The following is a 72,089-nucleotide window of genomic DNA, read 5'->3' on the forward strand; positions in this document are numbered from 1 at the left end:
AAGATGCACTCCTCTCGAACTGCATTACTAAAAAGCAAAGGTGTCCAAATATTTTATTATATATAGGTATGCCTAGGCTTTGAATCATGGCTCTATAAAAAATAAACTAATAACAAAAATATCTCTCGTCTGGGAAAAAATGAAATTAACAGCTGTTCATCTTTGACCATTGGTTCTTGGACCTCTAGGTCACATTTGGCTTTCTGCTTTTTTCTTGAAAGCGCTCCCAGTCTGAGAAATAATATGGACACTATAGCACCTGAGCCTGTTAAAAAAAATCAAACACAACAGACTAGGAGTTTCTTAGAACTTCCTTTTTTATTGCCAGCTATCCTCAACATCATTGACAACTTGCTATTGTCCTTCTATACCTGCTTATTCCTATGTCCAACAATACCTTCTTCAGCTGTAGTGAAGGTACTACAGAGTCCGACTTGTGAACACTGATGTTCTATCTTGCAAATTGCGTCACTGGCTGTATCTTGTCTAGAGATACCAAAGTGCTCTACAGCCCTTGTCATGTAATCTTAAACTTAATTCCAGAGGCAGCAATTTTTTTTAACTGCATGGAGTGCTTACATCCTATGGACTCCTGGCCTGGCTGACATTCTAGCTTCTTGCTGGAAGGCTCTGTATTAGCAATTACTATTCCCATAATATATTACCCATTCAAGTGTGATTGCAAGAAGAAATGGATAGAGCAAGAGGTTGCAAAGATTAATGTTCCATTTGTGATAAAGGAGGTGACGTGAAAGGGAATCCAATGCAAGGGTTTCAGGCAACGAACACAACAGATCAAAATGAATCAGTGATTGACTAACAAGAAAACTATTTGTTTTAGTCACAGAAGCACGGGCCTCTGTGACCAATCCAGTATGTACTGAGAAAGCTGAGATATCAAGTGAACAGATTGCATTTCAAGATAAATATCCTAAAGCATCCTTGAATTGCCTACAGTTGATTTAGGTCCTTGAATCACTCCATGGTAACCTGGCTTTGTGTATATGTTTGAATGTCTGGAGCTCATGGCTTTAAGGAGGGTGAACATGACCATGGTATAGCCATCAGAATGGGCATATTATATAAAGTCTTCCAGCTTGTTCCTAGATACAGGAACCATCAGATTCCATTAGCTATCCAAAGAGGCTCTCTCTCTGAAGAGAGGTTTTCGTATGTGCATTTTCCCTATGCAAGTCCACTTTGATGCATAAGGAGTCACCAAGAAACCCCATCAGAAAGAAATGGACCTTTAGTCCTCAACATGTCAAAAAGGTACCAACGATTTCCTCAGACTTTGTAGTAAATATTTGCTGGACTCTGAGGTGGCATCTCTTGAACAATGTACACAGGATGTCCATAATCTCCACTGACTTTCTCATAATGTGGGCAGAAAACGCTGTCAGCAGTCCTTAGAGGGATGATAATGTCACTCGGCTCTGAACCATTATTGTTGCCACCGCGCTTTGGTGTGGCTAATGTACTAAGTGACAAAGTGGTTGTGTGTTGTGGAGAATGCTTCCTATGCCGTCTTCTATACTTCAACAGCAGCACCACCAGAGTAATTATGATGACGATGAAGATGATACATCCTGAAGCAATCCCTGAAAATAAGGCCACCTCTGATCCCAAAATACTTGAATGTCCAGCATTTTTGCCATCTGTGCTAGAACCTATATGGGAACAAGAGAAGACAAGACAAAGCATCAGAAACTGTTCAAACCTTTACTTAATGCCATCTTAAATTTGCTTTAGAATTATTCTCAGCATGGTATATAGAATTAACTGGCTGGCAGCTGAACTTTGACAAACCAATTACCCTTGCAGGTAGCTGTGTGCAAACAGTGGGAGTCAGCAATCGATATTAAACAAGACTGTGTCTCACAATCCTACTTTCATGCTAAAACTAAACCACGCTGTTTTCCTTACGAACATTGACAGCCATCAATATAGACTGCAGAAGCTGACAATCAAGATGCATCGTATATTGTATTGCAGTTGTTAGTTGTGCGGGATAAGAATTTGTCTACATTTACTAAAGCCAGAGTTAATTTGGGCAACATAGTAGAAATATTAATGATTCAGCGTATTTTAGTCAATTAACAAAACAAATGGTTGCACATCTGGCAAGCAGTAAAAAGTGTCACACTGAACATTCTAATATTCAATGCTCTCAGCACGTTATGAATTCATTAGAATAATTAGCACATATAGCATAAAGCAATAACGCACAGACGGCAACCTTAAAGAAATCCAATATTGTCTAAGACTCCCCCCTTTTCAGGTTGAATGATGTGTGATATTCATTTTTATCACAAACCACTTGCCAATAATCAAGCTAGTTTCTAAGTTAAAACAAAAGGAGATGTTGAGTGGGTAAAAAAAATATATAAGAACCTGGAAGTAACGTGAAAAGTATACACAATATCTTCTTTTTTGTTTAAGTTGCTCTGACTATACATACCTGAGGGACCATTGACAAATGGACTGGTGGTTGAGCTCTTTCCATTCGCACCAGAGTCTTGATCTGGACGTTTTGTCGGCAAAGCATCCTTATCGGAGTCAGAGTCAGGATCTAAAGCAGAACAGACAGAGCGCATTAATATTCTGTATATTTTGGAAATCATACATTGAAACCTTATGCAATCTAACATTCTGTTTAACAAAAATCCTAGCAGATACCGATTCTCTTTCAACCTTTTAGCGTGGTACTCGAGACCCCTCCATGCTAGAACAATTATTCCCTACAGTTCTGAATTATGATAAAGATGAATGTAAATCATGTGCAAAGGTGCCTACACATATATTAGGTAATAATACGAATTCATGTGCATGTCATGTGCACAAATTTTTTTTTTCCCCTTTATGAAAACACATAAGTTACTTTAAACACTGAGATTGTAAGACCATCTGTAGAAACTATAGGGATTCTCACAGTTGGCAAGCAAAGCTTTGCAGATGACATTTCAATTTAACTCATAGAGCTGACCGGCTACTAAACCAAGTCCTAATTAGAAATATCATTCATCGCCGACACATAGTGTATCTGAAAACATAACAGATAAAACGACTAAAGAATTCCATGTTTACAGTCAATATAATATAAATGTAGATAATTATCTTTTGCAACAACTTTTCGATTAAATGACAGTATTTAATGAAAAAAAATAACCTTGGCTCTGCACTGATAGTTTAAATGTCATATAGTGATGTAGTAAATTGTGCATCCTGTATCATTCCATATTTTATACATGATACAGCTAGACAGGGTATTGATAAATAGACAATAATACCAACTCCTTTGTGCGAAGGTACAACTCATGCAATATTAATATATTATATGTGGTTAGTTGGTTAAGTTTGGGTGTAGCAGGAAAAAAAACCAAATCTAACAAGGCCAAGTCAAAATTTGTTAATGTTAAAGTGGTCCTCACCTTGCCCAACTTTCATGAGGATCTTCATGGCTTTTGTAACACAAACACCACCTTCTTGATTATTCAGACCTTCTACTGATCCATTGGATGTAGCTGGAAAGGAGAACAAAAACATTTTTGAAAAATGACCACGTAGTGCCATGCAAAAAGCACAAGAAGACTTTGTGTGTCTGATGTATGTTAAAAATTCAGTAACGTCATACAATTTGCATTTTGTGCAAAAGTTTCAATCTCTAGTTATTTGTTTCGAGAGTGGGTGGCGGGCTGATGAAAGACTTCCAGTCTTGCCATGTTAAACCCATTTATAATACTGTACAAATAAGATCAGGAAATTGCTACTATGGTGTAATGTATCGGCTAATTGTTGCCATTAACAATAGTTAACTTCTCCCTGTCAGGGCAGGTACAGACAATTTTTTTCTCATGTTTTACATACATTTAATGTAATATTATGTGGCAAGCACCTCATCTTAACTGATGGGTCAATTATTCTGGAAATGCTTCTATTTTAATGTTCCTGTTAAAGACATCTGCATGTCCATAAAATTAACAGGACCTACACATTGTTATCAGTCTGTATTTAACCTGTACATTGTCCGTTGACAAACCCTGAGAACTTTACGTCTCTAGTTTGTATTTTTTTGTCGCACAATAGAGCCTGAAGGAAGACCTTTATACAGCATCCACTAATTGTCTCAGACCCTCATGTTTCCCATTGTGCATTTGTAACATTCGGTAACACCCATCCATCTATTGTGAGCTACTCACTGCCGTTCACACAACATATTATAGTCATATATACACATCCTCCCTAGTTTACCCATTCTATAAGGGTTTTTCCTCGCCATTGCTTACAATTTGTCACCTAACATTCCAATGCACTCACACTGTGTTGGTCTTATAAAGTCATTTTATCAAAACCTACTTTTTTATATTCTAAATCCCTCTTAAAGGGAGACAGAAGAGAGAAAATAAAAGAAAACGTGCAATAGTAATTTAATCTATAAGTATATCTGACAGCGTGACACTAGAACACAAGGCTCACAAAATAATGGAGACATGGCTTTTTTTTTTTTTAGCGGAAACAAAAATCAATAGCTAACAGCAGCCCCAGACATAAATCAAATGTGTCTGTGATAGAACCTACTATATTTGCCAATGTACAGGCAAACAATGGAGAGGAGGAAAAGGTACGGTTGAAGCTGAGCTGGAACTAGAGATGAAATAGCTCTTTATTTTAAGCTGCAGGGTGTCCCTGGCCCTTTTTGTCAAACTCAAAATTTACTTACGAGTTATATATTTCAGATTTACATGAGCGCACGAGGGGTTAATGTGGAAACACAGTCACCGTTAGCATTGCTAGGAAAGGCAACATGGTGGTTGATTACTAAGCCGTCAAGATGTAATTCTAGGGAAATGCTGCGCATAATAGAATGCCAACGTAAATATGTCTCAAGACCGGGAATCCTGATTTTAAGAAAAAGCACAGGTAATGGACCTCCACTGTTCCGGTACACTTGTTTTTATATATTTCTGGTGATTATATATATATATATATATATTATATATATATAAATTCACCTCTGAGGAATGAGGGACTTTGCGAATGTGCATGAATTCTGTATGGCACGGTCCCTGTAGAAACACCTAAAATAGCTGTGGGCATTTCAAGGCTCATCTTGAAACCGAAGCTCTATCTTGTAGCACAGCGAAAGGCCAAAGCCACATTACACCCTTAATTAAAACTGACTACTTGTAACAACCTCTGCAGGGAAATTCTGAACACCAGTAATTTGGACGCATTCCTTTTCCTCCCTATTCAAAGTACAAGAAAGGCTTTTTTATTAAGCAAACACGCAAAATGACTCGAAGGCCTTTCTGATATTGAAGGGGTAGTCTGTGGCCATTTTGTATTCTAAGCATCGAACAATGACATTTAAAGCGAAGCCCTAAAATGATTAGAAGTATCACTATAGAAACTAGCAGTGGGAACCGCTCGGTGGCTGGCCCCCGTGTTTATCGTGACATTTCCATATCCAAGAAAAGAGCAGACACAGATATAAGAGGCTTTTATTTCTCGCCTAATGTTTCCCTTAGCAAATAGCCCTAGTATAATTTCCTCGCTGCTGGCCGGTATATGTAAAATTACTTTCACTAGTTCCATGTACACAAGCAGCCACACACATCGTTATGGATTTATTCTGAGGGCCCCTAGTGCTCAGAAGGTGCTTAACGCCCCCACGATAAAGTAGGCCAGACTCCTAACACCCCAATAACACATTTTCTTAACCAAGGAGAAACAGACGCGCGATTATTTTTTATTTTATTTTTTTTATCTTTTATAAGCCGCAATAACACGACACGCAAGAAGAAATGTATCCAATTTGTGCTCAGGTTACAATGGATCCGTTTTGGCTCAATAATAAAGTCACAACATTAATTTCCTGCCATTTAAAAGGGTATTAATATTCCAAATGCTTTGTTTTTACAAATGTTATAGCCAAAAACCTTAAAACGCTCAGGAGAAGTGCTACAAATGGAATGTGCAATTTCTAACGCCTGAGGCTGAAAGCTGTTCCTACTTTAAGAGTATTTGCTTCAATTATTTTATCATTTGCTCTTGGCTTTTGTTGTCCTAGGAACAAAGTGCTACCGAATTTGAAACGTATTAAGCTTTTCTAGAGAGGAGACACAACATAAGAGGAAAAATAATATCTGTGATCTGAAGCTAGGTTTTTTTTTTTCCCTTTTAAGTAAAGTAAGATTAATGAATATTGTCACCCATGGACATTTTATTCATGCTGGCGACATAAAAGTAACATATATAACAAAGTGTCAGGGATTGCCACACTCGCCTATAAATAACTTATATTAGATGGCGATACACTTGAAGGACTATAATACTTAAGGTTTGATGTAGAGCCAATGACGGACGCGGCAACTTATCATCAAAACAAGGTTTACTGCTGGAAATATTACATGTAGCTGGTCTAATGCACGCAGATGCTGAACATATACTTTGCAGTGCGTATTAATAACCAAATCGGCTAATGCCGCCTAAGGATTCATTGTGGATACCAGCCAGGTACCATCATGATGACATCATCACTTAAGAGCTATTTTCTTCCAGCATCCTTTTTTTGTACCCGTGGATAGTTAACACTCTCAATACAAAATCTCTTGTGATGGTCCCGAACAGACACTTTTAAAAAAAAAAAATTATTTGCAGATCATGTAAAATTTGCAAAATTGCAAAATGTAAAAATGCTGTCAATATTAACTATAAATTAAGGGCAACAAAGGCACATTCTTCGTCCTTTGCTTCCTTTTAGAAGATAAATCAAGAATTAAATACATATTGGCAGGCAAAGATCAAACTGTAATTGAAGGAGGATGAATCTGGATACGGCATCCAAATTAGTTGGGCTCGCAGAACCAAGCCTGTAATATTGGAAAGTGTTTCTCGACTGGCAACAATTATGTAACGCTTTGCAGTCAGCCATTACAATGATTTCTAGAGCCATCATCCTTTATGAAGATCATACTGTTCTATGTTGAATGAATATTCTGTTTACAAGTGAATCGACGCTTATGCAGAAAATTGTAAAAAAAAAAAATAATAATAATAAAAATGGCTGCTTTTTTCAGATGTGCCTATAAAAGACAAATTAAGGTTTCAATATCCTTGTAGCATTTCCGAGACTTAACCCAAGAAGAAAAAAAAAAAAAAAAAAAAGACACTGAATAAGCAGTTAAAACAGAAGCAGCAGACGCAAGCTGTTTCTGGCTATGATTTTTATATAGTCCCCATGGAAGGAAGTAATATTACATTTTAATATGTCTTCATTTGATCGTTATTACGTTGCCTCCCCGGAGATTAAGCTGCTGCATAGATTTTGGCTGATTTTGGCCTATCAAGATAGTAACACGGCACTAATCAGACTGAGCATTAAGCTGGCTGGATTTGTGCCTGTACATATACTTATTCGCATAGATTAAACGGGAAATAAATAAATATAATATTCCCAATGGGAGGGGGAGAGAAAAGAAAAAAAAAATAAAAAAAAAAAAACTAATTTTTTTTTTTTTTTTTTTTTTTTAACAAGATCAGAGTTGCGTAGAGAGTACCGAAATGCTGTATCGGTTTTCTGATCACATACTCTTCCAGACTTTTTTTTCCCCCCACCTTATTCGTACTATGTGGTTATTTAATCATGGTGTGAGATGAATCACCCAGGAATTTAAAGCCTAGTTAAAGAATATTCATCTTCCCAGCCATATCCATTTTTTGTTGTTTTTTTTTAACTGGAGAAGAGGGCAAGCATAATAAACATCTGTGGACTTAGTTAAAAAAATCCATTCCGCTCCGTAACAAAAAAAGCGAAAGGCTTTCGTATCAGGCATTAATAAGAAGCAATCCTTAATGTGAGCTGTACTTGATCTAATGTCCGCTTCACAGGATTATCAAGCTCACAGCTCTTTTATCAAAGAAAATCCTTTGGCGGCAAGACCAGGCCAGCACGCTCTGGTTGCTCTCATTTGTCTGACACCCTCCTTAAGTACTATCCGTGCACGCTGCTGGATTTCTTATTTTAATTAACAAAACTTGAGTGACTCTTGTAGGCTGTTCCCACTGCATAGCGTTTCAATGGAAGACATAATATGGAGACAGCTTCAAAGCCTATGGAAAGTCAAAATATACTCAGAATATGAATATGACAATCCATCCTAATGGTAATCTAGAATCCATCCTTGTTCTGGAGTGTCTAAAGGTTGCCTGCTGCACCACGTAATGGATAACACAGACATTTTGCTCTTAGAGGATATCTTGGTGGATGGGTGAAAAGGAGCATTTAAGTCTAATACCCTATGCTTAAACCATACCTCCCTAGTTTCCCGTTATAAGCAAGAAGGTCTCAATACTCAGACAGTGGTCCATCAAGCTGCCAACTGTCCAGCTTCTGCAGGCAGTGAGGGTCAATGGCTCATTAGGGAGATAAGTGGGCCTCCCCTGACCTGCAACTCTACTGCAGTACCCAAGATGGCCACCTTGCTCTTTAGAGCACCGTGATATCTTGTGATACCCTGGCATTTCGAGGTGGCTTTACAGGTAATGTAGGATCCTACCCCAGCCCACAAACCAATATGCAATGCATTATCTAAAGAATTCTTGTTGAACCTGCCAACCTGTACGGTAAACAAGACTAAAAAAAAAAAAAAAAAAAAAAAAATCACACTGGTGCTTTACGGCTACAAACTGCCACCACACAGATTTGGGGGCATTTAAGAAAGGTATTCCACTTATGCAGCAAGACTATATTTACTTAATTAGGGAAACCAATGCCTTATTAGAGAATCATCTACTGAAAGATTAGAAGCTGCATGGTGGCAGCCCTGGTTTTGTAAAGGTCTCCTAGCTTCAGGATTTCAAAAGACCATTCAATAGATTTCACTGGTTTTTCATCGATAATGCCGTATATCTTTGCTATTGCGAGCGCGCATTTCTTCCCAAAAGGAAAATAAAAATTTATAAAGCACGCCGGTAAAACAACGGATTTCTAAAATGCTTTTGAGAAAACTCAATGAAGCGTTGGGGTTTATATCACTAGATCTCATCCCATCAGGAGGAACTCTTGTGCTGAATCAAAAGCATGGTAGGAGCTTATGAATATTCCCGAGTGTAACATAAACCCCCTTTCCATTAATTGTAATTGGAGCTGTATAATATAAAGACATTTCTTTGCAGGGGAGGGGAGGAAAAAAAGCTGAATTTCCAAACCCTCTTTTTTCCATCATAACCATTTCTCGAGCCCAAACGCGAGAGCCGTTATAATTATTTCTCATGTACTGGCCTTTGAATAGCTACCAGGATCACTTTAAACCAGAGTGTCTTGATTTAATGAGCACAGATTTCACAGGCCACAGCTGTCTTTGTATAGAACAGCTACTTGCCATCCTTGCCGATAGCAAAGAAAAAGAAAGAATGACAAGGACTCAAGTACCTTCCCAGGCCGGAGCGCAATACGTCTGCATTTTCTCAAGAAGATCAAATAGTCTTAGCAGTAATAAATTGTCGCGCTCCTTCTACACTCAGCACAGAAGAAGGAGGTGTTTTCTTACTTAAGCACATAAGATTCAGTAGAGATTGGGGGGAAATGGTGCCTTATTGCCATAGTGATCTAGTGATCGCTTTCAGAGACCCACAGAATTCTGTATATGCAAATATATGAGCTTAATGTAATTCTAGTTGAAATTCCCTTTTTAGAGTTTTTTTAAATAGCTGGCGTTTCTGTTCTTTTTGTAGAATACACGTCACCTAATCAATGATAAAATAGATCATACTAATAATATTTGCAGAAACTGTATTCAATCCTATAAGACCATCTGTAACACTTATTGCACGATGGAGTTTTTTTTAAGCCTGCAGCAGCCAGTAATGGAGAGAAGATGCAAGTATAAAAAATAATTTAACCCCTTCCAAGCCATCCGGAATTAATCGATTTTGATGGCTACCAATATTGTGGTGAAAAAATATATTCTTTGCGAATCCTGCACACCCTTAGCAATTTTCATTTAGCAGCTGAATTCCCTGGCATACTAAGGGTCAGGGTAATAGAAAGACACACACTCGTTTGCTCTACTGCCACTAATTGCATTCAATGATATTAATGACCCAGTAATTGCTGTACAAGTGGCACTGGAGTGGAAAACATCATTTTGAAGCAAAGTTCATCTCTTGGTGGTAAGATTTCACCACCGACTGAGTTAATGCCAAGTGACAGTTTGGAATACAACACTAAAGATTAGAGAATACTCTGCTCTCAAGGCATAATGGCTCAGACGGACGTGATGCTAGCCGCTTCAACGACGAATGGCCTAATGGTAACCCCAATAAAGTGCCACAGTTAGACTGTGCCCTGGTGATGAACCTCATTTCTCTGAGGGGAGCTACTCTATACAATAGTAATCTAGTGCAATTTTCTACATGCCTGGTCTAATGAAAAATAACTTCACCTTGCGCCGATTGCACATCAAAGCCCTAGAAAAGATGGATTAGAAACAAAAACAAAACTTGTCATTCTACAGAAATTCAACCTTGTCATCCGATATACGGAAACCAACAACTGAGCGCTCTTCTGAACCTGCTTGAGACTGCAAAATACATAAACACCAAAGGCTAAATGCTGACTGCCTACAACTTCTAGTACAAAAACCTGAGAGTTTATGGTTAATAAAGTGGTTAAATGGTTAAATCTGCCTCCTTCTTATTCCCATGGTTGACTACTTTGCCATTTTAGCCATAATATGTGGACAACGCCATGTTCTTTAGAACTTTGTTACATGTGATATGCGTCTTGTATATTAAGCTCTAGACCAAGGGTGTCCAACCTGCGGCCCTCCAGCTGCTGCAGGACTACATCTCCCATAATGCTCTTTCAGCTAAGGGGCTGGCAGAGGAGTATGGGAGATGTAGTCCTGCAGCAGCTGGAGGGCCGCAGATTGGACACCCTTGCCCTAGACAGTCCTCTACACAGTCCATTCTATGAAAGTTTGTTTCGTCTGATATTACACGTTCTTCATTTTGTTTTACTACAGACTCTAGTTTTTAGCTTTCAGAATGACCTAGTACTCGATCTCTGCCCTTGGGAATTCACTTGTATCTTTCCTACTGCAGTGTCACTGCCTTTCTTTAAAAAAAACTGTCAGTATAGTCACAATAATGGCACAAAATATGAGTAAAGGTCATTACTCTTAAAACTCTGTCCAAGGCTACAAGATTAATGTGGTCTGGAATGAGGTCCCTTATGGAACCAGACTCCGCTGGGACCTGTAAATTTAGACGCATCAGTACAAATCTAAAGACATTCTGTTTATAGCTACTATTATATGACAACCATTATTTCAAAACATTAGAATCCAATCACCTTATCAACACGAGGAACAATTCAAAGAGTGCCATGGGGATATGTTGGTGCAATATAAATAAATAATGGAATCCTGTATTCCGGGGGATTTCTCTGATGGACGGCTAGATATTTTTGGGAAAGTATATGGTGTCACTAAGAAGTCCAATTGTGGTGGCTCATGGTGAAGATGCAATTTTCCACAATGATTTTTTTGGTACAATGAAAAAAGCAGATGCATCTTTGGTCTAACTTTGAAATCTTAGCATCCAGTTCACTGGCAATATATGGGTCCTGCCACGCACTAATCCATTTTCCTTTTTAACAGTAAAAGTTATAGAATCTGGAATTGATTGTTTGCAGTCCATGTGGAATTTCTGTATTGCTATAACAGACCTAGATATTTAGTTATATGGACGTGAATATTTTGGCAAAAAGAGTTGTCTTCCATATTGTTTGAGGGTAGAATGTGATACAGGAGGATTTGCTTAAACTTCCATTTCAATTGGACAATTTGGTTGAACAATTCTGAGAGACAATGGCCAAGATGCCAAACAGTATTGGTCGTTTATTCCTGGTTTACGTGTGCTTCAAAGAATTTTCCAGCAGACATTGGAGACATCAATCGACATAAACGACAATTAAACCTAGGGGGCTTTAAAACCTATAGCTACAACGCTTTTATTAGAACTGTTATTCTACTTAGGAGTGATCATTTTCACCTGGGAATAACAGCCTTCTCTCTGTGACTGCGCTTATGAAAACTGGCCTGATTTCGATGGTCTGGTGGATTTACAGTTGCCATCATCTTGGACTGGCTTACATTACATTTGGAAATTTCTTTTTCTGCCCATTTTCAAACGAGCTGCACTAAAAGATATGTATTAATACTAGAATGGCATGGAAATTTTTAGTTAAGGAACTATTAAGAAAAAATACATTTAATGCAAAGTGTCACCAACAACAAAAAGGCACTTGACCAAGCTAGCCGAGGATGATGTTGCTCCTCTAGGATGTGAAGTAATACACATCTTGTTCAAAGTTTTGTTAGGAACTTTGACCTTTTGTAAACTAATTACACAAATGTTGGTAGAGGTAAGTGTATTCTGCCCTTCTAGCTCCAATAGGCTACTATTCTAATTATGGTAAGCCGGGGGAGACGCAAGCAGCCCCCTATTGCTGCATGTGAAATAGACAGTTGTACTACGCTGGGTACTTTAGATGAGTCCAGTAAATTTTATTCAAACTATTACTTTTATAGGCGATGAAGCTCCCTATTAAACTAGAGGCTCAATATCTTTTGAGCATTTTGCTCATTTAATCAAAATGCCGTCAAAAACGCAATTTTACATGAGCTATGAACAAACCATTAGTTTTCAGAAACATTTTTTTAGTCTGGTAGGCAACCTTGCATGAAAAAAAAAAAAATATCTGTCCAAGCCGACCGCATTCCACATTAGGTCAGATCATGCAGTTGGTTTGGGAATTAGATTGTTTGCACTGAGGCAAGAGAGCAATTAATTAAGGTTATTTGGCAAAAAAAAAAAAAAAGTTTGAACAAAACATTTAGGGAAACCTACATATTTGAGTTTGTTCTTGTCAAAGCGGATGATCATCTAACTGTAAGCCGAACTAATGAGGTCCGCATGCATGCTTAAGGTTTCCAGTCAAGTATTTCCCCAGGCAGTTTTTTTTTTTTTTTACTCACTTCACAGGTCATAAAAGATGTTAGTAAGCTGAAAAATGATTATATTTCGTGATATGGCACTACTTCTTTCAAAATAAGGTTAGCAACTGGGTTTTGAGGTCCTTAGAAGCTTTGATCAGCTCTCAGCCAGCAAAACCACTTAAAAAAACAGGTAGTTTAAGTGGCATGCATAATGTATTTTTCATATCTTGGTTTCACTATATTTCTGAGGGAGTCGAGTTGAGTAAAAAATCATCTCAATATCTGCAGCAAAAAACCCATATGCTAAACTTTTTCAATATGTTTTTTTTTTTAATTAATTTTTTTTTAAAGATGCCGCTCTATCAAACATCGTAATTTGAGGATTTGCATTATGCTTACACATCTTGCAACCAACATGGTATCTATATGGATTTAAGAAGTTTCCTGCTAGACAAAGCTTGGGATAGTATTTGTGTCTGAGCTACATGTGAATCCTCGATCAGGAATGTCTGTTTTAGGACGACACGGATTATAGTCCACAGCACATCAATCTGATACACGTTGAAAAAGTTTTAAGAGATATGAACTCTATATAACAAAGCGAGGTATACTTACATATGATGTAATAGTCTTTCTTCCTTTGGAATTCCAGTCCCCAGAGATTTGGGCTGAACTCTTGAAACTTGATGGTAAATTTCACATCTTGATCAGGCTTTGCACAGTTCAGCAAAGGTGTCCTGTCTTTTATAGTACAGCTATCTGCTTGTTCTTTATCCACCAGATACACTTTGTAATATTCGTACTGGGCACCAGATTTGGAGTCCACTTTGGGGCAAATAATGTCCAGTTTATCTCCTATTTGAGGGTATAGTACAAGCCCTTGTCCAGGTAGAAATCTAAACAAAAAAATAAAATAAAATGATTAACATAACAGATTTCGTCACACATCAATAAAAAAACAAACATTTGAGCACAACGTTGATGGTGTTCTTTTTCTATAAAAAATAAAAAATATATATTTTAAACAATATATCAACCCATCAAAAAAAAAAAACTCTGGAGTAAAGGGGGCTTTGCTTGATAGCAGAAGAAAACATTTTTATTCCATAGGTCAACTTTTTTTTCTATTGCAGTCCACCACCTACATTCCTCTCCCACTTCAAAGGAGTTCAAAGTGATTCTTATTTATGCTTCCCCACAGATCGAAAGAAAAAAAAAATCATCTCATTAAAAAGTTGAAACAAAAATTGAGCAGTTATGAGACTGTAATGACAGGTAATGGTAAAAATGCTGAGCTTTTAAAGGGCAAATGTCATGTCTCGAACATCCTTTATTTCGCAGGCCTATTTATAAACCTGTTCAGAATCAGGCTGTGAATTCCTTGTTTCTATTTTCAAGCTGTGGGATCATCTTCTTAAAGTATGGATTGCCGCAACAAACAAAACTCCAGACGACTCAACAAGCACTTCTCAAAAGGCCCAAGAGCTTCTTGGCTATCCAAAACCACCACGCTATATAACGTCCCGATACTTTTCTATTCATACCTTCCCACACTATTATCTGTGATTTATCAAACGGGATATCAAATACACTGCCCAAAGCCACAGCACCGAGTCCGAATAATAGTGTATTATATTGATTTTTCTGTACGGCGAAGGTACGCGGTGGAAACAGGTCTTAAATGTCTGGATGAGATCTGCATTGAACTACCAATTGCTGAAGTCTACATCATCCTTGTGGCTACGCAGTTCTGTATATATTGCCCACGGCAGAACGCCTGAGCCTCCCATTCAGTATACTTTGCAGAGAAGGAACATTAAACACAACACTTAGAAATCCCTTCTCATTTGAAAGCAGCCAAAGCCTGGAGGCTCATTAAAATATTAAAGGTTGAGGGGGAAAAAAGCTTTAAGCTGGAGATCTCTTTGTATTAGACTCAAGAAGGCCACCAGGTGTATATATTAATTGTTAAATCAATTCTCATGTCAGCTGAAAGGCACAATCGGTGGCCTACATGGATCCTGCCGCACTTAAGTCTATTTGATCTTCCTAACTTTCTAATAGCGCTGATTTGTTAGCAAGCATTACTGGTAATCAGAAGCAAGCAAGAACGTTCTATATCGTACTGTCTGAATAAACCCCACGCCAGGGCAATAAAAGCAGATTTTCCAGTTCTGACAATAACAGGCCATTTTGTCTCGGGATAATGTAAAAAAAAATGTCATCTTAAAGGCTTCTGAAAATACATTTACTAGGGCTTACATCTTTATTTATCAAAGGACCCGATTCTCTCACTTAATCCTGTTTCTTTTCACGTCAGTGTCACACACCCCAAGCTGAAAGGGGATTGGACTTGAAAACATCTCTACTATGAGCGATGCCACCTAAGGAGAATGGAGCTGAAAGAAATGAGGGCATTTCATGAGCATATCATTATTTTGATTAGATGTGCTTGGAATTGATAATTCAGGAAACAACGTTAAACACATAGTCCTCCGTCCTTCTCCAATATGCAGCAGCACACACCTCATTAATTTTTATTGGAATCACACCACTTTCAGGTCTTCCTAGCTGACGGTGCCAGAGGTTGTGTAACCGGCAGTATCTATCAGTTCCATTCTGTACTTCCCTGTGTGACATTATGATGCATATACATGTGTCACTGTATCAGTTTCTGGAACGCCGTGCTCACCCCCATCCTCGGAAATTATCTGAGGTTGTTCTTGTAACGAGCCGGCAAAATGACAACTACTGATACATACAAAATGTACAAACTGAGTGCAAATAGGGTTTTTTTGTTTTTTGTTTTTTTTTACATATAACGTATTTTTAATGACTCGAAAGAAAAAAAAACAAAAAAACTTGCTGCTTGTGTTGTATCAAAGAACTGCAAAGCCCTTGAGAAAGATAACAATTTGAGTGTGCTGGGCCACGGTAGGGTCTGTGAATGCACAAGTAATCAGTGGTGCTCTGTAATTAGTTGCTCATTCTAGTTACTCTTGATAAATGATGGTTTCTGCTGTGGTTGAGGGCTTGCTCTTGACCCATGACACAGCTACACACTTCACTACTTTGGCTCTACATCCCTGCAATCTTTAAAAGGCTGATGTTCATTCTTCGTATAAAAAAAAGAAGGGGTTTTCAACCCCATGGGGACCAGCTTTTTGTTTTTTTGGTTCTGTTTAGCATTTCCAGGTCACAAATCCGTTTTAACCCCATGCTGATGAAATAATAACCAAAAAAAAAAAAAAGCCATCATATCTTATTCATTAAATGGCTGTAAACAAAACAAGGGTGGAGAGAATTAAAAGCAATTTTGAATTGTGACAAACTGTGTACAAACCAATTTCCCAGGCTTAAAGAAAAATACACAATCATACGAGCCACGGCGACAACAGAACTACATGAACAAATAACACTGGGGAAAAATAATGTTTTTTTTCTGCCTGCTTCGGGACACAGATGTTTTTCAGTGATAGTTATACTACTGTGGTATGTAAAATGTACATGAGAATGAAATAAATCATTTCATTTGATCTGAACAGATGCGCTTTTTGAGACAAGAAAGTAAAACAAAAAGGTTATGTAGGAAGCCATTGGCTTTCCTCGATAACACAAATGACCACTAGGGGGCAGTTTCCACACCTGCCACTGCAGAAGGCTTTGGTCCATTTTGTAAGCAGATTGCCCATTTAGAAATAATTTTTACACAAGTTGCAAACAGGCCTTTAAAAGGGGTGACTGTTTTGGGACACCAACATTTTACGCCCTTTCAATAAATGGCACTTATGGAGATTATGACTTTTAACTCCTTGAGTGCAAGATGGGTGAGGCCAGTTAAAAGTATTCCATCTGAATATAAACCAGTTCAGCAAGTGTCTGTATAACTTGTTACAGCAGATCTGAGTTTAGTCAAGGTTAAAAAATTTTTTTTAATAATAATAATAAATAATAGCAGTTTGTTTACTAAATAGTAATTTATGCTGACATTGCCATTCTTGCCTCACTGCCTCAAGTTCAGTTTGACAAAGAATATGTGCTTTTGTGTACACTTTTATTCGATCCCAAATCAATTTTCCTCAACCTTCTAACAATTACGATGGAAGTAACCATAATATTAAATTTCACAGCCTACAGGAGTTGCACAATTGAGCCTTAACTCTAATGTAACCTGACTCTGCCATACATTAAGAACTGTTAACCCTTCCTGGGCTCACATGAGAGGAGCAGAATGAGGCTAGAGAGAGACAGATTTCAGGTCATTATTAATGCATAAGCAGCCCTGATATGTTGCTTCTAAGTAACTTAAAGGGGGCCTGAGGCATCAAACAGGAGGGGTGTAAGCGGCAAGGAAGAAATTCTATCTGAAATGAATACATCGATATAGATGTATCTCAATAATATTCTAAAGCAGAAGTAAAACTGCTACCAGGGAAACGAGGAGTAAGTGCTGCATAATCCGGGGCCATAGGTCAAGTCCTTCTTTTAGCAGCCCATTCAATCAGGAGGGAGTACTTGAAAAAAAAGAAGGGTGTTGAACTGCTGCATACAGCACGGCAGCCACTACTGGATAGAGAAGAATTTTTAGAAAGTATAGGCCGTTCTATGCTAGGCTTCCTTTATGGAGAACGGAGTGTCGCCAACACCAGCGGTGCCTATCATGGAATCTATGGTTAACCAAGCCCAGCTGGCAGCTGTTTAACAACTGTGCTATGTAAAGGCATCATAAATCACGAGATAAAGCTGATTGACAGGGAAGAATAGCAAGTCATCTGGCTTCGCCAAGCTGTATAATCAGTAAAGATAGTCAACTCTCCACCCTGAAATGGAGGAATAACTAAAGAGCACCCTATCAATTCGTGAGCAGGTAATTTACACCTGTACAGTCAGGCTCCCTGCAGCAACGCTCCAAACCCAGACAGCGACAGAGGGTGCGGCACGTCTTGCTATTCAAAGGCGAGGCGGCGTTAGACAAACAGTGACAAAGCCAGTAAAATAATGCAGGCTGATTTCATGTGTTTCAGCTGAAATGCTTTCATAGAAACCTCTTTTTATAACGCATTTCTTATCTAGCATTCCCTAATCTATGACAACTGTTTTTACACAGAAACATGTTCCGATGTGTCATGTTTCCTCCGCGACATGGCTGCCCACTTAGAGGCCACAAACCAAGTCACTCTATTGTAAGCCGGAATCTTACCAGCCCGATGGCTCCTGCCGAATTATCGGCTACTGGCCTTAAAGTGCCAGGGCAAATTTAACTCGCCAGTCTGGCACTGCTTAGGGCTAGAAAAAAAAAATGTAAAAAAAAAAAATCAGCCAATAGAAAATGCTTTTGTGAAAAAGTAATCCTTTCCGCCGAGCCACCATTTTAATACATTTCCAATCCCTGACCTCCTTTCTTTTTTTTTTTTTCCACAATGACTAGCAGCTTCCCCTGCCCATCTGTCTCGTGCCAACTACCATTCTGCGGGAAGGCATTTTTTTGCTGGTTACGGATGCTAGGAGTGGTCTTCCGTCACAGGACGCTGCTGTCAGGTACTCTGGGAAGGATTGTATAAGTGGGGATGCGATGAAATAAAATCTATAATTGCCCTGTCGTGGACATTATTTTTTCGCTTTACCATCCGCCAGCTTAACATGAACGCTCAAAAAGCCTTACATCGCATTTACATATAAATGAATGGGATTGAAGGCGAAGGTGAAATTTACGCAGAAGTGGGTACAAGTGATACGGCCAGATATGAATATAATATGCATTTATTTTTGGTTTTCAATAAACTATGTTCTGCTTTGTATTAACCTAGTGCTTCTCACACTTTACCAAGAAATGATTCTATTTTTCACGACTTCTTATCAACCTCACCTTACATGGTCTAGATAATTTCTCCGAAAATGTAAATTTGAATCGAGGGTTCCCGTGAAGCCTCAGTTGTTCACGTGCCACGGAATATAATGTAACCACGCATTTCAAGTAAAATACATCTGTCAGAGTTCATCGAAGCTCCAAACGGCTCACTAGGTTGGTTCTCCAAGAGGTGGGGACCCCAGAGACCGGCGCTGCACAATTAACATAGCAAAATTCAGACAGAGTAGCATATATCCTGAAAATCCTTCTGGGGCTAGTCAAACTCAACTAAAGCCAAGGAAGCAGGATTCAAGTTTGACGAGCAATCGGCCTAGACATGACTCGGAGACTTTGGCAGCCCTGATCGACTGAAAGCTGGCATAGTTCCTGAACCCAAAATGACAGCTAATTGTGAGCAGACAATAAAAAAAAAAAAAATCATATTTCTCTATAGCTCAATTGTCGTGGTTCTAACATCATTGCTTCGACAATCTCCAAAAAAATATGCAGCTCTCAGCGAGAGGGTGATTAAAACCCCTCGCCGAGACATCATAATACCTAGTGCTGTTACATATTCAATCTCCAAATCTTTAAAGATCTACATTGGCTTCAGGTTCGTCTGCCAAAAATAGATTCATTTTTTTCTTTCTTACTTACTTAGTGTCACTTTCAATAAAATGTGTTTTTGTAACACGTCCGCTTACAGTGCGTCTCTGTTCCTGTACGTAGTTAAGTATTCATGTGCCAGGCTACTTTTTAATGCCATCTCCAGACGCTAACGTTTTTGCGGCTGACCTGATATCCCCGTCGATATTAGGGATCAGATACATCTAACCTTCTCAAAAGAAAGACGTATAACTTCGCTATTAACCCTGTGATTGAAAGCACAGTGCGTTAACCGATACTACTCCGGCATGACAGCCTGAGAAATGAAGGCAGGGAAGGAGCTGAATGTTACTTTGTATTAACTGCTTTGTAATTCTTGAACAGTTCAGAAAAAAACATTTGACCACTATATCTAATCAAATATTTTGTGTGTTACACAGCACGTTAAAATTTGACTCATAATAGCAGCACAAAGGGTCCTATGACCAGGCAATTCAGAAACATCGACCATTTGCTACAACAGATGTATACTACGGAGGGCAAAGAAGAAAAAAAAAGACTCGGCTTATCAACAAAGGAGATCTATTGCCACGTGAATTTGACAAGATAACGTTCCTCTTACAAACCATCTTTTTTATGCTGTTCGTTTGCTTTTTCTGTTAAATCTCTTCGTTGGAGCATCAGAAAGCATTAATAAAAAATAAAAAAAAAAGCTTCATTATGGCCATCATCCTTTAATTTTGTTCAAAGGGGTGATTGATGTCGTATGTTTCTCTTTCCTTGTTAAGGATTTCATCTCATTTTTTTTTCTATGCTTGAAAACGCAAGGATGCCGTTTTACTAGCTGCCAAATCTTATGGATTGTAATAACCTTTAAATGAATGGAGACAAGTGAATAGCATGGCGTCCGCCTGCTCCTGATTCAGAGTGGAGGAGGAGAAGGAAAAAAAAAATAGGACAAGCAAGAATCCAACGGCCAAAACACAATTTACATACTTAATTGAAACTCTCCCACCTACAAGCATCCACGTATGGTGTCACACCTTACAAAAAGAAGTCTACAGTAAGTCTTAGAAACGAGGGTAACCTTATTTACATCAAATAACATTTATGGTACACGTAAGCAATCAAGCTAAGGGACCTTTGTTATTTGGCACCCCTAAGTATACCCTAGTGTAAAAGCCACTGGAGGCAGTAGGCTTACCATATAACTTGTATAGAGTCCTTCAACTGGCTGGCCCCACATTGAACCTTATTGGGCCGCAAAGCAGTCATATGCAAGTAGGTCATAAATTAAGTTACTCGAATTTCTTAAATTACTTAATTTATTGTTCTTTTGTTTTACGAAATACGTTTTAGGGGGAAGTGAAAGTCTATAAAATATTCCCCACCGCAAACTGACCATTGCCGCGGAGAACATTTGAACATGACTATGTATCCATTCCAGATTTACTTCTCTTTCGGTTGCTTTATGTGTGCGCATGTTTACGATGGCAGTATTAGGCTACAGTTAGAATGTAAGGTATCTGTTCTTGAATCCCCGGCAACAAAGAAAGATGTAAAAACCTGGAAAGTTATCCAAGTCACTCTTGCCAAGAAACATGATTTAATGAAATCATCTGAGACGCACTTAATCAAAAAAGTGTGTTTAGGATTATTCGTGCAGACAGAACAGTTAGTATTGGCTTCTGTTTTTTCTCCCAGTCTGGGCTATCCTTCCATCATAAAGAATTCCGTTCCAATAGCACACATGCGGGCAGCCCATAAAACAACTGGTCTTTATTCTTCCTGCACCTGTAAGACCACAACCCAGCGTGAAGTTTAAAGACCTCCTTAGTGTCATTCCTTCATGCATCTTGTGTCTACAGCGACAAAGTGCGCCGGGAAACAAAAAGCGAAACAGTTTTACCTCTCTCTTTATTTTACTGCTCTGCTTTCAGCTGAAGAGCAAAAGTCGGGAAATCTTCTCTCTTTTATTGCTTTACTGCGTAACAAAGCCGATGACTTTAAACAAAGAGATGTGTGATGCATTTAACATGACGTTCTGCGCTGCTTATGTACAAGTGAGAGCCGCCTCATAGCACAAAAAAAATAATGGAAAAATGTTAATTTAAAGACTTTTTTTTGTCGTTTCGTGGATTTTTCAATAATAAATATGTATCAGGGATTCAAAGTGACATGTTTATTTTTAGCTCCTCCTGCGGTGGGGAATTCGCATTAACAGCCACAATTGAAATCAAAAGGCCTCTGTTTTTCTATTTAGATAACCCCTGTCCCTGCCTACCCTCTCTGTTCTCTGATGCTTCTCAGCATGTCTTCTCAGAGCCAATATATACATATAAGAAAGAATCTCAGAGCTCTGTTTAATCCCGGAGATGTGGCTGCTACTGCCGACACTGCAGCGTTTAAAACTAGTGGTTAAAAAGGATAATATTCCTAGGAGTTACACTCAGTCGTTAAATTATACTAAAAATGTGAATATGGTAGTTGTCCAACATACACGTGGTGGCTTGGCATGATCTATCGACTCTACGACCATTTTAGAGATACAATTGCGTAGTCACACGAGGCCTTCTCCAACACTGGGCAAGCCCAACGTCTCCGCTGTACGTACTTTGAGCACAATACCCTATAGCCCCAAGCGAGGCCTTCAACTCTTTCAAAAACATGTCACATCCACCATCAAGCTAATCTATATGTTGCCATGGTTTCCCCCCCCTTTATCTGCCTTTGGATTTGTAGGAACTGCATGGATTTACTAAATTTTTCTTTGTAAGGTGGGAGAAAGAAAACAAATGGTGGTTTTATTGCTATACAATCAGATTACTGCCCCCTTGCTTTTCCCCCCATAGCTTTTTTGGAACGTTTCAATCCAAAAGGGATCAGTTTCTTTAGATTTCGCACTTGATTTACATTACCTCTGTATAAGATCTAGCCCGAGATGTAATCCCTTATTAACTACAGCCAAGGGTTGATTTGCTTAAAAGGAAGAACAAATTGTGTCAGCTTTGTTTTTAATGTGAAAGTACAAAATGGATTACTAAAGAAATCTGCTTATTTCACACAGTTAGTATGGCACTGAATTTAAAATGAGATTTAAACAAGTCGAACAGGAAAGCGCTGTAAAAAGGTTTAACATTTTCCGCCATGAGGGAAGGAGGCCGTTTGGATCACATCTTTTGTCTTTTTGAGACTTTAAATAGACGATGGCACCACAGGGGTTTTCCATGCTGTCTTAATGCTATTTGTTTTGGGTTTTTTGTATGGTTTTTTTGGGGGGGGGTGGAAAAAAAATGATTTAGAGTAAGTCCAAATCCAGTATTACTAAATCAAAATATCTCAAACACTTCTACACACCCATTAAAAAAAAAAAAACACACACACACACAAAGAATGAACTCATGAGCAAAGCTCCAAAATTGTACCATAAATGACCTGATAAACAGGTTTTTCTTATGTCAGCCAGCAAGGAAGGAAAAGATTAGGCCTATGCGAACAATTTAAGGAAAGTTAGTTCTTATTTGCAAACACACAACTACAAAGCTTAGACCATCAATATTTGACATATTCAACAACTAAATATATGAACATTTAATAGGTTGAACTGTTACGTTGAATACTTTCATCTTCTAAAATAAAGGGGTTTTTTTCCCTTTATTTATTTATTTTTTTTGCAAAAGAGTTAAGATTTTAGACTTTTGCCTGAACGTCTCTCTCTTGAGAGCTGATGTAAACCATTTTCATTTCATCCAAACCACTCAGACATGTTTCATTCTCATCATTATTTTTAATGCATTCTAATTATGATGTTGTTAACAGTCGACGCTGATGAATATAAGAAGGTTTCACAGAAACTTGACTTAAGAGTGGATGGACTAGAAACCTACAATTGTCCTCTTCAAGGCCAATTTGAATCGTACCAAATAAAGCGGGCAAGTGTCTTAATGTCCAAAGTTCTAGCAGGTAATGAATCATTAAAATTACTGGCACATCACTAAAGGTAACAAAAGAGAGAAAAAAAACATCTAAGATGTCAATACTTCAAGATGTATCAAAAGCAGAAACTTCCATTTTTATAGCTTCCTCAAAAACAGATCTACAAAACCAACACAGTTTCTACGCAAAAGGGCTTGATGAACTTTTTTGCATTTTAATATATCGTGTATTGTTTCCATAAAAACAAATGCACCATCTGGCAAATGGAAAGGCAAAAAAAAAAAAAAAAAGATGTTCTTGATCTGCATTACTTTATAATCATGCGTTATTCTTAAAAATAACGAGCCATTTATAAATGCCTCTGTTTGTATGTTAATCCCTATTTAGAACGTGTGGGATAATTATCATATGTTTGACACCCAGATATAAAATTTAATGCACACCCATTTCCTAGACTGGCTGTTCCTGAACATAAGGGTTAAAACAACTCCCAAAATCAAATCCTGAGATGGAACTAATATATAACCCCCTCTGCTGTACAAATTCAATCTCTTTGTGCACTTTTGCCACGCTATACATATTCCGGAAACTATATTCATAAAGTGCATCTTAACTTACGCTACAATAACATTTTTCCAAAGCCGACTAAAAGCTAACAAACTTTGACCATAAAAACTATTTTGCTAAGTATGCAACGCTTATTTCTTTACTTATTAAAGATACTTTTAAGATAAACAGACTTGTTCCATTATTAAAACAATACAATCGTACAAAAGACCTCTGGAAAGAATTGATAGCATCAGTAATTGTAATAAAAGCAGGTTCAACATATAGATTAAGATCTAAAGTATGCAAGGCCTTACAGTTACTAAAGCAAAGATGGCAGCGCATGCATTAGAAGGGTAACCACTATCCGAAGGGCGAGTTGGAAAAGGGAGGCTACTGAATTTTTTTTTAATGATAAAACATTTTTTTAAAAGATGTTCAAAAGTAACTATTAACTCAGCAAAGTTTCATGGTAGGATGGATAACTTTGTATAGTTTTTTTGTTTGTTTTTGTAGCAATTTAGACCTGAAACTAAAGGCAACTGATGAAGCCCTTTACCTGAGTGAGGTTTACAAACAAGGGCTTTAGAGATAATGACAGTAGATAATGTAACAATTAAACCCCAGATAAACCACATAATACGGATAAGGAGAAACTGTTACCCCTGGCTTTTTATGAGCGCTGTGCATGTCAATAGTTGACCTGGGATAATGTCCAGTGCAGGTGTTGGAAGCTGTCTAAGTAGGATAATAAATCAATGATGTCCCTTAACTCATCAAGTGGCATCGGCAAAATTTTGGGTGAGCAGGTTCCTAGCAAATCCGCTTAGTGTTCACTCTCTCTTTAGCTTGGCGCGTTAATTGTGAGGGTTAACAGTGTCATCCCAAGGGAAAGGATTCCTAAATAAATTCCTGTCTACAGCAGTGGTACATAGACCGAGATACGGTTTCAGCCAGACACTTTGTTGAAGAGCTGGCTCAGTTGTCCCTTCAAACAAGGACCATTACCTCCAGTTTATCATCCTGACAAAATGTGAGGAATGTGCATGTAAAAGTACTAACAATTCCACCCCTGGCGTGTTCCCCTTTCTTCTCATTCTATATTAAAACCGACAAGATTAACCCAAATGCAAACTCTGGAGCAGAGTTCAAGGATGCATTCACATAAGGCTGAATGTTCATTTGTTTACCTACAACAATCTGACTTTAAAATACCAAGATCGACGGCCAGGAGCATTTATAGAGAGCTCCTCAAAAGATTGTATCACCGTGGAATGATTTATTAATACGTAACCTCTTTCTCATTGGCCACATTTATTTTTATTACAATTATATTTGTTTCCAAAAAAATAAATCTAAATTCATACCAAAAAATTATTACATTTACATAAAACCCCATAATATTTTTTTTTTCCCCGATTTCATGTGCACTTTCATAATGGCCAAGAATAAGCAATATGAGGTTCTGGATAGATATTTTTTGTTCAATCAATTTCCATTAGAGAGATGTTTTTCAGAGTATTTCAAGTGGCTGTTACTGTCCATTATCTATATTTCCCAGCAATTTTAAGTACCACACAAGACAGCCACTATAGTTAAATATAACGAGAAGTGGCAAAAGAAAAAAAAAATCATACTTAATATTAAATATAACATTCGACAACGGCAATAAAAAATTTTGGTGGTATATTTTAATTGGCAAATCTGTCCTCACTACTTTATAATCTCATTAAAACTCCAGGGTTACATTTTAATATTATAAAAGATGGCATAAAAAAAATTGACAAATGGAGGTGCTATCTGAAATAAGATAAATATCACCAACTGATATGTGAGCATTTTCAAATTTATCAGGGCCGGAAGAAAAAAATAAAAAGCAGCAAAAAGTGATCAACTTAGCCATACAAACACAAAAAATAAAAAATGTTATTATATTATATATATATATATATATATATATATATATATATATATATATATAGTTTTTTTACACAATATCGTCGGCAAAACTTAGGTGGTTGGCAACAGATATGGAGTATAATGACAAATTTTTTTTAAAGGGAATATCTAGAATAATTAACAAAAAAACCTGATTACCTTAATATTTGTTCAGGAGTATTAAAAAAAAAAATCAAGCTTTTAAATACGATGAGATTTTCAGAACAGTTGGACATGAAAGCTTACAAAGCAAGGAGTGGAAATCCTAAATGTAAGATCTCACTATGTGAATTGGTAGAGTGACCTCTGTAGGACTTAACTGATCAGTGTTTTCAGCTTCCCCATTTAGTCTACCGGAGTCATTATAGGAACATGGGATTTACATTGATAAAAAGCAGGTCCTCGTAGAGGAATACAACTTGCCAACATCTAGAAACCAGCCTTATGAGAGGTTTGAATCTTAAAAAGCATTAGTCTTCTATATGACAGTTTAGATAGTTTTATTGTATTTAATGTTCTAGAAAAGAAGAAACATGCCCTATCTGAGTAAATACTGATGGCATAGCATCTAAAAAATCCACTCCATTTTATATAATATAAACCTGTGTATTTTTCTACATTATACAGTGCACTGGAATAGCACCCAAACTACAAAGGACCTACATGAAATGCCCTGCTGATCCTTTTGCCCTTGGGGGAGGGAAGAGAAGGGATAACATTGTTTATAAAAAAATCCAACCTTTGAAGAACAGATTGTAAACTGATATGTTTTCCTTTTCCAGATCACTGTAGCTTGAAGCTAAAATAGTTGTAAGAGGGGGGTATAGTGTACAAAACCAGAATAAAACTGCAGAAGCTTTAAAGGACTGGTGCTATGTAGATCAGAAGATGGGGACCTTGTTAGCAGTCTGCAAATAGTACCCTTAGTCTCAGAGGGCATCTGATCAATTCTACCCCGAAACTACTCTTTAGAGAAAAGTGGATTTTTTAGTGGGGATTCCCCTATCTCTACAGGGAAGTAAGAATATGAAGCATTTTCACATATGTGTCTATATATAGAAAGGTTATGCCACCTGATTAGGTATGATTCATGTTTTATGGCTAAAGAATGTAAAACATAATGTGATCCTTAGTCCTGTAGAAATGACTGGTGACCACTGCATAGTAACATGACTTTAATGGAAGGGTGTCTTCCACCTGGGACTTTATATACAGTCTAACTGGGGACAACAGAACACATCCAGCAGTCAGTCTGCCTACAACAAGCCTGCATTGTGAGCCCATGGAAAGAAGCCACTATGTGATTCTGGTGCCATCAGAGCCATTCACATGCCAAGTGGAGTCCCAATTCTGAGTTGATGGATGGCCTCAGCTAGCTTGGAGTAGGGAATTAAAGTGAACCAATAGCTTAATGTGTATTGGGGAGCAGAATTAGGAGGATTTATAGTGCAGTTATGTTTCATGTGGATACATATATAAGATGCCCCCTAAAACCCTAGGATGGGGTCTTACTAATGCCGAGACAGGAATATGTAACACGCAGCCCACACTAGATCTGCACAATTTAACATTAAGATTGTGGGTCAAGGAAAACATATCTCAGTTGGTTGACCCCTTTATCGTGTTGAGGGACCCTGAGCCGGATAACCCCCTTCTATCCTCCGGTCAGATCTAGGTGCAATGCGGATCATTCCTTATCATTTACTTATTGTGACCCAGGCCCTTCTGGCTGGAGAGGGTGGGTGGTGGGCTGTATTTGTGAGTCGGGGGCTCCATGCAGACCTAATCTACAGAGTGACGAAGCCTATCAGAATGGGCGACTGGGCTGCTGCCCCGGAACCCCCGCCACTCCCAGGGTACTTTCCAATGGTGCCCCTTAGTTTGGGATTAGGCCCCTTAATGGGAATGTGGGGGTCCATATTTATGATATTTACAGGCGAAGGATAAATGAGAGATGATGCTGTAAATGAGCACAAAGTATGCAGTATGTGAGGCACATCGCTCCCCTGGCTGGGGCAACTGATCAGTCGGCTAGCGTCTGCACCAAGAGGTCACAGTAACTACGCACAGCCCACCCTAGCTGTCCGCAATAACGCAACCGTAGCAAAAAATAATAATAATAATAATAATAATAATATCAACAACAATATGAATAATAATAATAATAAGAAGAATAATGACTTACTTGGGGTTGGAGGAATTCCAGTATATAGGTTCTAACACTATGGATCTGGAAATAGCAGTCCTGATCAACAGGATCCAAAAGCCCAAGCTGTACTTCCAAAGAGAGTCCCTGCTGAACGCCATGGTGATGGGTCTCCCCGATCCGATGATCCAACACCCCGAAACACGACGTGCAAAAAGCTGCAGCGTTTATGACAATTATACGGTGACAAATCTTCCGCGATCTGGGGCGGAGGTGACACTGAGTCTGGTATAAAAAAAAGTGAAGGTGCTCAGAAGGATCTCCGGGCAGCACCCCTGAGAGGGACAGTCTTCACTCCTGGTTTATTCTAGAACAAGGGGTATAAAGAGAATCAACTCCAAGCTGCCAACTCCTGCTTGGATCCACTGTATCCTAAAGGTATCGCAATCGGGCACGATGGTAAACAAGGGGATCCAGCATCCAGCAGCGTTCCCTTATTGCTCTATATGACTGTTGGGTCACCAGGGATCCTGAAGGAACCAGCCACAGTCACCAGAAATCCTGAAGGAACCAGCCCAGAGTGGCAGCGATCTAAATCAGAACGTGAGCTCAATCAATCCAGTCCATATACAGAGATATGTATCCCAGGCTCCGGGGAGAAACACTGGGGTAAATCCCAAACGGGTGCTCCTGCCCTTCTATGCCAGTGACTTGCAGCAAACACACGACAGCTCCCCGATCTCAAGCAGCTCCTCTACTCACTTGCTACTGAACCAAAGTAACCGCGGCTAGCACTCTGCTGTATGTATATAAACCCAGCCCGCCCCTCTCTTAGCCCGCCCCTCTCATTGGCTGCGACGAGCAGGAGACGCAGTGATTGGCCGCGTCCCGCGTCAATCGAGAGCGCAGCCCGAGATTGTCTGTTCCAGGACGGAATATTGTGGCTGACAGGTATAGACCTCCCATACAATACAGCGCGAAGCCGCCGGCATCCTGAATGCCCTGCATTAATATTTATTACGTGACCCACTGACACCCGCAACTCCGCCGTCTAAACAGACAAGCTTCGCTTTGTTTCTTCGCCACCGATTCAATCGAATGCGTTGATTAGGGTAACAAGATTTCTTCTGATAACATTAAAGGAATTAGACAGATAAACTTCTGCTGAACTCCCGCTCAATGTATGTTATCATAAGACAAAAAATACCCATTGCCATAAAATCTCTCAACTACAACAATAACTTTGGCTTTTTTTCATTGTTTTCATTGTTTTGGATAAAAAAAGGGTTACGTTTTAGGGCGATGATACACAAAACTTACATTAATATAATATATATATTTACACACAAATGTGGTGTATAATGATATTAATGTAACAGTTTTGTGTATATATATATATATATATATATATATATATATATAGAAACTTTAAGAACGATTTAAGATTGCAGATTTGTAAGATTAATTCAAATATAAAATATATAGGTAATATAATTAGTATAGTATACATATAATGTGAGTGTATATATATATATATATTTTAAATATATATTATTTATATGTATATATAGATATATGTTCGCATTTATATAAAGTAAAAGAAAACAATTATATTAAAAATATAAAAATATATGTATATTTAATTTGTATTGTATAAATAATCTGATATATAATCTGAGCATATATATCTACGTAAATGTTCACATTTCTATAAAGTAGGGGTATACAATAATATAAAAAATATAAATATATATGTTTAAAAAAAACCTAATTACACTAACTACATTAGGTAAATCTGATGGATTCATGTCCGGACGTCCACCAGTGTCTCCTTTTCTCCCCTTTTATTTGCTGAGTAGATTAAGTTAATTTTATCTAGAGAAGTGTATGTTGAATATCTGGATTTAGGGGGCAGCCAGACTCCTTGACCCTACAGGGGCCTGATTAAGAGCAGATAACCAGATTATGTGTCTGATGGAGTTTATTGTCCATGAAGGTCCAGGGTATCTGCTGACCTCTCCAGCGTAGAGTTCTACCATGTTAGCCATAGAAAGAAAACAAAGACATTTGCTGAGGATGATACCTTCATTGGCTAACTGAAGTACAATAGATTGCAAACTTTCGAGACCATCTAGTTCTCTTCTTCACGCAACAGGCCCGGAACGTCCAGCAACATATCTCACGTTAAGCTAGAAACTTTATTTTGTAAGAAAATAGCCACCCTTGGGAAATGCTGGATAAATATGTTTTGGTTGAGGAAGTGAAGGTAATTTAAAAAGAGATCAGGATCCTCTCTAGAAGGCCTGAGAGGCCCGGATGGAAGAAACTTTAAAATATACATTGACATTGTTAAAGCTCCCTCTCCCCGGTACTAAAGTGGTCCGTAATAAGACTGTATTGTGATAGGTGTGTTATTGTAATGGGATTCGCTCCGCTTAGTATGTACACTTTCCAAAGAGCTCTGCGGGTTCCCGACATGCACATCCTCTTCCTTCCAGTGTAATAAAATAAAAATGTTCTTTTTTTTATTTTTTTTATACAATTGTATCTATGTCGCTTGGAACGAACGCGAAAATAAAGCAAAGCAGGCGATCTGTGTAAACATGTACTAAATACTAATATTAAAGCTGTCAATAAGTGCTTTTAAGGTCAGCGTCTCTGGGAAATGAGTTATTTTCCGAAAGGTCGGGATGTTGTATGCGCATGCAGTTGGGGGCACCAGGTGTTTAAACAGGGGGCACAACTATGTATACACTTTGTTAGGGAAGCTTATTGCTTTTTTTTTTTTTTGCTTTTGCTTTTTTTTCCGCTGTATCTGTTCTAATAGAGAACTACTATTTGAAGCCCCGATCCTCGTATCTTTAACCTCCGTCTTGGGTTAGAGAATCCAATATAAACCAGAATTAGGGGATAAAGGGATCGGAAGACTGCACGGAACTAATTACCAACACTGTTTCTTATTCTTTAGCTAGAGTTTTTGCTAATATTTTGGAAAACATAGCAAGAAATACAGGAACAATAAGAAAAAGCATCAGATGGAAAAGTAAAATTATTATTTATTGATTTATATAGCACAATAGTTAAACAGCTCAAAGGAACTTACAATCTAGTACACAGCCCCTATAATAATATTCTGTACTCAATATTTATGTAGATCTAAAAGTTATCTTATCAATAGATTGTAAGTTTAGAAGAGCACAGCCCTCTTCTGCTTCTGTACCAGTATGTCTTAACGTGTGTTAATGTTATCGTATTTTGAAATCGTCTTTGTTAAGTATTTTCACAGTCCCCTATTGTAATAGCGCTACGGTATATGCTGGCGCCATATAAATAAGCGTTACTGTGTGTAGTATTGCAGCACAGATAACACATATCTTTTTGTATATATTTATAATTTAGAAGCGGAGGAGGGGGTGTTCTACCAAACACCCCCCACACACACATACACACACACACACACACATACTACCACCACAGCCGCCTGTCTCCCCTGTGCCTCCCCCTAACACATCCTTTGGGGCCTGTTTGATTTACATACTGCAGCGCAACAAGGGTCTGCACAATGTCACACATAGCAGTGTCAGTTTTTGCGACAAGCAAATATGTGATAAAACAAAAACTAACGTAGATCCGTAGCTGGTCCCCTCAAGTGCTTTGCACCAAGTCTGGGAAGTAATCTCACTTTTTTAAGAGATGTCTTAGTGGAGGGGTCGGGGGAGATAACAAGCATAGTAATATTTCGCACCACCTATTACCAATTAACACTTTATGGCCAGGAACCACGATCAGAGGCAGATGGGAACAAACCATATTCAACTTATATTTATTTACAGCCTATGCATGATGGCTAATTAATTACTATCAATTATTATATGGTTCCTGTCCTAATAAGTAGGTGATCTTTGGGATCCTATGGACTCATCGTAGGTTTCAGCACGTCTCAGAAGCCCTGTAGAATTCATGGGCAGTATTTCTTTCCCAGGCTAAAACAGAGATGGGGGAGGTTTGCTAATGCTCCAGTCTGCAGCTGCACGTCTAATGTAGCCCAGCGCCTGCTGCTGTACGTTTACACGGAGCCACAGCGCCCACTAGCGGCCACCTTTTACAACCCAGTTTTAACAGCAATCCGCTGGGTCCTAAAACCCACCTCTTAAACCCTTGTAAAAGTTAATTAATTTGAAACTTCCGAAGAAATTCTATATAAGCACCCAATCTTGTTATTAAAGAAGCTCAACCCAATCGCAGTTTCCTTTAAGACAAGAAAATTGTTTCATGTGATTAATGATTGGCACAAATTTATGTGGCTGTCTGTAGCTGAGCATGATGAGTGTTAAACCCATCAGTGGTTTGTTTTGCCAAATGCTGCCTTCCATTGTCCTGTTCTTATAACGGTATCCATAAAGGAGTAAACACTGTGAAAGGAGAATGGGAGAAAACAAGAGCATTAGGGGGTCTTTGGCTGGACAATGCCCTTTATCTGTTAACTAATCCAATGGTCACAATGGCTTGAGAATGAATGAATGATGCAGGTCACTGTGCAGGTACAATGTTGCACCCTTTTTCCCCCATTCCCTTTTGATGTATTAATTTTGAGTGATGGGTGATGAAGATAAAGTGTTTGGTAAATGTTCTGGATCCCTGGCACCAAACACAAGCAAAATTATGAAAAGATTACTTTAAAACAGACTCTCATCAAGCCAGCCAAGCAAACAGTGCTGCTATACAAAAAAGGGAGCAAGTTTAATGTCATTTCTAGACTCTAATGTCTAGAGTGAAGATGATGGAAAATGTTGGAAACAACCATAACTAGGATGTCTGAGCATGCTAGGATTTGTATGGCACACCAGCTGAGAGTGGCTGACTTTCAAAGCATGATGGGATTTGCACTCCACAGCATCTGGAGCTTCAGAGGCTGCTTTATCAATGGTCTAGGATTATATAGCAACCCATCATAATTGGCAAGTAGGATCTAAATGCTGTCCCACCTCTTAAATCAGAGAGAAGTCTGGAAAAAGGGATTTTAAATGGTATATTTTTTTCTCATAACCTTTAAGACATGGGGATTTTCTTGATCACATTTCCAGTTCCTTTGCATGAATGTGGTTTCTTATCTGAGAAATGTGTTTTGCCTCATCAAAGACAAGAAAGCAGTTTGTCTTTCGCACTCCATTTTCCAAAGGTCTTTTTCCTAGCAAACTATTAATTTAATTTGCAGTTTCACAAAGGTCGTGGATCCGGTTTTCATCAGAATAAAGGGCTCTGGCTCCTAGAATGGGATCAGATCACATTAGGTAGGAGACAGGCTTTCTAACTGGACAGATATCCATCAACTAGTGTACACAAAAACAACGAGTATCCAAACACAGATCTCCAGTCCTGGAACCAAGAGGTATGAGTAATTACAGGCGACTCATGTGTCCAGATCCATGTGTGTGTTTCTGGCTGGGAGTGAATAGGAGTGAGTGTGTATGTATGTATGTGTGTGTGTGTTTGTGTGTCTGCTGGGTCTTACCTATCAAGGGAACCAAATCAAGAAAATTATTTTTATTAAAAAAAAACTTAAAAACTATCCTTTTAAAACCAGTGTTCTTGTATATCTGTTCCGAGGCATGCATATGGAGGAACAGGCTTCATACATTAAAACTGTTCATGTCACACATCCACATTTAATCCCATGCAGTTCCTGCTTTCTTTTCTTGTTTCTTTTTGTTTAAAATAACACACGTTGTGATAGATGTAAAGGGCTCTGGGTATGTAGTGACCTCTCTCTCTGCTGCATCCTTCTTCCAAGTAAACCAAAGGAAATGGAGATCCTTACACTGATTCCAAATATAACGTCATTTTTTTTTGCTAAAAATATCCCAGCAAACAAATTGCTCTGATAAGCATACCTTGGGAGAAAACTTCTATCATTCATAATCCTCTCTCTATAAGTCACATATTATCTCTGTCCCAATATCCAATCAGTATATATATATATGTGTGTGTGTATTATATATGCATATGTGTGAATTTGTATATAATATATATATATATATATATATATATATATATATTGTGTGTGTATAATCGTATATATATTAACTGAGGAATTAGAGTCTAAACTAATTGAAGTTGTATGTAAACGAATGCATTTGTTCTTATGTTTGTGTATGTTTACACCCTGATCACATATGGATGTAGCCGGTAGTCTGTACCTATTATTATTTTCGGATTGAATGTAATATTCTAATGATTTCGTTGTATTCTGCCGGACAGGGTTAAGAAGGTTCGGGGGTATGATCTGTATACAGACGTGGCCGGCGAGCTTCTGATTCATATGTAAAGATTGCTTTTGCTGTGTTGATTTAATAATCAACTAATAAGTTGTCTGTCGGGTCATTCGGTGTAAAATGTGTCACTTTCTCTCCATTTAGTTGCGGCGTTTCCTGCTTTGTCTCCAAGTCATGACATCTAAATGCATTCAGTCTGCATGGTTATTACATTACATAGCGAAGTGGGAATGCCACTGTCTGCCACAATGTTTATTACTTACGTGCAAGAATGAAATAACGGGCGATCAAAAGAACCAACATTTGTATTTACAGGGTTAATTTTGTAAAACATCGAATTTAAAACTTAATTTAAGGAAAATTCGATTGAACGAGTCTTTTTTTGGCATCTGGATTAGAATTGTTTTAAAAAAAAAACAAAAAAAAAACAGAAAAAAATCCTATAGATAGATAGATAGATATGTAGTTAATAGATATTTAATGTTTTACAAATTATGGAAATGTCTAAGTATATAAATAAATAAATTATATTTATTTATTTATTTGTAAAAAATAAATAAATATCTGTTATCTACCAATCTATGTTTATGTTTAATTGTTTTATACAAATAATTACATCTGGGATTCTCTGATCTGATTTTCTCCCCTTAAATCATGGGCTTTTGTTTGATTTATGCGATTTATTTTAGGTGTCAAAAGGCTACCACAAGCCCACACAAATACACTTGCGAATTACACAATAAAAGAGTTAGTGCAGACACTACACAGGAAATATTTCCCGGAAGACTTGTCAGACAGTGCAAAAAAAGAAAAAAAAATCCAAAACAAAAAATCAAAATAATAACAACAAAAACCCTACACATTTAAAAATGAGTAAGACTTCCAAGCATCCCCACAGCAAACATACACTTACAAAAGCAGGGCTTTCACATCAAAGGACTCCTAAATTACCGATAAGATCCTAAACAAAGTGATAATGCTAACAAAAAAGGGGGGAAAAATCCAGCTTTAAAGACAGACACTTTTTCTAAGCCACCCAAAGAAGGTGAAACGTTATGCTTTTGTGTTATAGTTAAACATTAGATTGTTAGATTGCTGCAGATCGTGTTTTGTCTGCGCGGAATATGTTGCCGCTTTTCAAATAAACGGGTACATCGTACTAAAGAATACATCGTGGGTTATGTACAAAAAGTCACATTTTGGTGCAAATTATTAAAATAGAGGAATCAGCAGGTAAATGTCTCCACTTGTATTACTTTGTACCATATAACTGTTTCTCTTCTGAAGTCTCCTAATCGTGTTACCAACACCAACTGCCATGAGTGGGTTAAAATCCTATGATTTTGTAGACTGTGTGTTCAAAATCCTATTAGGGGGTGAAATGGGAATCAATCCACTAACAGCTAATGTCCTGCCATGGGCTTTGTGATACTCAGATGATCTGGAGGTCCTTCAGGACACCCCATTATTTATTATTTTGATGATTATTTACCCTGATGCGTGCCTGGGACTGCATTTCCATCACTCGTTCAATGGTTAAGCAGGAGAACTTGAAACTGAGTCCAGTAATGACTTGTCAGGATAAAACTATCACACTACAGCCATAGAATTCCAGGTTTCAGGCTTTGTGGTTGAATGGACATGAAATGCCATGGAAAGTTCAGAAGGTTGGTGGAGAATGGCCACATTCGTATAGCTCCCACATTTGCTCACTTTAAAAACAAGTTCCTATTAGACTGCCCTAAATATTTTTTTTTTTTATTAAAGTCAGATTGTCCAAGCTGATAGATAACTTCTGGTCTTCATTGTCAATGGACAACATCTCACATCAGCAGTGACACCTAGTCCACTGTAGGTCACTGAGAACGTAGTCTACAACATCTAGAGTTGGCTGTCTGCTTTTGAAGACCATACCCAAAAATTTATAATATTAATCACATTTTGTACTGCAATCTATGGGTCATTGGTATTTTGTTACCAGGAATTTTTGCATCATAACACAATATGGAATAATAATAATAATAATAATAATATATGTAGCTCCAACAATTTACACATATCTTCTTATGGTACATTCATTGAATGGGTATAACAAAACTAGAACTAAGACACACCAATACATTAGGTATAGAGGGATCATAGTTTCTATAACAATAATTATGAAATAATGTTTTATTACATATATCTTGAGTTTCTCCCACAATGAGTCAATCAGACCAGAGCCTTAAGAAAATATTTTGGTTTTCTTAATTAAGGGCCATCCTGTTGAGGTTTCCACAGGTTTATATTTAACTTAACACATGTACTAATTGTGTAACAATTGTTTTCCTTTTATACGATGACAAGTGATTCATGGGTCTTTTTTCACTTCCCTGTTCCCTTTGGTAAACATTGGATAATACTGGATGTTACAAGTGTGCAAATAGCATGTAATGAGCAGGCAGGATGATTCAGGAGTCAAGGAAGACCCAGACAGTGGAGCAGATAGCTTGGGCAGCCTGAGGAAGGACATATTAGTTGGACCACAGCAGTTCTTCATCAGAGCCCTCAACAATGATATCCATATTTTACATTACATTGCATTTATTTATATAGCGCCAGCAGATTCTGTAGAGCTATTACAATGCAGGACAGTAAAAAATATTTAACAAAGACAATTTAAACACTCATTAAAACATACCGGTCCAGAGGTTGGGAGATTACAATCTATTTGTTCAGTCTTCTACACCTCCAAGACTTGGTGATCCTGGTGACAGTGATGGGATGAGGCCTTTTGAGAAATCCTTGATGTTATAGCCAGGGTTTCAGCCTTTGCTTATTGGAAACAATTAAACATTAAATTGTCAGACTCCCCCCCCCCCCCCCCCCCCACAAATACTTTAAAAGAAACAATAGTAGCATTTATGTCATAAAAGCTCTTTTACGAGACTGATTGTAGCATAACATGTATATATTTCCATTCTGCACGCTTGGAGTTTCTTTTTTATGAGCTTTACAGCATTTAAAAGCCAGAAATACTTTAACCAGGTACAGATCCGTTAAGCTCCCATCGCTAAATCAAATCAGATGATCCTTGATCTTATTCTGCCTTCAAAGAGGTGTGTTTGATCATGGTTATTTCACAAATCGGTTTCCAGCAGCTTGGACAGGGTTCCAAAATAATGAATAAAATGTAACCAAGATGGGAGGAAGCAACACGAAAGGGGGGTTTACATTTTCGATGGTCTGCAAAGGGAGAAAAGGGAAAAGTGGTGATCAGAGATGGATAAGGTACAAAAAGTGGACAATTTAAAGGGGAGATAGTTTTATTACTGGTATCAGATTAAAAATAAGTTTTCAAAAATATTGAGATAGTTTAAAAATAATAATAATACTTTTAGCCAGCTGAATATTAGCCATTTGTATGTGTTTTAGCTCTGTTATTCTAGCTGGCACAGACGTCATTGCATTGCGTTCCTAGGTGTCGCACCTCCTTAATACGAGGAACGCTGGGGTATAACATCAAATCCCGGAGATCAGCAGTAAGAAGCACAAGAGTTGCTAGTCATAGAAGTGGGGCCCATATGTTTGTCTGCTTAGGACCCAACTGAAAACATACAAACCATCTGTAGGATAACCTGGAGTAAATTTGAAGGGCAAAACATATTATTCCACAGTGCTGCAGAAGAACAATCAAGGTAAGTATATCTTGTTTGATCTATACATGTTACTTGCTAGCACTATACACATATACTGGCCTAGGCCAACAGGTCATAGAATGGCAGCAAAACTGGGGGCTGATCACCCTGTTGGATAAGCATGCTTCTCAATGGGCCCATTACAAGGGATGTCTCCGATAACCCCGACGGGGTCCTGTACACTATGAAGGACTGTGCCAAGACAGCACAGGATATTAAATATGGTGCTATGAATACTGGCCACATTTGCCATTTGTATTGCTGGCCCAGTGGAACAGATGCTGCGTGAAAAGAATGACTACCTAACGAACCTGAGACAATACTAAAGAAACGCCATATGTGGACAGTACTTAGATTTCATTGTGACAGAAACCCTTTTTAAAATCTTTTTTTTAAGCTATATTTAAGAAATGTTAAAAATATGTTCCCATGTGTAAGTAAATAACGTCCCGAGGTCTGCACGGCTATAAAAGTTTGAGGATCATATGTTGACCTGGTAAGCTGTGACTATAGTGTTCCCCTGAAATACACATTGATTGACAATATTCCTCACAGGTGGTCAGAGGCATTAGGTAATGATTGATTTACGAAGAAACAATGGTAGTCAGATATTTGCTTTACACATGGCTACATCTGTTAAGAGTATCCAGTTGAACTGTTAAATTCTTAACTGAATGTTTATTAAGCAAGTTATTGTGGGCATGGCCTTCACAAATGGAACCTTAAGCTACTCAGTGCTCAGTCACTGGTTTAGCCATGCTCAAGGAGATAAGATAGCTTGTCAGCCTGCTAAGATAGGTTATCTTGTTCCCTACCACAACCAGTTATTAGTGTTTGCATATCTTTGAGGAATTAGTTAATCAGAAAACAACAAAAGGACGCTATCACAAAAAAAAGAATGCTGTTTGTGTAAGTGGTGTTGCAAGAATGTCCATCTTGTTTGTTATACGCGTCTTGTCTGCTTGACCGTCTGTTATACATGTATTTTGTGCACACTGATTTATATTTCAGGACACTTATCATTTTTTTCCAAATTTCTCCAGTTGTATTTTCTCAGTAGGTTGTTCTACGGTTGGATTCCCTCCCCCCCCCCGTCTCAAATTGAATCTTGGCATTGTAGGGTATAAGACTTTTTTGAAGAAAGCATCCCTTTTCTCCATTCGTGTGATTAAGTTGGTTTAAGAAACATTAAACTTCCATAAATGCAGGGTGTGTTACAGCATAAAACTAAATACAAAGGGAAAATTGGATATATTAATACGGAGTAATTATGATGCAAGGTACCACATGTGAAGTAATCATCAAAGATGTTCCGAACAGAAATTCTCCCACATTTCTCATGCATTATGCCGGGCCATCTCAGACCTTCTTCCAAGAGAAGCTCACAGAGTTTTTTCCTTGATAAGGCAGAGTGATATCACCAAGTCTGTCCAACATTTCCACTTTCCACCAGGTGCTACATGATGGAAACTGAAATCACTCTTTAAAGCAGTCTAGTTTATAAGCCCGCACCTTAATCACCCTATGTAGTGCTTATTATGGTATATGGCGCATCATTCCTTTACCCTTGGTGGAAACACAAATAGAGTGAGCTCAGTATGAGTGAGAGGATGAAATGTCTGCCAAATAACAGCTAGACTCACTAAACTGGGAGTTTGTAAGTGAGTTTAACAGTTTATCGAGTACCAAAGTCACCACCACAATTTAAAGGGCCAACCCTCTGAGCTTCTCTTGCAAGAAGGGCCGAGTTATTAACAGCAGAAAATTATGTTTCCCATAACAATTACTCATTTCCCTTCCTCATAAACAGAGAGCTTCTTCCATTGTGCAGCATAACAACCACTCCTGTGTTACACAGACTACTATGTAACTCCCGTGATAAACCTGTGTATCCAGTCCACATACATTTTCAACATTAGTGGGAAGGCCCAAGGGACAAAAATGTATTTAAAGTTAATATAAAATGTACATAAAACTTCATAGTCGAAGTAATACGATTTGCAACATAACAAATTTACGATTGGTTTCCACCTATAAAATACATTTATGTCAATGTGGACATTTGCCGGCTATTTGATACACTTCAATAAAGTCACTATCCTGCTTAGAATTCATGTGTAAGGTTTTATGGGAATTCCTTTTTCTTGTCCATTCATACGGTGGCACTAGGAGCTATCAGGCAGAGCAGGAACAAGATAAAAAAAAAAAAAAAAGGTGAACATCCCCCCTCCCTAGTGAAACGAAAGAGAAGAAATGGTAGAAAAAAAATATGCCCCCATGAAAACAGGCAAAGAAAAGGAATTCCTGGGCAAGAATTCACAATTTCCTTGGGATTCCTAGGATTCGGGCAGAACACCACCCATTTGATCTCTTGGTTTGCATGGAAGTCAGAAACCACTTTAGGTAGGAACTCTGGAGATAGACACAGGACTACCCTGCCAAGAATTCTGAGAAAAGGTTCCTGAATGGAGAATGCTTGAAGCTCACAGACTCTTCTGGCAGATATAGTGACCACCAATAGCACAACTTTACAGGTAAGTTGTTTTAGAGAAGCTTCTTCCAATGGCTCAAAAGGTGCATGAAGACAATAGCTGAAGGACTGGATTCAGTGCATCTAGTTCCAAAGGTCTACTTGAGGGACTCTCCATCTGTGTGTGATGAAATAAAATACATCCTCCAAAAAGTCACTGGCTACTGATAGACACGATAGAGACAAAACCAAGATAGCTGCCAGAAGTCCATGAAGGTTGACCACAAGGCAAGATGGCTTTTTCTTGTGAAAACAGACTTATTGGAACTTCTTTGGACCTTCACTGGCGGCCTGGAAGAAAAGCCTGTCCCAGGGAGCCAGCACAAAGGCTATAGGGAAAAAGATAACTAATGGCAACATGGAGGTCCGCCCAGGAACCTTTGGAAACCCCTGGGAGGTGGTCAAATGTAAGGGAAGAATAGACATGTAAATCCTGAGAGCTGATTACCTCAATGCTCCCAGTGGTGTAAATATAATTTCAAATTGCCACTTGTAAAATGAGATGGAAGCACCCCCTAACAGATTCCTAGATCTATCTATAGGGAACTTTTAATTTAATGTTAACTTTAAGGGAGCTCAATTGTCCCTTCATGCGGCAGAACTCAAATTTTAACAGGTAACATTTTTTTTTCTTCAATGCACACAACTGTACAATAACGGAGGTACGAAATCTAACTGCAAACTTTAGCTCTCCATAAGCGGCATTACCAAAAACATCCAAAATTAACCACCTGCTTTGTCACAAAGTGTTATGCATTCCTACAGAAAAGCACCTTCCAGCTTTCCTAGCATTTGCAACACAAACCATTGGAAGACAAAGGCAGAGACTCGACACAGTGATACAACAGCAGCTGGACAACAACATATAAACAAAACAAGTGTGTGTGTGTGTATATATTATATATATATATATATATATATATATATATATATAAAATCAGATCCTTAGAAATCTCTAAGATTTGTATACATCCAAAAGAGACATGTTTTTACAGCAGGGAAGAGTTTGTTTTTTTGCTGGTGGTCCAATGATAGCCTGCAGCAAGAATGGTCTATTGTTTCCAGTACAAATATACACACAGGCAGCTGTAGCAGGGAGGCATCATATTTTTAGTAACATAACCCACCATTATTTTCTGGGGATGTTGAACCATTTAGCACAGGTATGCGTAACAGATACATATACACACACAAATGAAAATATGCAAGGAAAATAATTTGCATTGAGAGAAGCATTTAGCAACACTTTCCCAGTTTCAGTGACACCAACCTACACTTAAATAGAGCAATGCTATATTTAGCTTGCCTTTCCTGGCGTTTAGTCATTTTCGCCTCCGTCTTTATGTGTATTACAGTTTGGCCTTCTGCGGCCAAAGAACAGATCACGTCGATTATGAATTTCATCCTGCGTAGGATTGCAATGGAGCTGTTCCACCTCTTTTAAAAATAAACCACTGCTTTTTTTTTTTGTTTGCAAAATAAAAAAAGGTACAGCCTTACAGCCAAGTAATAGTAATAACCAACAATGAAGTCTGGAAAAATATAGGTTAAAAAAAAGTTTATTTTACAGATTTTGGAGGGCATTTACAATTAAAATAAGCCTTTCAGGAATGGAAACAGGAACACAATGTGAAGCTTTACCGCATGAAAAGAAAAAAAACCCAAAACACTTGGCAATATAGTCGAAGGAAACGTAATTGTTTAACATTTGCATTGATGGGACCTGTATTTTATTGCTCCTGCAAAGCCTGCTCTTCGTTTGCAGAAAGGTTTGTTAGCTTCCAAAATGCTAGATGATGATGAATTTACTTGATTGCTACTGCATGCATTTTTGTGCTATAATTAGGAGGCGTTAGGTATTCACGCGTTTATCTCAGGCAGTTATGCCAGCCAGCTGTTTAAACACTATACTGCAGCTGGAAAATGCGATGCAGTCATCATAAAAACTAACATTCACAGGAGAGCACAGAAAATAGATAAATACACAAGCACCTTGGATTTTGCCTGGGAAAAAAAAGCTGGATAAAAAAAATGTTTTCATTCCGATGAGAAATACCCTTAAAACATTCACAACATACGTGAAGCATTTAAGACTTTATTCAGGGATTTGAAGTCATTACATAGAAGGGGAATGCTGGTTGGGTTGCATTAATTTAATTAAAACCATTTCTGGACTGAAAATACTGCAGTAGAGAGAGACCTCCCAGAAGTTCCTTTACCGCCTGTATCCTTACCTGTACCTGGATCATCAAGTGCAAGTGGAACAGCATCATGGGGACATTAAATTGTTTTAGTATACTACAAAGCTCCAGCAATACCGTGGGCACTTTAAGGATGCAAACCCAGGATGCAACCTAACGTACTGCAGAATTTCAGATATAAAATGTTTGTGGTGTGTGTGTGTGTGTGGGGGTGTCAGTTAAAACCTTATCAAATCTTACAAAGAATCATGGAAACCCAGTCCACTAAGATTTCTATACAGTTAATGAAACAATCTGTAAAATACAAATTAATGATCTGATAAGGATTTAAATTTCATCCAAGAAATGATATACTAAAAAAAAAAAAAAAAAAAAAAAAAAAAGATTCAGAGCACAGCCCCTTTTACAACAGACATTCCAGACTTCAAAGGGAAAAAAAAAAAAACACTTCAACATGAAGCTATCATACAAAGTCTTGATTTGGTTGAGAGATGTTCAAGAGGTTGCCGTTAATCTGGGCTTTTTAATGTGAACGATAGTTTTGGTCTGGTCTTCCCCTTTCCTAATATAATTTTTTGCTCTTCTTTTTGCTGACGCTGTCTCTCTTGTTCTAATTTCATCCTCTCCTCGTGAATCTTTCTCTGCTCTTCAACAATTTTCAACTGCTCCTCAGCCTGCAAGAGAAGATGACACGGTCATATATAGGTACCATCAAAAAAGTTTAAACAAATAGTTTAGTTTGTGCCGACTTGTACCTTGTAGGAACACTGCCCTAGATGTTAAAATGCAGTTACATGCTTATGCAGTGTCACTAAGCATGTAACTGGCATGACAGCATACAAACATTAGGGAGTGCACTAAGCTTGCAGCAGCCACCAATATTAAAGTATGCAAAGATTGAGAACGCATAACAGCAGTGCGAGAGAAACCCAGTGTGATAGTTATCCGTCCTGTCTATTCATTGACTGCTTAAGGAAGCCTAGCTTTCCGACCATGCTGAACACTGCCTTTACAGCATTGTTTGCGGTAATTGATGGAAATCGAATCATGGGAAGGAATAGTAAAGCCTGTCCTCCACATAACAGAAAAGGATCAGAGCTGCAGATAAAACCTGCTGAGATTTATTGTCTACAATGAGAATTATAGTCTGCTTGTTCTGGTGAACTGCTATTTCCTCCAACGAGAACAGCTTTTCGAACAATTCACTGATTTAGTTTTGTGTTTTTCGTTTTAATTAAGTCTAGTAGTTTGATTATACGCCATTTAAATGTTTACCCAAGAGGAGCTCATTTCTGCCACAACCTGAGAAAGCTACCAATGTCTGATCAGCCTTCCTGTCACGAAGTTGACTCCCTCCTACTTGCTACACTCTTATAAAGGCTGTCTGAACCAACAAGTACAAAACAAAAGGGGAGACAGAATTTAAAGGGGAAGCTGTTCCCATAATGGCTTTTGGCATGATTAACCATCAATAAAGCTACATGTTCTGCTCATATTTTATTGAAACTAGGCTATATGTCTCAGGGTGGCAGGTCCACTCAGTTTCCTTTCATGAGAATATTACCTTATTGCCAAAACAGAATCTGAAATATGACCACAGAGATCCAGGTGGGTTTGCGTGACATATGTTGCTTATTTAATTTTGTAATGGTTTTATCACGTATTGAGATCTCATTGAAATGAACATCTAAATTATGTCGATAAAGGAACATGTTGTAAAGCGTTGCCAAAGGAAAGGTGAACTCATGCAGAAAAAAACAAAAAAAAAAAAAACCACTTACCAATTTAGCCTGGGCTTCAGCTATTTTACGGTTATTTTCTTCAAGTATTCGCTCTAGCTCCTCACGTTTAGAACGTTCTTCTTCCTAAATGGAGGATACAGGGAAATGTTAGAAACGGGAAGCACTTAATGGTTTTTCTTCCTCTAATCTGCCTCAACTGCTTTGGGGACTTACAGGGCAGCACAAGAGCCGCCATTTGTTTCTCCAATACAAATAAAAAAAAAACATCAAAATTGTGCATTCAACTATATACATCATCTAGCACTAAACACTCAGCCCTCCCAATCCAGCAATCACTTAAACCCACCTTAGCCGGCCCTAGTCAAACATTTTTAACGTAGTCACACATATCAACAAGGACAGCTACAAAACTGGGAGGCATTTATGAAATAAAAAAATAAAAATAAAAAAATGTGAAAAAACAAAAATAAAGGGGATAGTTTGTCTCACCAATAACGTATACCTACGTATTCTTTACCTATACTCCTTTAATCAGCATTAAAAGTTGAATATTTACTGTCTTGTCCAGTGTCCTGCAGAGTGTGCTCCTCAGCTGCCATACGCGCCAGCTTCCTCTTTAAAATGATTTGTACTGTTAGCTTGGCAACACCTGCCATCAGCAGCTCAACCAATTATAAGATACATACAAGGAAGGCTGAGCTGAGGAATGCAGATGTTTATTGTAAGAGGGAACAAAAATATGTAATTCATCATTCCTACGGCAAACAATGCACAACAAATACATTTATTGTTAATAAGAAGAAAAACTATCAAGCCATATTGATACTCTAGGGGAAACCACTCCTTTCTTTACGTAAACGTTTTTTTTTTTGTTTTGTTTTTTTTTAAAGGTGCAATCCATTATTTGGCAAAAAGACATCTGAAGAGTCAAAAGGCTGCTTTATACCGCATAGGTTCAACCATATACTTAAAATTTGTTGGCGGCAGATAGCCATACACCTGCCTCTCGTATTTCAAAAATATAAAATACTGGATTTTAATCCTGCAATCCATGTCAAGTCCGTTTAAAGCAACGCATAACAGAAAGGAATGCACCTTTAATTCCACATTGCGTTATTACAGATAAGGGATTTTGTGAAGTCCAAACTCTGGTCCGAAAGTGAAATGAAGTAATGATGAGAGGCTCCTGCAGATGTTTAACCTTAAAGGTGGCACTTTGCGTTTATATATATCTAATATATCTGTGTGAATCGTGTTTGCTGCTTGAATAAAACAGGTAAACAAAAGTGATTTGCGGAAAAGTCAACCTGTCACCCAAAATATTTCATTAGTATCCAAAACTATAGCACATCAAATTGTGTAGCGTAATACCACTCTATTACACAAGTCCTCTCACACTGTAGAATATGTGCGAAGAGACACATCAGTGCAATTTAACATAGGAACATATGATTTGATGGCAAGTAAAAACCATCTAGGCCACCTAGTCTGCCTATTCTTTTCATGTTGTAAAACCACTGCATCTCATCTGGTCTTTGGCCTTCATTCACATTCAGGACTAATGTCTCACCGATTATAAATAAGAGACCATCTAGCATGAAGCACATACCTACGTTTTCATTGCAAAAATCCTAGCCATCCTACCTACTAGGGCTGAAAGATGCTAGAAGGTAGGAAGCCATTCTATGCTTTATTGGACATGGATCCCGACTGGTGCATTACTTCGTGCTACCAAGGATATCAAGCTGCCTCTTACAACTGCCATTCTCGCTACGCCACCTCTGCCCCCAACTGCGTGACAGGTTTACTTTAAAGGAAAATTAACGTTGCCGGATGTAGGTGTGAGCATTAAAAGAAAAAAACGGGAGAGAAGTTTAGCCTACGTTTTGCCACGGAAGATAGTAGCTGTAAATAAGGACGTCACCAACATAGAGTGCAAGTAACACTAGAAAAGTATAGAAAAACAGACTGTGTATATTGAGAATATTTTTGCTAATACCCTCCACATCTGTTAGTGATTTAACATGTAGGCATATATAAATATTTTTAGGTATATGTTGTAAACTTAAATAAGCAGACAGAAAGGAGGTAAAAAAAAAATAGAAAAACGTGCATTAACTGCACTTAAACAGCTATCAAAACATTTAATAAATTATCACTGAAAAGGAAATTTACTGTGTGTCAATCTTGGAGTGACCAGTACAGAAATTAGCTCTCCGTGATCAATTAATGCCTCAATTATTTCTGCTTTTGCTCCACCTGCTGAAAAGCAATATATTTTATTTGGATTGGGGCCACTGGATCTCTTCAAAGGTGTCTAGAGGAGAGAAGGATGTTATGACTAAGTACTCAAACTTGTTAATGATAGTCTGGATAAACAGGGAAAAGTGTTATTAAAAGAATCCTAAGCACAAATGCATTAGTGCTTAAAAAAAAAAAAAAAAGGAAATAAGGAAAATATTCTGTTATAAAAGGAAAAAAAATCTTAAATCTCAACAAAATGAACATCTCGGATACTGTAGCTCGCAGATCAACAGTTTCACTTTTGCAAATGGCATGATCAATAGCTACAGTGTTTAACAAGAGATTTTGTGGTTCAGGAGCACAAATACTACAGCCATGGCAAAAGTTTCAAGCGCATATGAAACAGTTACAATGAACCTCATCAGTATGAGAGGGGAGTGGAACCCACTGCCAGGCAATAGGCTGCATTCCCCCCCCCCGATTACCAGAGGAAACAAGAACATTGCACTTTTTTTTTTTTTTTAAATCCAATCTCAAATTCAAGGCTCTCAAAGTTACAAATGCATCGATTACAGCAAATTAAATTAGAATACCGACTATATATAACAAAAAGAGCAAAAGCAAAAAAATTTAGAAAGTTTTGCCATGGACTGTCGCTACTTTCCAAACGACCGAGCGTTACCTCTCTGGCTTTTTGGGCAGCTAGCTCAGCCTGCCTCTGTCGCTCGAGTTCTTCGAGCAACTGCTTTTCCATTATGCGCTTAGCTTCTTCCACTCTGCGGAGAACCTCTCGCTCAATTTCATCTTTCCGCTTTTCCAATTCTTCTTCCACGCGTTTGGCGACCAATTCTTCCACACGCCGCGCAGTCTCCTCCTCGATGAGCTTTTCTTCAATTTCTTGTTGACGGCTGTAGGAAAAGTTTAAAAATAAATCCTGGTTAGAAAATGAATCTATGTGCAACTCAACTAACCTCAGTGTGCTCTTTCAGGCAATTTACATGTTTCAAAGTATCTGCATATTTTCTCAATGTACTTGGTAATGTTTTCAAGACAGACTAGCAACAATGTATCCTGTCATTCCACACACCCAACCGCTACTCGAAGTCCAACAAAATGTGCCTACTTCCCAGAGGTCATTTTAAAGAACGGAATAGGGGCTGGCATATATTCAGAAAAAAAAAAAAAAAATCAACTACTTGAGGGAATACAGCTTAACAGTTGGAGCAAAGCTGACTAAAATAGGCCCAATATGTTAATATACTATTTTATAATTAAAGATATTATTGTCAACTTGATCCAGATGGTGAAACATTTGTCCTGGTTTCCCCAAGCAAAATGATTGTTACTATGTACTATGTGCCAAACCACCAATATAGCGATATGGAGAATTTGAATGACTCCACAAAAGAAAACAGGGAAAACTCTAGTGCATACAACTGCGGTAAAGCCCAGTGCCACTACCTGTCAGATAAGTGAAAGAAACAGGGTGCCTACACCTCACATCAATGCGCTACTAGGAGATAAACACCCGAGCGCAGAGACAAACAATGTCTGGCGCATGTCTCAACTCAGAGCCCAAGATTCCCACATGCTAGCCATAGTCACCTTTGCAGGTATAAAAGGATTGGGCCTGCACGAGGACAGGATTACATATATAATAAAGATGTTTGATAGCACACGTGAGTTCAGTAGCGTGTGCTAAGGCACAAAACAAATGGCCTACTCATTAAAGGGGTAGCTTACTGACCCTGACAGCCCCGATATAGATGGGTGCTGCGAGGACTTTAATATTCCGTGGTCCATCGATCCCAGGCACAGATTGGCTGTTGATGTAGGCCGGGGTCGACTGGCGGTAAGAATATCACCGGCATGGAGATGCGCTGGTCTGAACATAAGGGGGGAAAAAAAGTTGTCGGTGGTGGCAGGTAGCAAAAGCACACAGCGCGATTCTGCAGAATCACCCCATGCATTTGCAAGGGAGATGCCACAAACATTTAAAGGGGCCACATATATATTGTATGCATTAAACTGCACGCCCCATAAGTCATTTTAACCAGAATTGCCAGCAAAATGTGAATGGGAGAGGCCCTGGGAGAAAGGGGCAACATACAGCCTCATCTAAGGACTGCATAAACACGGGTTACCCAGTGAAAACGAAGCACCCCTACTGTATCTAACGTGTGCATGTGTGGCCTTTAGTGATGGGGGTGGGTTTGTGTGGGCCCTGGGGCTTTGTCAGTATGGCGAGGGCCTACTCGCCCGCCTGCTGCACCGGTATCCACCCCACACTAAATGCCTAATGCGGTCCCCAGCCCCGGCACTCACATCCGCCGCTGCCTCTCGTACTCCAGCTTTTTCTCCTCATCCTCCCTCTTCTGCTTCTCGTCAAGGCTGCTTCTTTTGCTTAAATTGCGCCCAAATATATCAATGCGGTCCGGCGGCGAAGCCGGCCTCTCCCGCTCTCTCCTGGAAGCTGTGTTAGAACGTGACCGTGAGCGGGATTCCCGGCGCCGATTCCTCTTGCTCTCTCGGGATTTAGAGCGTTTCCTCACGCGTTCCTTTTCCCGGGAGCGGCTCCGTTTCTTGTTGTGCTTGCCGCTCTTGACGTGCTTAGAGCGAGAAGAACTGCGACTTCGCGACCGACCCATGACTACACGGTCTGGGCGAACACTACGACCTCTGTGATTTACGCACAACGATTCTCCACAACGTGGGAATCTCTCCTACGGTTTACACCGCAAAACCAACAGACGGCAACAAGATGGCGGCAAACCCGACCCTGCACCAGTGGGTAAATGACCCACAATGCCGCTCGGCTATCATACAGCGCATGCGCTCGTTATCGAACCAAACGTCTCAACGTCCCACAATTCCTGCGCGGAAAATAAAAAACTCCCAGCATGCGCTGCGATTCTTGGACATGCGCAGAACAATCGACTGGTATAATTGTGTGGCTGGCTTGTGTTCCAAACAAATTAATTAGTTTGTTTCGGAGCATTAGCAAGAAATCAATTTACCCCCTAAATAAACTGATTCGTTATCTTTTATACATTAATAGGTTGGTAAATGTTATATGGCTTCTTTAAAAGAGGCATGCTTGTGGAAATGATGGGGTTTATTCACTGAAGATTAAAGAGGAAATTCTTTGGAAATTTGCAGTTTCATCTCGTTGACTTCACTTTACATTAGGCCAACTTCTTGTTTGACCTATGCATTGTGCAGGGACAGCACAGCCCTTCTTGGGGAGAAATTTGGAGATGGATAGTGAATGTAGGAGGTTGAGCCCACAACACTACCGCCAACTCTTGCTTTAGCGAACATATATATATATATATATATGTATGTATTTAAATTATTGCAACCCTGTTTGGGATATATTTAATACGTTTGGTTAAAGGTGCCATCTATTTTTATCTATTCCACACAACAGACTTTCATGGATTACTATTCACTAAAGGGGCAGTTGGTCTTCAGTTCCTTGACCTCACTATACATTATGAAGTACAAACCCCAGAGACCTTCTGCAGGAATAGCTCAGCTGGCCCTGTATGATGCATAGTTAAATCAGTGAGATACAGCCTCCACCCAGATTAAACGATGCATTTTACAGGGCCAGCACAGCTCTACTTGCAAGAGAAGCTTGCCATTGTTACATAGGATGAAAAAGACATGTGTCCATCAAGTTGAGCCTTTCCCACATCTGTTAATTGTTGTTGATTCAAAAGAAGGCAAAAACATCCAGTTTGTAACTCTTTCCAATTTTGTAACAAACTAGGGGGGGGGGGGGAATCCTTCTTGACCCCAGATTAGCAGTCAGATCTCTCCTTGGATCAAGAAGCTGTTTCCCCATAATTAAAAAATTATATCACAGAATATTATGTTTTTCCAAGTATCCATCCAGTTGCAGTTTAAACATCTGTACAGACTCTGATAAAACTACCTCTGCAGGCAGAGAATTCCACATCCTTATTGTCCTTATTGTAAAAAACCCTTTCCTCTGCTTTGGACTAAATCTCCTTTCTTCCAGTCTGAACGCCTGACCACGTGTCCTGTGCATAGTTTCTGAATAGTAAAATGGGGGCTTTAGTGCCTCTCCAGTTGCTGGGAGCCTTGAAAGCTAAATTACCATCAGAAAATAAAATGACAATTCATTTGGTTTTATAACGTGAAATTATTTTGATATTTCAGCTCGGGCTCATGATTGTCAGACTGTAAACAGACCCAGGATTAACCCCCTCATGACAAAGCATGTACATGTATGGGCTCCAAATGCATTGTTTTTAATGGGTTTAAGGACAACCCATTGGGGTTAATTATACAGTAAACAGATACTTATACAGCGTACAAACTATGTATATATATATCTATTCCATTTAAAAGCGATACTTGTACACTTGTGCATAAGAATAAACCGCATCAAATCAATTACATGAAGGAAATTTAATAGCAGATTGTCAACCACATGAGTAAATGTAAAAGCCACTGTATTGTAATGGAGCTTCCACCCCAAATAATGAATGACACGGGTAAAGCAATATAATGAATGACACGGGTAAAACATAGCGGTATTATATGTCAGATCTGGAAACGAGATAACAGGTGTGTCAGTTTAATAGGCCATTACATTTCCTTATTGTACAGGAGTAACGTTCCGCTTTAATGGCCCGGCACTCGTTTAAAATGAACGCATAACAAAACAATATCATCCTACACAGAAATGAATGAGAAGGTAAAAGAAATAACAAAAAAATACTTTTTTTTTCTAGAGAAAACTTTTGCCCTATTATTAAGGTTCTCTGACCTCTGCAGGTCCACGTGAAATATTAGTTTGATGTAATGGGGAATGTAATAACATAAAAAGATAAATCATCAGCATCTTCCCTTCCCGTTTAATGTAATGAAAAGTAGATTACTCCATAGGCCGTTATGAATCAATTTGAATTCCTCCAGAACCTGTTTACTATGCATTGCCCTGCTCCTTAATATATCATGCACCCTCCTCGCTGCACTCATCATAGGCTGATCTTACATTTGATTGCTAAACAAGCGATAATTGTGATTTATTATTGGCACTCGAGCATCTGCATAATATATTAAAGGCACAATAATATATTTTGTGGAGTCCAGTAAAATACGCTATGTATTTCCTTCATTGTTTCACCTCTGCATGGTGGGATTCTCCACTAGCAGTTGGCTATTGGATGTAGTCCGTTTAACCCTTTGGCATACAGTCCAGGCTAACGTGCAAGTACACGGAAAGAGGATGAACTTAGCATCTATGTGGCGCGTTTCTCCGTTCCTTGTTCTTCATCAAGTTCAACAGGATAGTATGTTGCTCCACTGGATTAACATGAACAGATATATATTCACACATGAACCTTGCCAATTGGGGGAGAATGCTTAACATATTATACTTAGAAACTCTTAGTAGTCAGAGAGGGGTCAACAAAGAGAACACAGTCCAAGGACTTCTTCTTTACACCGAAGCCTGCGTCTCTGCCCTTGCCCTTATATTAAGCCATTTCCCCATTAGCAAAATTTTAAGCCATTTGCTGAGAGTCCCATGTTAGCCCCGCATGAAACACAAAAACATATTTCCATGTCCATTAGGGTTGCTATATCAGCTATTTTTCTCCAGCACCCATACAAAAGGGGTGTCGTGAGATGTATACGAAATGTATATGAGATGTGAGATATACATGAGATGTGGGATGTACGGTATATGAGATGTGAGATGTATATGAGATGTAAATGACATGTGAGATGTGTATGAGATGTGAGATGTATATGAGATGTGGGATGTACGGTATATGAGATGTGAGATGTATATGAGATGTGTATGAGATGTGAGATGTGTATGAGATGTGAGATGTATATGAGATGTGAGATGTATATGAGATGTGAGATGTATATGAGATGTGAGATGTATATGAGATGTGTATGAGATGTGAGATGTATATGAGATGTGAGATGTATATGAGATGTGAGATGTATATGAGATGTGTATGAGATGTGAGATGTATATGAGATGTGAGATGTATATGAGATGTGGGATGTACGGTATATGAGATGTGAGATGTATATGAGATGTGAGATGTATATGAGATGTGAGATGTATATGAGATGTATATGAGATGTGAGATGTATATGAGATGTGTATGAGATGTGAGATGTATATGAGATGTGAGATATACATGAGATGTGGGATGTACGGTATATGAGATGTGAGATGTATATGAGATGTGAGATGTATATGAGATGTGAGATGTATATGAGATGTGAGATGTATATGAGATGTGAGATGTATATGAGATGTAAATGACATGTGAGATGTGTATGAGATGTGAGATGTATATGAGATGTGGGATGTACGGTATATGAGATGTGAGATGTATATGAGATGTGTATGAGATGTGAGATGTGTATGAGATGTGAGATATATATGAGATGTGAGATGTATATGAGATGTGAGATGTATATGAGATGTGTATGAGATGTGAGATGTATATGAGATGTGAGATGTATATGAGATGTGAGATGTATATGAGATGTGAGATGTATATGAGATGTGAGATGTATATGAGATGTGTATGAGATGTGAGATGTATATGAGATGTGAGATGTATATGAGATGTGGGATGTACGGTATATGAGATGTGAGATGTATATGAGATGTGAGATGTATATGAGATGTGTATGAGATGTGAGATGTATATGAGATGTGAGATGTATATGAGATGTGTATGAGATGTGAGATGTATATGAGATGTGAGATGTATATGAGATGTGGGATGTACGGTATATGAGATGTGAGATGTATATGAGATGTGAGATGTATATGAGATGTGAGATGTATATGAGATGTGAGATGTATATGAGATGTGTATGAGATGTGAGATGTATATGAGATGTGTATGAGATGTGAGATGTATATGAGATGTGAGATATACATGAGATGTGGGATGTACGGTATATGAGATGTGAGATGTATATGAGATGTGAGATGTATATGAGATGTGAGATGTATATGAGATGTGAGATGTATATGAGATGTGAGATGTATATGAGATGTATATGAGGTGTATATGAGATGTGAGATGTATATGAGGTGTATATGAGATGTATATGCTCACAAAAGTGAATCAGTTAATTAAACAACTGAATGTATATGTGTCATTGGGAAAAAATGGCCAAATAACCCATAAGATATTTTAACAGATAGGCCGCTAGGTTGTATTTAAAGTATTTATCTTCTCATCCAGTTCTTGTCAGACCAGTATGCAGTGGATTGGTTCAAAATGCCTTTACATACATTATCTTTTAAGCTGCCTGCAGTTGACATATATGTTAAGCGATATTAACAAGTTATGCCTTAACACGCCTGATATGTGTATAGTATATTGCAAGGTTAATCCTTTTATTTCTTTTTCACAATATTTTTATTTTTTTGAGAATGAATAATTTGAAAACTACAAGCACCGCACATTTACAAGCTACACGGACTAAAGCAATCACTAGCTTTTCGTTACCTCTTTTTCTTTCTCTCTCATTATGTCTAAGCTGGAATTGTTGACTTTGTCTATCCTTTGCAGACTATTTAATCACTTTTTAATTAAGGTTGCTGTTATTTAGTATGACTTGGATTTTTTTTTTCTGTTAACAGCTAGTTTCTATTTAACAAGGTTTCCATCTGATGAATGTTCTGATTCACAAGAGCAAAGATGGTCGCATTTCCTTTTGGTCGTTTAGGGATACTTATCCCTTACCACAAAGTTGTGAATAAATTCATTGCGGGTGGCTTGTGTTGATCAGTTACTAGGACTCTTGTATGTTTAAACAGAAGGCTCACAAATGGAGGATATAAGACAGAGAGGAGGACATTAGATACTTTAGGGTACTGGATTGATAGCACTCATTTATACATTTTAGCATTATATTTTTATATTTATATCTTTTTTCCATTATAATATATATATATATATATATATATATATACTATTAGTACTATTATACTAATATATATATATGTGTGTGTATGAATATATATATATATTTATTATATATATACAGTATATATATATATATATATATATATATAAATTATTTTTTTCTCTACAAGGTAAACATGCTTTACGACAGTTATTTACAATAACACTTAACTCCCAGGAAAAATAAAGGGAAATGGCCAAAAATAATTTTTGCTGACTTCGTAGGAAGGAAGCAGAGTACGGGTAAATATAGCACAGGAAATCATAGTATCCTTATTTATAGCAAAGAGCATGTTTTTGGGTTTGCTGCTGGTTTTTTTTTAATGTAAGCAAATACACAAGCCTCCCTTCAGAATCAAAATTATATATTTTAATAAGCATAGAAAAACATAGAATAAGAATCCGGTTTCAGGTCCCGATCTCGTCTTAGATTCGGGGTGGCCATATCCCTGTCCCATGGATATTTAAATTCCCTCACTGTATTAATCTCTACCACGTCCGCTGGGAAGCTGTTCCACTGTTTCTATATATTAAGATTGGTGTATCCATATTTTTCAATTCTCAATATGAAAAGGTTTTTACAAAAAAAATGTATGAAATCATCCTGTTAATTTAGAAATTATTAAAAATTGAAAGTTTGCAGATGTCTCCACGTATCTTTTTTCTGTAGAAAGTAGTGTCTTGTTCGGTGTTTTGTGACAAGATATTTTTCATTTCCTTAGCGAGAACCCCTGCATATTTTCCCATAGAAAACACGTAGGTTCGTTCGATACGACCCTTTTTCTCATAAACTGTGCTGACTGCCCTAATAATCTTGTCCAAAATATATTTGTGTGATTGTTGTTATTCAGTAACACTTCACATTGCTTCCAAAGTATCGGTGTCAAGTGTGCCGGGTTGTAATTCCCTGGCTGATATCTTGTTTCCTTTTCTTTAAATAATAGCAGTATATCTGCTTTCCACAAATATATTAATACTGTGCCAGAAGGAATTCATTCCGTAAAGATTACAAATAGCGGCCTAATCATTTTTAAGTTAAGATCCTTAAACACCTTTGTGTTTAAACCATCTGGACCAGGTGTTTAATTCCTGTTAATTGCATGGATGTGTAAGAGATATTGTTTTGGTCTTGCTTTCTTATTTTTCTTTTTTCTTTTTTTTCTTTTTTTCTTCACTTTTTGACATTACTGCCTCTGGAAGAATCCAATAGCCGTCTTTTCCCCTTTTTGGGATTATTCCTGTTTTATGTACAGATGTGGGGTTTTGTAGACAGATCATTATGCGTATACGAAGTACGCACATAGTAACATTCTCCATATGTACATGTGGTATACACACTGCAAAGGCACAGCGGGAACAATGTGATCTCCCACTGACATAGTGTAACTCGGAGTGTTCACTAATCCACTTCTTAGAGCAACTCAACCCAAGCTGTTTCAACAACTAAAATTCTCTAGATTAATTGCCTTCTGATTTAAGGAAGCTTTACTTTACCAAGAGGGTGGTAGATAAGTGGAACTGCCTCCAACAGAAGTAGCAGAGGTTGCTATAATGAGTTTAAACATGTATAAGATTGGGATATAGCTATAGGCATACCTGGGGATGCTTCTTTGGTTCTCCTGGTCAAGACCTGAATCCTCCGGGCCGTGCTTCACGCCCATTTTCCTTTTAAAAGGGGGTGTTTCCCGCCGCCCCCAACATCAGCAGCAACTCCCCCTGATGTCAGCGGGAACGCCTCAGGCATCAGCGGGAACTCCCACTGACGTGACAGGACTGGCCGCTGACGTCAGTGGGCAGTCCTGGCCGCGTCCCGCAAGGGAAGTCTCCCGGTAGCCAGAGACCAGAAGTTCCCAGGTATGGCTATGTTCTTCTTCAAGTGTTCAGTGTTTTCTGGAAATTCCCAAGGAGTACACTGTCCCTCAGTCCATCGGCATTGATGTGGACATGGTAGCGGTGTTATTCTTCCGTTTAGGTGTGTGTTTGACACAGACATCAGTGGATATTTTAGTGAAAACAGTGAGCAGAAACATTCTGTTGGTTGCCCTGGTAACTGCACAAATTTCTACAATAGCTGAAAATGAATTTTTTTTGTCTTTTCATTTTAATTCAATTTTTTTTTCTATTACAATGAAGATTATTTCCACTTACTTAAGCATCTCTTTATTATCCGTCTCTGAGAAGTTTATGGAGATTTGCTTTGAATGGGCTAATTTCCATTTAACGGTAAGAAGGGAGCTGTATATTTCCATTCTAATCACCATTCTTCTTACTGTTAAATCTGTACTATGTAAACTGAGTATACTAAAATAGAGCCCCAGCATGGCTGACTTAACATCCAATGTAGATTTAAATTACATGGCTTTTAATTACCTATGTAATTGTCAGCTGCAGTTGTCAATTCTCCTAACTTCTGCCTAATGCCTGGCATTGTAGGGAACAAATGCATGGCTTCCTTTACAGTTTAATTATTTCCCGAAGTCACAATTTCCTCTTACTGATCATTGGTGTCATCCTGCCGTAGATTACAATTTCTGCTAAGTATGTTCCTCTAAAGTTCTGGATACTTTTAGTGAAGACACCGGTATCAGACTAAGTGGTTCAGAGCAAACTTTGGCTTACTTTCATTTAATAGTTTTAATTCTTAGCACACACTTCTTTAGAAACTTTGACAATGACATAATTAAAGACAGATCTGTCAGCTCCCACTGCGAAAAAGCTTAATTATACGGACAGAGAATACAGAGTAAACAGTTTCCTGCTTCTATCCTTAGCAGCTCAGGTACAAGATAACACTATTTTTCACGGAAGCCGTGCCAAAAATAATGTTAATAGTCAAAATGATGCTGCTCTGCTAATTACAATACTATTCCTACACTTAATTGTTTGGTCTTTAACGGAAACGTTTTAGAGTGTTAGCAATTTAGAACAACATTATACACGTTGTTGGCATAGTATGGTGAACCTAGCTGAAATTTGTACAGGTTATATACAGTCGTAATGGTTGAATATATAGGGGCACCCGACCATTAAACCAACATGGACTTTGATGGCATTGCATTCTAAATAAATGGACAATAATATGTAGTTGGTCCCCCCCTTTTGCAGCAATAACAGCTTCCACTGTTCTAGGAAGCCTTTCCACAAGATTTTGGAGTGTTTCTGTAGTAATTTTTGCCCATTTATCCAGTAGAGCTTTTGTGAGGTCAGGCACTGATGGATGAGAAGGCCTGGCTGGCAATCTCCATAAGGGACATCACATTGTAATAGGGATAAAGAAACATGAAATAACCCCCCGATCATCTGTGTATACATTGAAATAAGCTATGGGTTACTATATATAGGCAACAATCTCTGTTTACAGAGGCTTTGAGAATGGAGCCCTTACTGGAGGATGGCTGTTGGGTAAGTAAATACTGTTAACCTAAACAGTAGTCTTCCTGTTGGGAGAAAGAATAATTAGACACACGTGGTGTGTTATTTAATTGCCTTTCTTCCATCAAAGGGTTACTTGCATTTGCATCTCATGACACCACCTATACAAAGGAACATCACTAAAAGAATCACTTTGGCCTTCTTAAATACAGGAGTCTGAGTATGACGGGTTATCCTACAGTGTACACCCCTCAAAGTGCGTGAGACCATCTTGGCATGTTCAGTTCTCCATAACACTGCTGTGGAGACACATCTATTGGGAATCCATGAACCAGAAGCCTTTGATGTGGCACCCATGCCAAAGAAAAATGAGCAGGAGGTACATGGAGATGCAGTGGAACGTGACGTCTCATAACATTGTTCTGCTCATTAGAATTTGAAATATGACACTGGGCTTAAACAACCACCACTGAATTTGTATTTGTATCCTACAATAAGATTAACTGCTTAATTCAAATGCAATAACATGCAGCTTTCTCATCAATGCTTAAAAGAGCAGTTTACTGTTTCATGCAGCCTCACCAACAAAGAATGCATGTTAAAGTACTTTTTTTAAGTGGTCCTGTTTTTTTGGCTCTTTTGACCGCATGAAGCAGCCAGTCAGTGGCAGGAAAGCACTTCCATTGACATAAGTAGGACATCTTGCTGGGCATGCATGTGGGGGAGTCCTGTTAGACCCCCAGAACTCTCAGATGAGCCAGCGCTGGAACTGGTAGTGAGGATACCTTGAGTGGGCGCTGGCAAGAAGGAGATTCGGCCAAACATATCTCCTGCAAGCCAAGCAGTTGGGGAAGGGGAACAAGGCAAATGCGTAGCAAGGGATTCTGCTGACCATTGCATTTTCAAGGCGGGGGGATTCCATATTGAGACACTCTTTTATCATATGCATTAAAGTGCATATGATGGGTGGAGTATCTCTTTAATGGTAAATTTCATGGAGGATTTGGCAAAATATACATAATAAGGACCACAATGATGGTAAGTAAATATTAAATTACAACTAGGGACACTGACATGAATATATCACTAGCGGAAATAAACAATGGGGGACCTGATATAGTATCCAGATTCTAGTAGTTTGCAGAGTGGTGATGGAGTAGGGCCTACTATGGAGTAGAAGTGAGTGCAGAATTGTAGGACTCCTTGAGACTTGTGGCCCTTAAACTGCATCACTTACCTACAGGGTCAATATATGTGATACATATATAGAGGTATATGCATCTATTCCTGCATATTTAAGCATAAATTGTTTACGTATTGTCGTGGCATTACCAGCATTTAGGTAAGCTGTAAAGCAAAGGAATCCTAATGGATAACTTAAGTGTGAGTTTTCACATTGTTTACAGAGTTAACGTCTGTCATTATCTACCTGTCGACATACCTGTATGGTGCTTGTCATCATTTCTTATCTCTTCATCGGTGTCAAAGCTACATTAAAGAAGGTTGGACACAAGCAGTTGGAAGAATGTGTGTTATCTGACCGTTGCTGTGGAAGCTATCATTTTCACATTGTTTTTCTTCTCAGCGTGTATTGTTTATGATTGAGGATCTAGGAGGAGATGGGAAAAGGCAGTGCTCATTACAAAGTCATGATGTCTCTAATACTCTATATTTTTTCCTTTGCAATTCTTTATCAGTAGCCATGCTCAACCCTACTCATTCAACCTTGGTGAGATTCACCAGTTCCCTTTTTTTAGCTGTACTCTATTTAGCATCTTCCTGTAATTTATCTAGTAACCATTTGTTTGGTTACTTTATTATTATCGATTTATATTTCTTAAAAAAATTACTTTTCTTCCTGTCTGCTAATTCGTTGGTTCAATTCTAATTTGCTTACATTGCAGGGCCAGACCTGGGGGTGTCCATTTTCTGTGAAATGAGGAGATAAAAAAAAGCAGTAAAAAGTGCAAGGAAATAAAGATTGTGGGTAATTTAATGTGTCCTAAAAAGGCCCTTACTGACTCATCACCATAATCTCTATGACTGTGAATGTTTTGTGTATGACAAAGCCATTACGGGAATTACAGAGTTTTAAAGCAATATATATATATATGTATATGTGATGGAGGCCCTGGCACTTGACGTAGTGAAGATGTAAGTGCGACCAACAGCTTGGTATAGCAGCTGCAGGCTCATGTAGCTATAGCAGGCAGATTCGGGCAAGTGTGTGGCTCTGTTGGCCAGCACCCCACCAGACACCATATTGTTCTGTCTTCTTTCTTCCATCTTCTGTTTTCCGCTGTCTTCCTTGTGTGTTCAGTCTTCACTCATGACGCACTTCCAGAAAAGGGAGGAGGTTCCAGGCACAACTGTTCCACCGATTGGAGAAACGAGGAGAGGCTGCCCCGTGACTCCTATCTTTTGCGTAAGCACCCTAAGAAGCCCCGATATTGCAGACAGATTTACAGAAAAAAAGATTTCTGCACCTCTCTTTCTCTGCAAATCTGTCTGCAATATTCAGACTTCTTAGGGTGCTTACCCCGTTCCTCCAATCTTCTGTGCCCGGAAGCTCCACCCTTTTGCGGAAGTGCGTCGGGAGTGAAGACGGGGATAAGTGGAATACAGTGGATAAGGTAGAAAATACTGTATTAGCTTTCTAGTAATTTTTTTTTAATTACATTTTTTTAAATTAATATCAAACAGGGGTTCAGTCTATAATTGGGCAAAATCTATATTCAGGACTAAACGGTATAATCAATCAAAGACCCAACTACCCCACAATCAGAAACTCTCAGGCCTTTTAGTTTTTATTTATGATTTGTAACAGGAATATTTTTTGTTTTAATAAAACACTTTTAATTCTAAAAAAAACAACCCGATAATTAGATAAGTCAAAGAAAATCTTTAATTATACCAAGCAATGAAGAGTTTGATAGATTAGCTCCAATGCCAAAAATAAAACTTGCTGATCTCTTGAAAGCAATTTGTATTTTTTGTGATACTTTATGTCTTAATAATGTAATGTTATAAGTGATAGGCACTCAAGCCAAACCTACATACCATTTGCTCAAACTAAAATCACCTTCGGATTCAAGCCAACCTGAGAGAGCTTCATTTATCTCGGTCAGGGGTAGGTAACACATATTTTTCTATAACTAAAGGTTAATCAAGCAACAGCTGGACTTCTGTAGGTTGTTCTCTTCAGTTCTAAGTGCTGACGGCAGCTTTCAAACCTTCGTGTTGTTTTATTGCTCTTCTTCCCCAAATTGTGCCGTAACTATTTCACTTCACCAGGAACCTGCATAGAATAACAGCATGAGCTGATAAGTTCCCTCTCACTTGGGATTTCTGTCACCAACTAATTGCCCTCATCTGATTGCCCTGTAAGAACTACCTATAGATTGAACTAGCTTGTTCTCCTTCCCAGTATCCGGCTAGCTGCAGCCTTTTACAGATCCAAATTAAACCTAGGCGCTTTGATCTCAGATGGACATATGTTATATCACCATGTAAATAGAAGAATTAGTTAATTAATAAGAATTAATAAGAATTCAATAAAACTCAAATTGAACTAAATGAGCACACTGCACCCTAAATTTGCAAGCAGGGCCCTATTAATGCATCACTTTATTTGAAAACCGTACAAAGTTATAACAAATTGCAATATAATATTTTATTTATAAAACACCCCTTATAGACATCTTTATGGTGCATTTAATGCATTTTAAAATGACATACAACATGTTACTCTCTCCTGATAAATACAAGTATTTTTTTCCTACCACAAGGTCTAAGGTATGTAAAAAAACATGCCGGTGAAACCAAAGAAAGATCTCAGACGATAACAAGATTCGAGAGCACAATATCTGTCATGTTTAGTGAATTAGCAGTGCTGTGTTTATAGGGACTCTCCCTGCCTCAATGCACTAACAAGGTACAGCTGTTACATACCAGCCCCTATGTGCGAATTCTGCAATCTAGGCATCCTCTGCTTATGATGCGTGTGCATGTTTGTGTTAATCCTGTATTCTATTCATTTTACACCAGCTTTAACCTTTTTCACTGCCCAATGTTAGTTTTAGGTCAAGTTAGACAGAATTCATAACAGAATTAGCAGCCAACATGAATACACACCAGCATGATGAATATTACATGCTATTCATTTCTATTAAATAGAAAAAAATTTCCGCTTTACAGGTTTTATAAATAAAAATGTGTGTAAAAGTGGATACCCCAAATCATGTGCTCCTCTTTGTTGTTTTTTTTTATAAAAGAAGACCATGTATTATGGCATTATAGAGAAAGCGCTACATCAAAAAGATAGTATCAAGTTAAATGGAATTAAAATAGTGTGGTAAAATGGATATTCCTTGAAGTGGTCTGTTGGCTTAAACAAGGGTGCTTGGTTCAATGACATATGTAAAATCTAGATCAGGGCTGCACAATGCCAGTCCTTGAGGGCTGCAAACAGGCCACAATTTTACTTGCTTTGAGGCCTCTCAGTTATACATCCATTCTCACAGCATCAAAACACATAAAAATGTATCATCTTTATCTTGCAACCACAGCACAATGTTCTGATTCCACATGAGAATCGTGACATGTCTAAGAAGATCAAAGAAAATCTTCTCATGGATGTCAGCACACGTCATTGTCACTGCATAAACTCATTACAACCAAAGTGGTAGAGCCAGTAGCCACTGGCTAAGGCACAAATGCCGTCGCCCACTGGAGCAGCATTGATGGGTATTGGACTGGCATTTGTCTGGCATATCAGATGGTCAGTTTGAGCACTTTTATGCTTATGTTTGTTTAAATGTCTGCTTCTAATGAATGGAAATTAATGCATTTATTAGGTACTGAAGCAAGAATATGAGACTTTTGTTTCATGTTAGACAAATTGTTTATGGATGGAGGCAATTTAGTACTGCGGTTACTCTAGAAAGTGGGCACCAAGCTAACATGACTCAAGGCACAACACAGAATGCTCAGTGAGGTAACAAAAAGGTTGAAGGAATCACTGGAATTAGTTCACAATGGTGAAGTATGGTGGAAGGAGCATCATGATTGGACAGTTTGCCGTCATCAAGGTGACTATGAATTCCCAAGTTTATGAAGGTATCATACAGGATAATGTCAGGATGGCTGTCCGCCAGCTAAAGCTCAGTAGAAGTTATGTAATGCAGCAGGAAAATGACCCTAAACATCAAAGTAAATCTACTACAGAATTGTTTAAAAAAATTAAGTATTATTAATTAAAATTAGTCCAGACCTCAACCCTTAAGAGAGCTGTGCATAAACAAATATCTGCAAACCTCAATGAACTGAAGCAACATTATATAGAAGAGTGGGCCAAAATTCCTCCACAATGATGTGAGAGACTGATAAAGTCATACAGAAAATGATTACTTCAAGTTATTGCTGCTTAACTATTGAATCGTAAGGTGTACTTAGTTTTTCACACATGCTTTCTCCATTTTGGCTTTATTTTTGTTGAATAAATCATGACCTGTTGTAATGTGTCATGTGTTGTTGCTCATCTGAGATTGTTTTACCTAGGTTTTAGGCCTGCTAAGGAGCAGACAACTGTACATTTGTCCTTCCTCTGCCCCCAGGCTAATTTTCTTGCTCGGCTGAACACATCTCCTTGCACTTGGTATTCTTAGCTCCAGCACTGAGTCAACAAACTAGCGCAATGGATTGTTCCTTTAAGGTTACGTCATTCAATTGAGCTCAAGGTGTTTAGTCAGATATTAAGCGTAGTTTTACCTGTGAATAAAAAATTCAATGAAGAAAAATGAGCAAGGGTTTAATAAAGCATATTGGACATAAGTTATGTACTCTTGTCCGTGTTTAAAAAAAAATGTAGCCAAACTCATAGATGTTGCAAGAAAATATAATGCAATGTGGTTAAAACATACAAATTATTACTCATTCACACTACCATGATTTAAAAAAAAATATTTTTGACAAAAACAATATGTCAAATCCATGAATTTGCAATTTGGTTTAGTGGCACAGATTATTGTAATTATATAGATGTAGCCACATGCTTCCTATTATTATTATTATTACTTTTCTGGCTTTATTATTGGCTTTATAGTTTTGAAAAACCTGCCTAAAGCATAGGTTATGTGAATTTTTTTTAAAGCCGTAAACTGGAATGATTTATCAACATATGAAAAAGGAAAAACCAGGAAAAGAAAAATGATTTCCGCTTTTGATTTATAGGTTTTGATCACCTTACCTTTTTGGTACTCAAAATAAAAAAAAACCCCACAAAATCTCAAATACCTTATTAAATTTATATGCCAATAAAAGGATTGTGTTTTCCGCTAACTGACAATATTTCTTTTTCAGATTTCATATAAACAGAGGATTATTAACTAATTTTCTTACTTCAAGTGCAGATGTTGTGTAGACCAAGAAGGAAAGGATATTGTCTTTGCCGCAAGCTAATTTTATATCTCTATAGGTTGTCTGTCTGGAAGAAAAACTGTCTGTTACTGTAGCGTTTGCTCTAAACCAAGGATGAACAGTTAATATCCTAAGATTGATTGTAGTTATTACACAAGACTGCTTCGTAAAATTGGTCTTGGAAGCAACATGCTTGAATCCATTGTGAAATGCATGTCATAAGTTCATGTGAATGTATGCAAGTAACACAATAACTGGGGAAATATAGTAAGCAAAATATTCTTCTTAATGCTTTTTTTTTAATCTGGAGGCGACTCAATGGATTGCAAAAGTTCTGTTGCTAACCGCTACATGTTGAAGTAGATTTAGAGTAATATGCAAAAAAAAATAATTCTGTAATTTACTTTCAGATAATTAGGCATTCATTTGGTATCTAAATTTATTGTGTTTTTTTCATTTTATTAATGTGTTTGCATACTCATGATGTGTAGCTTACCATCATACATACATTTTGTTCATATACAGTACACATAACATATTGCTTATTTTATTTTGTTTGTTGTTCCCTAATCTGTTTTATTACTTTTTTTTGTTTGTTTTTTGGGGTGTAATGAGATTGTTTCATTTTATCTATACATTTCTAGTCTCTAGTCTAGGCATGGTAATCAGCTCTGCTTCCACAAACCTCTGGGGTAAAACATAGAGAGTTCTCAAGTATAGACAGGTACGCTTTAAAGGTTTAGTCATAGTAACTCTTATATCTATCATTGTCTTCTAATTACAAAATTATGAAACTAGTATATTAAAATTTAACAGTCCTGTTTTGCTTTTTCGGATTTTCTGTGCCCAGCAAGGGACAATTAAATCGATGGTCTATATCAATTGCTTGTAATATTGGTACACAAACTACACAATAAAGATGATTCAGCCCTACACTGGATAAGTGGATATTTCAAAAGCAGTTCCTGAGAAACCTCATGACAATGATCTCTCTATTATACCCAACACGGTTATATTTCAGCTAATGGCAATGCAAGAACAAGACTTGATAACTATAAAACTGCTCAAACCTAGCTGGCAGATAGCACATTGAAAGCCGCTGTAACAATTTACTGTCTTTTATTGATTTGACTGTGGGCTTTTTTCCATTACACTATAAAGTTTACATTTATTGTTCGATGCCTTTTTTTTAATAAAATTAAAGAGAAATGTGGCAGGCATATTGCATGGATCACACAAGAAGAGCAATAGTGGCCCATGGGCTCTGACACATATTGTAAGGTCGTTTGAGCAGGGCCCTCCTCACCTTTTGCCTCTGTAACTCAAGTTGTTATTTTACATACTACCCATCGTACAGCGCTACTGAATTTGATGGCGCTATATAAAACAATAAATAATAATAATAATTTAGTTCTTTCTGTAAAGATGGGTAGTGAGAGCCTAACGTTCCCTGTTTGCAGAAATGATTGTTGGCAATTACGGTCTTTCCCAAGGAGTTAATACAGCTGGCACTGTGATGTATTCAGGGCTGTATGCTTGTTAAAGGTCCATTCTAGCCATCAAATGCATCTTAATGCATACAATTGCTGAGTGATCCCTTTGCATTTTGATTTGGCTGTTCTTGCAAATGCATGCAAGCATCCTGCAGAATCCCTCAATATGCATTCCCCTTCTTCCCTGCTCATTGCTTCTAAGTTTAAATGAGATGTGCTCATGCTCAATACACCCCATGCATGCCATACTTATGACCAGCCAGCTGTAGTGTTCACTTGTGAGAGTTCCAGGAGGTCGAAGTCATTAATTTAACTTTTTACAGGTTGTAGAATGATTTTTGATAAATAAAAAATACAAATACATTTTTCATTGGTGGGGCACCATAGGACACTGGAGTGACCCTTTTAACATTAGAATCTGTCTGGATTAATGGTTAGGTCAAACTTTAAAAGAAAAACTATAAATTAGGTTTTCAATTCTAGAGCGTGATTCAGGAATGTCCTTTTATCTTCCCTTCAGCTGTGCTGACACGGTTTTCAATAGAGCAGGATATAACATCATATAGCTTCCGTCCCAGCAGACATAGCTCCGCGCAGGTGCAGGGTAGAGAAATTAGTGATACAATAGCTTCCAAGAGCTTGGCATGCTTTTCCTTTCATACTACATACTAATTTTGTATACTGTCCTATTTAATGTTGTTATTGTTGTCTTCCTCCTGCTGGTACTCCATAAGTTTAGTGAAATTATATAGGGACACCGTTTTGGGGGTTGATGCAAGAGACTAAGGTCACAAAAGTTTTAGCGCAGCATGGGACCCAAGTATAACTTTACCTACTACCATGCCATAGTTATATCATAGTGTTTGTTCTTATAGTTTCTTGAAAAAAGTTATAACTTACCTAAACAACAACCGGGTACTGATTTATTAACTCAAAAAATTGAATTACAAAAATATATATATTTTTTAGTTTTTCATAAAAAAAGGTTATGTGTCAATTGTAAGAAAGTGAACATTATTTTAAAATGTAATTTTAAAAAAGGAACTAATAATACTAGGTATGACCTTCATAAAAAAAACAACTCCCAATATTGAACTCATTAAAACAGAAAGAAGAAATAAATTAATACATTTAAACGTGATACAATTTCCTGCTTTGCATTAAGTGTAATTGACCTGTGTGATCTGTGAACATGTGGCTTGACAGAAATAGCCATATTATGCTCATTAAAAATATTTATTAATTGTAATCTATGTAGCCTCTGAACATTGCATAGTGAGAAAAACAATGTAATTTTCTTTGACTATGGAAAAGTTCAGCATTAAAATTTCTATACTAAAGAATTAAAATCTCGGCAAGTGTTTACAGGTTTTCTTGATGATAACAGGAGTACTTATCATAATAATACATGTTGAAGGCAATTTTTTTTAAAGGAACAGTCATGTATTTCATAAATGGTAGCTTTATTGCCCCTATAAGGGCTTCATGGTTTGGCAAGTGTATGGGGTCCACTGGGAATGAGCCAAACGCTTCAGTAAATTCAGTCTCCTGAGTTACCGAGATCATTCTGTGGACCATGATGACAGGAACTTCTTGGGTGCTGTGTTCTTATAGTATTTGTCAAGGAACGGTTGCTTAGCCATGAGCAAGCATGGGACAGTGAAGCAAATACTAATTTTCTCGACTGATCCAGGACATGTATCACGGCATGACCCTCCTGCTTAGCATAACCCCCCAAACAAACATTTTTGATATCTTCTAATTGTATCAGTCATGGATCAAGAGAGCAGGTGTTCATTACACTTATAGCTCTCTAGCTCTTGCCAAATGCAGGACAAACAGACCTAGGTGCCTGTCAAGTAGGTTGATCGGTTGTATGTGCATGTGAGTGTATGTAGTGCATTTAGCGGCCCTTGGGGATTGGCGCTGAACATACCATAGTCGATATGGTTGGCCGGCTGACCTTATATTTGTTCATCTGTAGGACATGAGATGTCTCCTCTTATGAGAAACTGATGTAAGTCATTGAATATTCTCTTTTTTAGTTTGTCCTGTGTTGATAGCAGAAGAATAAGATTTCATCGCTGGCTGCTGGTATCTCTATCTTCAATCTTACTTCTGTAAGTGAATGATCTAGTGTACTATGGCTTAACACCAAACTATTCAACAATTGGAACAGAGGCAAACAGAAATGTTTATAATTACAAAGAATATGATTAGCATGGATGGCTATGAAAAATTAAAGCAAGATGTAGAAAAAATAGTTATTAGAGAAGAAAGACTTGAATGCTGGGGGTTTTGGATTGAATTCTGACAGCCAGTAGTTTGTCTTAATTATGTTATTTTCATTTTATTAAGTAAGCACACGGTACATTTATATCTAGGAATCACATAGCAAGTTGCCAGTCTTCTCAATACATAACTGCGTCTATTAAACATTCATAAGGAAATGATCTATTTCAATGCATTTATTTTATTTTATTATTGAAAGTGTAACCTATTGGAATAAGAATAGAGGCAAATTGTTTTCAACAATATGAACCCATCTTAATGTTCTTCTGTGTGTCCCTTTAACATTCCCCTGGCAGATGAATCTTTTATTTGTTGCGCATTGCAGTCTGTTGATGGTCATTCTGGCAGTGAAGGGCTTATGTCATTTTATCACTTTGTCTTCTCACCCATGCAGCATTTTCATGAATAATGGCTGTGTCCCATCGAAAAAGGCTCATGTACACAGACTAAGGTTACTTTTAATGTTGCAAGCCTAATATTCACAACAGCATTAGCCTGTCAGAGAAAGCTGATTGATAATGTTATAACTGGCAAAGCAGAAGCATTTTCTTTCCATTGTTTTCCAAATGATGAATTACGGTTATTTTATAGAGTGCGTACTCATAGCGGTTTCCTTGGTTCAATTGCATTAACTTCCTTGCCATATTGTCTGAAGCCTCCAGACACTGGCTTGTAATCTGACGGTTTCCCCGACATATGGGAAGCTGTAAACTCCGTAAGCATTCTGTAAACAGTATTAGCTAAGACATTCACATTTTTTCCCACACGTTCGGGTTTTTTTCACATGCTTATACAATAATATATTAAAGTATATAACATTGTTGGCATTGAAATGTTATAAAAATCAGTGCTGAAATCAGAATGATTTCCCCTAGATTCTTTTCAAATGAAAAGACAGAGGAATATAGAGAAAAGTCCCTAAATGTTTTATACTTGTTTTAAAGAATTGCTGTTACATTTGTGGTTGCTTCTTTATTTATTAAGAACATTTCAATCAGCTTCTCACATGTAACTCTGTGGTCCAGAGAATCCAAAGAAGGTTGTTGGCTCTGGATAGTTGTTGATATAGAAGGGTTAGTAAGAGAACCCTAAAGGCCAGGGTTTATACTGCCCTGGGTGCAATATCTCGCTGTTGCCCCCTTTTACTTGCATTTGCTTACATACAAGAGAGGTCTTAGTGGAGGTGACCCCCGAAAAAAGCCTTCTTCTGTGGTCCTATGAAAGTAACGGGGCCAAAAATCTTCTAGCTGCCATATTTGCAGCGCATGTATATGTTGGAAACCCAGAAGTTGAGATGACCATTTTTGTTTTCACCAAGCTCAATTCCTGTATACGATTAATTTCCAGTTATAACCTTAATAAGCTTGTTAACTGACTCTGGAACCTGCATACCCCCACATTATGTTTTATGCCTCAGCGATACCACCAAAGATTTCCTTATAAATATACATTAAGTGTCTTTCCTGCTTTCTTGGTAGTGGTTATTACTGTTTGGGCTATTCTGAACAAGCAGGCGTAATTAATTGTTCCCCATCAATATCCCTTTGTCTTAAGTGCATATGTTTCCTATTACTAACATATGCATAACCTTTGTTTTATCTATGTTAAAATTAGTTTGCCATTTATTAAACAGGTAATACATACATCTCTGTAATAAAACAATTTGAATGAAATGTTAAGGTATGATGAGGTGACCAAGATTCTACAGCTTTGCTTTTTAAATATTTTAGCAGGCATGCCTGCTACTAGCTGAATTTCAGCTTGGTACCAAATCATTTATTAATATTATTTAGCCTTGTCTGCAGCCTTTCCTTATAGGCTTCCTTCATACTCTCATAAAAGGAACAATATAGGTTTTCCTTGGAAGGAATAAGTACTCTACATTATTAAAGAAATGAGATGCAAAATTATTAGTCTCAGCACCCTAGTAATCACGTAGAACCTTTTTACTCAATTCTTATTCATCATTCTGGTACCAAAAATAACATAGAATTTCAGTACATTATGAAATTAAGATAAGCAAAGCTACAAGTATGATGTGGCTATATGTTGTCTGGCAATTGGTATTGTGCCTATAATAACGCAACAAAACATTTTAATAACAGATTTGGCTAAATTCCCAGACTGAGACTGCAGCATTAGCTGAGGCTAACACAACTGCACAAAATTAAGGGCAGAATATCTGACGCACCCATTGTTTCCATATGAATGGATAATATATTGTATAATAAGATTTCTATGAAATTAGTTAATGGATCATTACTTTGTTTTATATTTACTAATTAATGGTCAAAGTTTTGCCATGAAAATAACTTCATAATAATTCTAATCAACATTAATGCATCTGTGTGCTAATATGGGAAGTCCTGAGCTCTTTCAACTAACCAATGATCGCTTTATATAAAGAAAATTCAGGTCTGGTCATTCAGTTGATGATGTTCCACTCAAGTGTATATTCCAGGCCATCATTTGCCTGGCTCAGTTATGTACATCATCATACCTGGTAACTTTATGGCTCCGGCTACCCCACTCCCGCTGACCCCAATGAAGTCAGTAGGAGTTCCCGCTGACATCACGGGAAACGCAGCTGTTTAAGGGGGAAATTGGCGAAACCCAGAGTTTTCCGGTGGTGACGTAGAGACCCAGATAATTTCCCAGGTATGTGCATCATACATTGATGGTTAGAAAATGTTCTGTGTCATTACATGAAGTGGTTAGGAGGCTGAGAGTTTTTCTGACCTACAAGAGAATTAGATGTCCAGGCCTACCTCAATTAGGCCTGGGGTAGCCGAATGCAACAGCTCCTCTGCAGCAAAACCAAGGACACATCATCCCAATAGGCAGTCAGGCTCCCTGGTGTACTGTTGCTCAGTAGGCTCTGCTCAACAAGCCCAGTTACGCTATGGAAGATTGTGCAAGGCTGGCACAGCCTCCATAGCACACTGTATCAAGTACCAAACGTCCTTCTGAGTGGTGCTCAGTAGAATTGACTGTGGCTGCAAAGGTAGGTGTTGGGGGTGCTGCCCTCGAATAAGCATAGGACAGCACCCAATATAAATACACAGTTTCCCCCAGGCTAACATGAAATCTAGCTCCAGATTGGTTCAGTTATTTTGCCCCTTGATGCTCTAATAATCTAAATTTTGTTTTCTTAGACATTGGGAGATATGCTAAATAGAGTCAGTTCACCAGTGTTAGGGATTATGGGGTTCTGGAGTGGCTTAGACTTCACTACTATAGGTATATGGTCCTTTTAAATAATTTTATAGCAGAAAATACACAGTCCTAGTTTGTTACATTATTTAATGTTCTATGTACTTCATTATTATTCATTGTTAATTAAGTAAGTTAAAGATAAGGCCTGAGGGTTTTTTTGTTCATTTTGGCTGCACATCTAGCAATAAGGAGTGAAGAAAATTAGCTTATTTCCTTCTTGAGCTGGTATTTGATCCATGTTGGCTTTCATTTACAACCAGTGTGATGTTTTCATTTGTTGACTACCACGGGTCAATAAAATGATATGCTATGAAATGACTGTCAGAGGAAAACAATGAAGATATATTAAAGACATATGTTTCTGCTCCAGTGTAAAATTAGCTATTGGCTTTTTCTGCAATTTTTTATAATAAATACAGGGTGTTAGCCTGCTGTTTTAGTCTCTCTTCCTGTATATCAATGCATATAACGTTAATATTCAATCTATATTAACAACGCAAGATTAAGTTAGAAGGGTGAGTACAATCTAGCAGAATAACAGAAAAAAACACTTGAAAATCCAACGAGAAGACATCAGTAATGTATTTTAACAGATGAATAATTTGCCGTAAGCCCATTAGT

General features: G+C 37.9%; 2 protein-coding genes across 4 annotated transcripts; both read right to left on the bottom strand.

Moving 5' to 3' along the window:
- Positions 1-1,287: 1,287 nt before the first annotated feature.
- On the bottom strand, positions 1,288-28,185 carry LOC149299939 (ephrin-B2-like). Of its 3 annotated transcripts, XM_089485887.1 has the most exons (5): positions 28,064-28,185; positions 13,620-13,900; positions 3,432-3,524; positions 2,462-2,572; positions 1,288-1,670 (listed from the first exon to the last, which is right to left on the bottom strand). In XM_089485887.1, exons 1-5 carry the CDS (start codon positions 28,183-28,185, stop codon positions 1,288-1,290), a joined length of 990 nt encoding a protein of 329 aa, XP_089342013.1. The 3 variants fall into 3 exon arrangements, with proteins under 3 accessions (XP_089342013.1, XP_089342014.1, XP_089342015.1); XM_089485888.1 differs by lacking the exon at positions 3,432-3,524; XM_089485889.1 differs by lacking the exon at positions 2,462-2,572.
- Positions 28,186-43,213: 15,028 nt separating this feature from the next.
- On the bottom strand, positions 43,214-49,338 carry LOC149299940 (arginine and glutamate-rich protein 1-like). The gene is made up of 4 exons (XM_089485956.1): positions 49,016-49,338; positions 47,373-47,598; positions 44,486-44,569; positions 43,214-43,378 (listed from the first exon to the last, which is right to left on the bottom strand). The coding sequence occupies exons 1-4, from the start codon at positions 49,336-49,338 to the stop codon at positions 43,214-43,216; spliced, it is 798 nt and encodes a 265-aa protein (XP_089342082.1).
- Between the last annotated feature and the right edge of the window lie 22,751 nt (positions 49,339-72,089).

This window comes from Sceloporus occidentalis, unplaced genomic scaffold, assembly GCF_023333645.1.
Source record: "Sceloporus occidentalis isolate IW3139 unplaced genomic scaffold, rSceOcc1.0.p SCAF_27, whole genome shotgun sequence".
Lineage (NCBI taxonomy): Eukaryota > Metazoa > Chordata > Lepidosauria > Squamata > Phrynosomatidae > Sceloporus > Sceloporus occidentalis.

What these genes read in the sequence shown, in the direction of transcription:
- LOC149299939 (XM_089485887.1), bottom strand. Translation starts at nt 28,185, where the DNA reads ATGGCGTTCAGCAGGGACTCTCTTTGGAAGTACAGCTTGGGCTTTTGG. An exon ending in TGGAATTCCTCCAACCCCAA is followed by an intron (nt 13,901 to 28,063) that starts GTAAGTCATTAT and finishes TTTTTTGTTTAG; the next exon opens with ATTTCTACCTGGACAAGGGC. An exon ending in ATTTGTCAATGGTCCCTCAG is followed by an intron (nt 1,671 to 2,461) that starts GTATGTATAGTC and finishes GTTCCCATATAG; the next exon opens with GTTCTAGCACAGATGGCAAA.
- LOC149299940 (XM_089485956.1), bottom strand. Translation starts at nt 49,338, where the DNA reads ATGGGTCGGTCGCGAAGTCGCAGTTCTTCTCGCTCTAAGCACGTCAAG. An exon ending in TACGAGAGGCAGCGGCGGAT is followed by an intron (nt 47,599 to 49,015) that starts GTGAGTGCCGGG and finishes CTTTTCCTACAG; the next exon opens with CCGTCAACAAGAAATTGAAG. An exon ending in CTGCCCAAAAAGCCAGAGAG is followed by an intron (nt 44,570 to 47,372) that starts GTAACGCTCGGT and finishes TCCTCCATTTAG; the next exon opens with GAAGAAGAACGTTCTAAACG.